This window comes from Lepisma saccharinum, chromosome 6, assembly GCF_977018435.1.
Source record: "Lepisma saccharinum chromosome 6, izLepSacc3.1, whole genome shotgun sequence".
Lineage (NCBI taxonomy): Eukaryota > Metazoa > Arthropoda > Insecta > Zygentoma > Lepismatidae > Lepisma > Lepisma saccharinum.
In genome coordinates this window covers 7,516,130-7,588,218 of record NC_139234.1, presented here as the reverse complement: position 1 = coordinate 7,588,218, position 72,089 = coordinate 7,516,130, and the positions used below count along the sequence as shown (strand labels likewise).

General features: G+C 38.1%; 1 protein-coding gene and 1 long non-coding RNA gene across 2 annotated transcripts in view; both read left to right on the top strand.

Moving 5' to 3' along the window:
- The first annotated feature begins 12,523 nt into the window (after positions 1-12,523).
- On the top strand, positions 12,524-36,796 carry LOC145989217 (uncharacterized). The gene is made up of 3 exons (XR_014441814.1): positions 12,524-12,716; positions 25,735-25,836; positions 36,565-36,796. It is a non-coding gene; the product is annotated as an uncharacterized LOC145989217 (long non-coding RNA).
- A 24,457-nt stretch (positions 36,797-61,253) lies between these two features.
- The window catches only part of LOC145988535 (phytanoyl-CoA dioxygenase, peroxisomal-like), a 20,370-nt gene continuing 9,534 nt past the window's right edge, over positions 61,254-72,089 (top strand). Inside the window, exons 1-4 of the mRNA XM_083123438.1 lie at positions 61,254-61,272; positions 66,624-66,732; positions 67,974-68,131; positions 69,066-69,231. Coding sequence (XP_082979564.1) covers positions 66,670-66,732; positions 67,974-68,131; positions 69,066-69,231 — 387 coding nt within the window. The 5' untranslated portion in view covers positions 61,254-61,272; positions 66,624-66,669. The remainder of the gene's footprint in view (positions 61,273-66,623; positions 66,733-67,973; positions 68,132-69,065; positions 69,232-72,089) is intronic.

Here is a 72,089-nt window from a genome sequence, read left to right as displayed (position 1 = left end):
GATAGGGTTATTTCTTTGGAGCAAGGCAATGCCATCAGCAACAGTGTTGCTAACGAAACTTTGAATGGAAGACGAGAACTGAGCGAAGAGGATGGAAATAGTAAACAAACTGAGCATGTGGCTTGTCAAACAAATAACGCAAATTCAAATCGAAGATCACGAAATGTTAAATTTCGGGATAGTGCTCGAAGTGACAAACGTGGTGTTGGTTCTTCCGGTTATGATTCATCTGATATTGATGTACCTGTAATTACTAAACGTAAATCAGGTCAGAACGCTACTTCTTTTGGAACTGATTTTACCTATAGGCTTTCCAATACATCTTATTTGTGGGATCCTCCATCGCGTGACGAATCACCTGCTCATTTCACTATACATCCGTTGGCCAATAGGGACTTCGCACTTTCGGAGAATACAAATAGAGTGCATTACAATGAACCTTGTTCTACTAACCATTATGGTTATGGAAGTCCTCTGAATGCCAGTTTTCATAATGAAACTCAGTGTTGTACAACGAAAGCTTATTCAAATAATCCAATTTCACAAATGTGTTTTCAGCATACACCTTCATGTGAGAAGCCATTATATACTGTGGCTGGTAATACAAATGCTACAACTTCAATGAGTCCGATGTTTTGTAATCAAAATTACATTCCCAGAAATGACATTTTGTATGATCCAATTAACATTGCTTCTAAGAATTCTCAGTCTCCAAATTTTGAATCAAACCAGTTTTGTAAACCTGCGCGTGCAGAATGTAATACAAATGTTTCTGCAAGAAACCCATTTGGAGAATGCCCGGGTAAAGTTATTCATGTAAATGAGCTAAGCCAGTTACCACGTTTTGGAGGTGACGTCTCGAAACAATCAGCTAGGGAGTTTATAGACCAGCTGACAACAATGTTAAATTTGATTGGTGTATCTTCTCAATATCGCCTGCAAGTTATTCACAAATGTTTCTACAATACTGCAGCGTATTGGTTCAATAGTGAAAGACGGAATTTCTCATCATATGATGATTTTGTGTGCAAGTTTCTTGAACAATTTGCTTCGAATGATTTGTTAGAAAGCCAACTGACAGTTTTGCGTTCTCGTAAATACAACACATCTTCTGGTTTATCATTAGAAGCGTACGCTTCGAAGGTATATTCATCTTATTGCAACCTTGTAGAAAAGCCTAAACAAGCTGAGATAATAAGAGTAATTCTGAAGCAATTGCCAGAAACAGTTTCTAAGAATGTGGGTTGCCACGAAATTTCCAACCTTAAACAATTAACACAAAAACTCAGGGCAATAGACTTATATTCTAGTGATAAAACCAAATCTTTGTCACTACCTGGTGATTATATAAGCGGGGAGTACAACTCGAATAGGTTCGAAAAATCTAGGCATTTTGTAAGGCAAGTGTCTATGGAAAATAAGTCATGCAGCGATTCATCTACCCAAACAGTAGCTTCAGAGAGACTTATGGGCCAACCAGCTGCTAGGAATCCCAGAAGCAACTATAGGCAATCTGGAGCTAGTCAAGAGAGCTATAGGCGACAAGGTAACGATCGAAGTTTGTACTTTCATAATAATAATCGAAGAACAAACACTCAAAGGAACGCTAGTAATAGCAATAATACAGATGCACCTAGATACAACAGGAATAGAAGATTTCAAAGTCCGACCAATACAGAATTGCGAGGTGACTCCATTAACACTAACTCAGAGATTTCAGCAAGGAACAATGGAAATTTCCGAAATGGAATGAATTTCAATGACATTAGTTTAAATCAAGAATGTTCTTCAGTAAATAATGTTACTAGTGGGAGCCCTGTGAGAACATTAAACAATTACACGCCGATTTGATCTTGGGAGCACCATTTTTATGGAAGTACAAGGCTATAATTAATTATCTTATGTCTACTGTTGAACTAATCCATTTAAGTGGTCGGGAAGTATCCGCTCCTTTTGTTCAGAGTTCCACAAATAATACTTGGTCGTTACATTATGTAGCTGGATCTTATAAAACTTTGACATTTGAATCTTCTCATGTGGATGATTGTGTTTATGTAGCTTCTAAAGAAGATATTCATAAGAAAGTTTATGGCAACGAATATTGTGAAGCTGAAGTTGATGATTTATTTAATTTATTGCTCAAATACCAAATGTATAATTTAATATTTGGGTTACTTACAAATATTGCTTTGCTTAAAGGAAGTTAAGAACAATTTTGTTAACTTGGCGTCTTTAGATGGACCAAAGATAAAATGTAGATCTAATTTGCAAAATATCAAACTGTTACGCAACGCTAATGAAGAATGCGCAAGGGTAACAATGTAGTTTCGAATTGATTGTCATTCTTTGAAAGATTTGTCATAGTATTAAATGTTGTTTTGAATGTTGAATATTTTAAAGTTATGTAACTGTTCGATGTATATATTTAAAATCTTGTATCTTTTTAAGCCATCAAAGTATGATGTCTATATTTTCTTCACCCCAGGAGGGGAGATTATTGTGACTGTCATCTTTTTATAACATTCACAATTAAGTTGCATTAATGATAAAAATCTTTGATAAGAAGAAAGACATTTCATTATCACTGTTACTGTTCTAATTATGTATTATGGGATATAGTGATATATACCAATTCGTAAGTAGATTTCAGTATTTTTCTTTCTTAAAACAAATAATATATTTGTTTTAGTTGCTAATACAAAACTAACAGCAACAACATGAAGGGAAATGTGCAAAAACAAAATGGAAATTTCAAATCATGAGAATCAATTAGTTATAACAGGTTATATTGGTTAGGCTTGCCACACGCCAGAATTGTTTGCAGAATTTGAGTCACATAAAAATCTCTATAAATGAAATAAACATAAACTCACTACATGTTGATAATCGAACAATTTTACCAATTCACACAGATATTCGAATTTTAACTACATCTGCATGGGCCATACCATCAATAGGAATTAAGGTAGATGCCACCCCAGGAGTAAGCATTAGTCGAACTGGACTCTTCTTTGGATAATGTTCAGAGATGTGTGGTTATTGAAATTTTAACTTTGTTCTCAGGTGGCCTCGGGACTGGACATAAGGGTTTAAAATATAAAATAGGATTCGATCAGACACGTATCTAGAAATATATTTGGAGGACGAACCAAGTGTCCCAGAAATAATAATATATTGAAATTAAAACAATTAAATTAATTATTGATTAAAGTATGTAAATTTATTAATATTGCATTTTTATTATTACATGAATTCTTAAAAAGATGGTAGAGTATCAATGCAACAGCATATATTTATTATCTAGTTTGCGTGTGCAAGATCGCCAATTTGTATAAAAACAAGAAAATTAATGTCAAATTGATAAAGAGTTGACTATTTATTTAATAAGAAAAAATATGTTGATGATTAACATTTTATGCATATTTTCATAAGTAGTGTTCATAAATCTACTTTGGTACTTCCTTCAAAGAAGTGTGATCATCACAAAATAATAATCCTTGCCTTCCAAGTTCATAGTAATTAAATAACCATCGATTATAGTGCAACAAATGCTGAAAAGTACATTTTCATTATTTTATTTTAGTACTTGGTAAGTTTTTCTGCGGGGTGTCCGGACCCCTCCCGCTTTAAATACGTCCTTGGATTCGATCAAAACACTATGCGCAGTTTGCCAATTATAATAGAATCCACAGGTAGGCCATGGCTCGCTGTATTGTTAGCCCAAGGCATCCAAACAGATAAGTCCTGGCTGGCTGACCATTGACATGCATTGTTTTTGCGCAACAGCTGCAACTTTACAAACACGTTGGGACCGACGTCTCGTTGTGTGCACCTGCCTCCAGACAGGGCTCGGGTTCGGGTGGAAGGGGAAGCTAGACAATACGTTTTTCTCCCCCCCTCCCCCAACTCTTCGGGACATGCTTTCACCCCCGATGATTTCCTGGAATGTTCGTCTTTCCCACCGGCTGACCTACAATCCTTGGTTGTGGAAGCCAGTGTTGCCACATAACAAACACACGGACGCTATCAAAGAGGGTTTCGAGTCTTGCGCCCCTTTGCTTCTGAAATCCAGAAGGTTTATTGTCAGATGCTAACAATGCTGTGGTCGTATGCAAGCAGCGTTCTAAAGGAAATTTTGATTGATGTCTCGCTGTGTCGAAATTACAATTCCTGTCCAAATTCCCCTTAATAAAATGCCTGATCTTAAGAATTTGAAAGGTTTCTTTTCTCCAGAAAATTGAATTGAATTGGTTATTTAAGTCCACTTTATGCACAGTAAGGCTAATGGGGACTGGACCTACAGTTTAAAGTGGGATCCGAACCACTATGTGCCTCCACCGGGTATCGAACCCGAATTTTCTCCAGAAAAAATTAACAAAATTTAAACATTAGGGAAAAGAGTAAACTAAACTCCGTGACAACCGTCTGAAGCGACTTTTCATTGGGTGACGCGTGAGTCCCCTCGCCACTATTTTCCGTATTCAGGACACTTCGTTTTCACGTAGCTCCCCAATTGTCCTCCAGACGCTGGGTGCACCAAAAAGTTTTGAGCTCCTACTGGGAAACGAACCCGGACCGCTCGCACCAAAGGCGAGAGACTAACCCAATATTTATATTCAAAAGAATTTCCCCATAGAAATTCAACGACAGTATGTGCGGAACATCTCAGACTGAACAAAACTATATTATTATTATAAGAGTACTGTCCAGCATTGATGCTTGAAACATACAACTAACTAACTAACTCTCTAGCCTTCTTAAACCCGAAGGTTCATGGCTGCAGCAACACAGGCCTTCCATCTGTCCCTATCTTGAGCAAGATCTATATACTCTTTTCCATCCCTACCGATTTCCTTTAGGTCCATCTCAACGTTGTCCCTCCATCTTCGTCTTGGCCTTCCTATAGGTCTCTTACCATCAGGTTTCCCAGCAAGAATCCTGTGAACTCCTCTTTCCTCTCCCATTCATGCCACATGGCCTGCCCACCTAAGTCTTCTTGATTTAATTATTCTAATAATATCTGGACATGAATACAAATTATGTACTTCTAAATTATGTAACCTTCTCCACTCACCTGTCTCCTCATCCCTTTTAGGTCCAAATATTTTCCTAAGGATCTTATTTTCAAATACTCTCAATTTATGTTCCTCTTTCAATGTAAGGGACCAAGTTTCACACCCATATAATACTACAGGCAAAATTACTGTTTTGTATATTTTAACTTTTAGTTTCTTAGATATTAAACGAGAAGACAAAAGTTTATGAAGAGAGAAGTAACATGCATTTCCTGAATTGAGCCTACTTTTTATTTCCTCTTTAATATAATTTTCATTTGTTAATATTACTCCTAAGTATTTGAATTTGGAAACTGGTTCAAACGAGTTGTTATCAATAATTAGATTTTGATTATTACCTAACACTTGGTTTCGGCCTGTAAGCATATATTTAGTTTTCTCTTTGTTAACTTCCAAACCTATCTCTTTAGCAGTTTTGAAAAATATTTTAGCATTATTCTTAATCGTATTTATATCATCCCCCAGTAAGTCTACATCATCTGCATATGCTAACAACTGAGTCACACCATTTAATTTTAGTCCTTCTTTAGTTTCTTTTACCTTCCTTACAGCATATTCTAAGGCAAAATTAAAGAGCAATGGAGATAATGCATCTCCTTGTTTTAACCCATCATGAATTATAAATTTGTCAGACATATTATTACCCACACGAATTTTACTTTCTGTTTCACTGGTGCATATTTTTATCATACTAACAAGCTTCTTAGGTATTCCAAACTCTACTAATATATTATATAATTTATCTCTTTTGACCGAATCATATGCTTTTTTGAAATCAATGAATAGCTTGAAACATACATCCTTTAAAAAAATAAAATTTCTTGTTGAATAAATATTAAAATAAATTTCGACATTTTATTTATTAAATTTGGTTTCTCCACCGTCTTTTAGAAGCAGGGGCATTTTTTTTAAAAAAAAATACAATACTGTGTAACGTGTGAACTGCACATTGCAAATTAGTTTGTCAATTCGTCTCAGCAGGGATGCCCACAGGGGGATTCATGACGCGCTTGCATCATGGGATTTTTTTTAGGGGGGGGACAAAATTTTATTGTTTAGCTACCATATCTTTACACAAAAATTGGGGGATCGTTTCGTTTGATTGACTTATTTTTTTTTAGTTATGGTTATTAGATGTTCAGCATCTACTTCATGATTTAACAACTTCCACAAGAATACTATTTCCTGTAGCAAACATGAAAGTGAGCCTTGTCCTTTTTTTTTATTTTTTATAGTCGTCCCTTAATTTCAACTTTACTGAAAGGTTTCGAATGTCATGCGCCTTTCGATTGTTGGCATCTTGGCCAGTGGTAAACAATGTCTGGTGTTTTCTTTGTGGCAGGGGTGTCCATCCCCCAAGGCCAATGGCGCTTCCCCCCAAAATCATGTCATGCGTCCGCCGCAAATCATATCATTCGGGACCTCAAACCATATCGTAATCCCCACAAAGTATTTAATTACGACAGCGTGTCTACCGAAAGTAACTTTTTTTCTTAGCTTTACAGAACAGTATACTTGATCTGCCCTTCCTCCTTAAACAGGGGTGCTCATCACTCATGACCACCCCTAAAATCGTTCATCATAATCGAAAATATCGTTTGTCTTGTAATGCAGCTATAGTATAAAAAAATCACATTCACCTCATTAAAGAGCCAAACATGCATCCTAGCAACAGAGAATTGCGAGTGAAGCGAGCAAGAAAATTTTTTGCATCCATTTCTTTGTAGGCTTTCAAGAATATTAATTTTTCCAGCTTCTCCTTTGGCACGTTCGGGGTCGAAAACGTGTGTATACCATATCGCTAAATACAGCCTTCAAAATTTAATGTTCGAACCCTCTCTTTACTACAGAAATCCTTTGGCAATCTAGGATTTAACGCTTATCCAAAGCTTCCTATCTCCCCCCTTAAATTTAATACTCAATCCTACCACCAAGATTTCCATGCAATTTTAGAATTACTGTTGATATTGAAGAGTGAATATTGCCTTCTCCAAAAAAATAATTCTCAGTCTCCACACCAAAATTTCTCAAAAGTCTAAGACAATAATAATACATAAGGATTGGATATCCCCCTCAATTTAATGCTCAATCTCCCTCTAACTACAATACTCGCCATAATCTAAGACCTAGAGTTGGATACTGTCCCCCCAAAGTTTAATTCAGAATGCCCCCCAGAACCCAAGTGTCAATTAAGGCCTAATATGCAAGAGGTGGATATTTCTCCACCCTTCGATAATACCCTTAAACACTTTCTTTTCTTCGTCTAATGGATTAAATATGGTGCATTTAAGGTGTGAAATTTTTACATATATTTTGGAAAAATATATAAATGTTAAATTTTATATTATTTTAAGGAAAAAATCCCCCCAAAAAATCTCGATGGCGCACCCCTGCTTTGTGGTAGTTTCCAGTCGGCTCGGAACTTCCGACATGCGGACTTCAGTTTACTGTCAGTTTTCGTTGTGTAAAGCATAGGCGCCAACTTCGAGAGGTAAGGCACTTTCTGCCCCCCCCCCCAATTCACCGAGAGGGACAGATATTTTGTATATTTACATACATAAAATATTGTTCATGCCAACCTTAGCCCCCAAATTTATTTCAAGTTGCCGCCTCTGCACAGTAAGGCTAATCGGGACTGGACCTACAGTTTAAAGTGGGATCCGAAACACTTGAGCCTCCACCGGGTATCGAACCGGGGACCCCTTGATTACAAGGCGACGACGCTACCACTGCGCCATCGGGGAGGCCTCTTGGTCGAGGAGGGTCTTTGTGTAGATCAGCATGGAGAAATGAAGAAGTGGGGATGCTTATGCAAATTATCCTAGCAGGAGGGGATGGTTAATGGAAATGTACATAACTGGGGGAAAAGCACCCCTCTGCACTCCTTCTCCACACCCACAACTCCAGCACTGAGGATCTATTATTAATATAAAAAGGTCTTGTTTCATGAAATATATCGAAAATAAATGCTATTGTTGAAATTATTATTAATAATGTCCACTATTATTAAAATTGAAATCCTTTTCGGAATTCAGTCTTTCCGATCGACTTTCATTGAGTGACGAATTTTCAGTGAATGAATTCCCATCACCGCCCTATTACCCGTCTTTCAAGGCTGGAGTCCGCCATATTTCGTTCTACTAGATTTCAATTGAACTTGTGATGCTGGGTTAACACTGGAAATCTAGAGGTCCAGTTCAACCCCCAAAACAGAAATGAGCACTTTGTTGAATACATTAGTTACTATTAGTATTAGAAGGCTAATGTGAGGGGATTACTTTATATCATACATTTTAGACCGATGAGAAGGTCCGGAAAAATGCAGATAGATACATCAAAAATTTTTAGATCCAATTTGTGCAATTGGAAACAATATTGATTTATTAGTGCGCAATTAATTTCCCTGGACGCCATGGCATTCTCTCTTTTACAACTTTTTTTTAGATCATTCGTGCCCAATGGCTGGCCCCGCCGCCCCTCTGAACTTGATGAAAACAAGAATAGCAGATAATGCGAGCGAAACAAGCAAGAAAATTTTACAAAATGAATTTTTATTTGCATAAAATTTGAAATCGAAGGGGTAATTGCTCGCATTAGCCCCTGTCCCCCCTGTAGTTGAGTCACTGTATAATGCAGACATATGTAAGCAATATATGTTTACTTTGGATACTTTAGGCTCACTGCCATTGTTAGTCAACCTTATTCTGCACAGTTGCTCGACTAACCTTGTCTTAATGCGTATACCACGCACCCTTCCCAATTCCATCCAAACCGATTCTAAAGGCATAAGAGATAATGTTTTATTTCAACCCAATCGCCGCGATCACCCACAGGTAGGTAGAAAATCTATACATAATAACCAAAACTAAAAATCAATAACAAGTCAATCAAACGATAGTTTAAAGTGGGATCCGAACCACTATGTGCCTCCACCAGGTATCGAACCCGGGACTCCTTGATTGCAAGGCGAAAACGTATTCACGGCGCAATCGAGAAGGCAGTTATAAATATCTGATACATAAAAAATATCAAATAAATTCCCTTATATGTATTAAATACTAATGTATTTTTACATGTTTAGTAATTTACTTTTATATTTAATAACATTATAAATATTAATCATATAGGCTCTTTCTTCTCAGTTGCTTGGTAGAAAATTTGAAAAAAGTTTCATGCACATACATAATATATATGTATAGTTTGTGTATGTCTGTGTAGACCACAATCTTTTTGCCCCCCCCACCCAAAAAAAAAATCAATCTTCAATGATTTCGCGCCCTGGTAGGGTATGTAGCTGCCTGGCAAAGTCCTCATTCCGTAAATTCACGAACTGCATGAAATCAGAAAAAGACATATATTCCCCCCTCGTTTTCAGAAAACCTGTTTCACAACCCACCCCTGTCCTTTCTGTGGTGAAGGACACTCCAGTGGGACAATGAATCTCCCCCCCCCCTATTTACTGCGAGCAGCAAAATAAGACGGCCTCGCCATCTACTGGCCACCAATGGAAATGCAATTTCAAAGCGCAGCGAGGTTTAAATGTAGCTTCCACTTCTATTACCTAACTATTCTATGGTAAAACTTAGGAATTTCGAAAATTTAATTTAAAAAAATCAAATTATCGACATTCAAACAAAAATCAATTACTGTGTTTTTATCCAAACTATACTTGTGTGTGTGTGTGAGAGAGAGAGAGAGAGAGAGAGAGAGAGAGAAGGGGGGTTGTAATGAACAATTCTTTTCGGGGGGGATTTTGATGAACAACTTTGGGAGGGGGATGCGTCCACGGTCTTGGGCTTGGGGGTGATGGACACCCCTGCGTCTCAGGAAGTATGCAAAGTAGCTAAGGAATGCATCACATTAAGAAGTCCACGTGTAATCTGTGGTCCACGTCTACGTGTGCTCTGCATCCTTAAGGCCACGCAACGAGAGGAAGCTGGGTTATTCCGCCCCAAATCACCTGGAGTCTGATCCTTGACATCTCAGAAATTGTTAACTTTTGGTGCAGTGGTAGTACCAGTAAGAATGACAAAAACTGCCGAATTTAGCTAATTTTGCACACATTACAATATAAAAATGTAATTTCCATAGGAACCCATTGCCATCCCATTATGAAATTTTCCACACAAATAGTCAATTGATGTCTTCAAATCATATATTTTTTTCAAAAAAATAAAAAATGGTGTTTTTGAGATTTCCAAAAAAAAACATTTTTTCAAGTTTCTTAAACATTACAAAATTCAAATAACACAGTCATGTTGCATTTCAGATTAAAGCTCATTGAAAGCAGAAGAGAATGACACCAATTTGAGCTCTCTAGGTCAAATAGTTCTTGATCTACAGCTGTTTAAAAATTTCAAAATGTCGACAAAATTTTGGGATTTTTGCTTTTTTGAAAGTCAATAACTTAAAAACTAAGAGCCGAAAAAATCTGAAATTTGGCAGTTTTTGTCCTCTTGATAGGTGCAATGTATAAACAAGAATTCTAAAAAATCTGAACCCTAAAGGTTCAAAAATATTTTTTTTATCGGTTGATGAATGAATGAGCTGCTCGTGGAATGAGCCAGCTATCAGTTTTTATTTTCACTTCCTGTTCCTGCTATTCTGGGGTCCAAAATTCCTCGTTCCTGAGAAAATTTCTTGCTAATTTTGTTTTGCATCGCAGTCGTGGAGTGAAGCAGACAGGACCCCTTGGTTATTTGTCTATGGGAAGTACATTTAATTTAGCGACTTTCTAGCGGATTTTCTAAGGACTTTTACGTTCAAGTTGTTGGCAACACTGGTTCGCCTTGTCTATGGTGTGAGGCGGACGTTTGTGTTGTGTTCGTTCCATTCATACCGCGAAGGACCTATTTACTTATTAAGTGAATAGGAAGAAGAGTTTTGTGTTGTCTTTTGTGTTACTATTTGCGAAGGACCTATTTATATTCATAATTAGGAGGAAGAGTTTATTTTCACGCGGGATGTTATACGCCTAGGTAAAAGACCGAACATGGGACTATGATGTACTCAAGAGTGCATCAACGTCTCACGTGAGGTCTGCGCAGTGTTGCCACAATCTGTAAGCACAATTTCCCTTTCCAAGGGGTAAAATTTCCCCTTTTCGCCCATTTTTTCCCTTCATCTAAAGAATCATCATTATTATTATTATTAATAATAATAATATATTATCGTTGACCCATGTTCGTATGTATGTATAAAATGTTAATCAATTTAACTTTTAAATGCTACGACGCCAGGGGTAACGGGTTCGAATCCCGGCCTGGGCATGGCTGTTTGTTAGTGTCCATTCATAAATTTCATCATATCATTACTCATCCCCATCTTTGCAATTAGCCAAAAGTGGCAGAAAAGCGAAGTAAAATAAACTAAATCAATAAACAATAAAATCAATAACTTTTAAATGTTTTTTTGGAAGATTTAGATTTTATTTCTAAACCAAGCTAATTTTTTTGTTTTTGAGATGAAAGCTAAAACTATGTTATAGTTGGCAAATGAAGATTTTCATCAGTAAAAAGGAAAACACACAAACAGAGATTGGATTTAGGGAGGCCAATGCCCCTTGTCTTCATCACACCATCAGAAGAAAATTAAAAATATTCTACACAAAATGCTGTTCTAGTAAGGCGCACTTATGAAGAGTTTGAGTGGAAAATCACATTTTTGCCTCCCCATAAAAATGTTAAGTTCGGCGCATGGATATACGCGTTTTATTAAAAAAGATATATAGTACATACCTGAGCAAATGTTCTATTCTCGTAAATTTCACATATTAGGTGGAAACTTCTAAAACACAGCAAGTCTTTTTATTAAAATTTAATCCATTGTTGATCACTTCTTGCCACTCTGCACGGAATTTTTTAACTTGTTTCCGCGGTGTTTTTTCATCTTCCGATAATTCTCCACGGCGTTTTCTAATATATTCTGGAGTTGCAGATAGTTTCCTTTCCTTCCCTCGTTCTCCCGTCGTCCAAGACGGGCATAGCCTTCCACCAAACACTCGCACACGACGAATAACCCACCCAGTGTCCAATGAAGACTGAAGTAAAGATAGGTTTGCGACAAAGATAACTTTATGGTTTGCACGTGTAGTGTTTGAGGCAAAGAGAACCGGGGAAAGCTTAAATAAACAATACCCTTGGACTCCCACTCCCATAAGGGTGAATGACCAAAGACCTCCGACCCCAAATGGTAGGCAGATGTGGGTCAACCCAGATTCCACCCTTCCTCTCAGAACAAGGTATACGACAAAATAAAAAAATAATAAGTTCTCATTTTCAAAACTGGAATCTGTTATAATGTTTAGTCTCTCTTAAAATTTCCCTGAAAATTCGCTATTTTTCATCGAATTTCCCTTTTCACTTAAAAGTAGCTCCAAATTTCCCTTCAAAATGGGAAATTTCCCTTCATGTGGCAACACTGGGTCTGTGCCTTTTGGTGCAGTCGCCAGTTGACTAAGGTCGGGCGCCACTCACCCCCGCGTCCCCTTTGGGGGCGGGGATTTTTCCATCTTTCTTTTTTTTTCCTTCGGATTTTGTCTGATGCATTCCTTCAGTACCATTGTGGAAGAAGAAGAACAAGAACAAACTGAAACGTTAACGCGTTAGTTGTTGTTGCTTGCTGTTTTGTTTCACCATGGCGGTAAGTAATAATGGAAATCAGTAGCTGTGTAGAAATAGTTACATGTATTGGTTACATATATTGAGGAAGTTAATGAAATGTAACAAACTCTTAGCGATTTGATCAAGACATGCTGTCAGAATTTTTACCGCGTAGAACAAGTCTTCGTATTTCCTGAATGAAAGTACTTTTTTATAGGGGCGGGTGAAACTTGTATTTAATGAACAGATTTCAATGTTTAACAAAACAAAAAGTTATTTCAAGGTGTGGAAATCGCAAACAACCAAGAAGTGTGACAGCGTTTATCCAATTCCTCGAATACCGGATCATTTTTACTGTTTTTTTCTTTTGCAAAAAATAAGGGTGTTACCAATACCCATACGATAATGTTACCATCTTCGAAGGAATCCGTTTTACCCATACGATAATGTTACCAAAATAAGTATGCAAACACACGCGGAAATTGTGACAGTATTAAACCTAACACTCGTAATAAAAATGTAAATTGCTATTAACATCAAACCCAACACCCCTAACCTAATAACGTAAAATTACTATAACATCATTAAATCTAACACTTCTGACCAATCAAATCCAATTGCATCTAAAATAAAACTATCGTCATAAAATATACGTACACACAGGCCCGTGGCCATGATTTTTTGAGGGGTGGAACGAAGAGAAGAACCGAAATTCTGTTGGATTGATTAAGTTGATGTTATTTTACGTTGTGTTTCTTCCACTTTTGGCTAATAGCGAGGATGAGTGATGATATGAAGGAACGCTCACAAGGAACACCAGTGGCGCAGGAACGTTTTTCATTTGGGGGGGTACAAAATTCAGCCTCCCATATATATATGTCCAATCAAGTGTCGCAATAATAATAATTAGGATAATTATATTTAATTAAATTAATATATCAATTAATTAAATATGTACATTAATTAATATTGTATTATTATTACATTCATAGGTAAAAGAATATAAATATAACAGCAAGTATTCATTATCTAGCTTGCGTGTAGTTAAGATCGCCAAGATTTGCACAAAAACAACTGCCCTGGGAAGGAATTTAATGTCAGATAGAAAAAGAATTGAATATTTATTGAATAACAAAAAAGGAGTTAGATCCAATTAACGAAAAATAAAGTTCCTGATTAACAGTGGCGTGCGGTGCTAAATCAGGCAGGGGAACAGGTGACCTGCACTTGCCCCCCCCAAACCTTCCATGCCTGTCGTAATATAATGCAGTAGACAAAGTAAAATTCAACCCTTACTGAAATGAACTAAATAAATATACGATACATTTGTTACAAATTGTCAGAAGTGACATATATGAAGCACGTTAAAATTATGACAATAACGTTGTTAAAGCAAATATGATATAATGTAAAGAAAACATTAAAAACAAAATTGTTGATGCACAACAAAGAAAAAAATAATGAAAGCAATTTATGACTGATCAGAGGAAATAAATGTTTGGTCGAATCCTGTTTCATCTCTCTATTTGTATATTACGTTGACATTTTTTTGTATAGTTGAGTATTCTTGTAATTCAAACGTCCTCAATGAAATGATTACATTCAGATGGCCGAGTTTTTTCATGACGTCCGCTAGATTTGTAGAAATTGTGACAAACTCGAACTGTTCCAAACTCTCTTCTCAGGAACAAACAAGGACAATAATAATTTGCCGCTGGAAGAGTATCCAGTTAATCATTTCACAAAGTTGTAGTAACTTGAGGCACCTATCCGGGGGGGGCTCAGGGGGCTCGAGCCCCCCGAATGTTTTCGGTTTACACTAGATAAAATGAGATTTTTTGTTTCTTGTGGTGTGAAATAAAATAATGTGACGTTAATTTAAGGAGAAATAATTATCGAGGCAAGATGGAGAATGTTCTACGTATAACCCTATTATTGTAAATAGCAGGTACTCAAGGTGGGCATCAGGGGCTCGAGCCCCCCCCTCCTTTCAGGATATTTTTCTGTTTACACTAGATAAAATTACGTAGGTTTTTGGCTTCTTGAATAATGTGATGATAATTCGAGATAAATAATTATCGAGACAAGACGGAGAATGTTCTATAATCCTGTTATTGTTAATAGCGCGTATCCAAGGTGGGGATCAGGCGGCTCGAGGGGACTCCCCCACCAGGATTTTTTTTCCAGTTTACACTACATAAAATTAGGTTTTTGTCTTTTTGAATGATATGACGATAATTTAAGGAGAGAAATACTTATCAAGGCAAGACGGAGAATGTTCTATAATCCTGTTTTTGATAATATTGCACGTAAACTTTTCTTGCTCTTTCGGTGTTGTCGCAGCGAACTTAACACTATGTAGAGACTTGTCAGCATTTGGAAGCTGCACAACAAAGGTAGCGCCACACATAGGGCGATTCGTTGTAATTTTCAATCTGTGGAAGGCGCGAGAGGGAACGTTATTGAATAAGAGAAGGAGTCGAACTACTGGCAACATTAACGAATAGTTTTTATATACCCTCATTATATAGAATATAATGAAGGAATAAATACGCGGCTTCAATTTCCCGGTTGATCTGTACAACAGAATCTGTTAATAAGACTTCAGAGGTAAGTGTGGCAATTCATGCAGTCGATGAGTGATCAGTCAGTGTCCATTGGTTGCTTTATAAGATCTAGTGATTCGAAAATGAAAAGGACTAAATACCATAAAGTAACAAAGTCTACTACTAGTTCTAGTTCGGGTCCAAAGCTGAAGACATTGGCGACAACGGAACTTCAACATGGGAGGACAAGACACATTATACGACGCACACTTTTAGAAGCGATATCGGGTGGGGCCACGCAGTGGGTGTGCGTGGCGATCAGCCAATGACAGGAGTGCAACGTTGTACGGTTAGGAGACTGCGGCGCGGAAGTTAAAAAGCCGTGTTCTGTATTTTTCTTGCGCGCAAGAAGTTTTCATAAAACTCGCCACTTTAAGGTTCATCATAAGATGGGGAAATACATTTTGAACCTGACTGTCCAAGTCCCATGAATTTCCGTCGCCTACAGCCGGAGTTATCGTTCCTTGAAGAAACAAGGGAAACACCTTTCATTTCCTTCAGCCTGTTTTTTTTCGTTGCCACCGTGTTGACGCAGCTGAGTTGTGTCTAGGGAAAACTGTGGGTGTTAAATTCGCCTCGATATAAACAATGACCCTTCATTGTTCTTGGCGTTCTCGAACATTGAAAGCAGTGACGTGCACTGAGGAGTAGCTAGTCTAGCAGAGATAGATCAATCAATCTCACATCTCGAATTATATTCAAATCACAATATTTATTGTCTTGTTAAAGCCACCACAGCTCATACGCAACACTTTCTTTTCCACGCGCTTCTCGTCCATCGGTGTTCTCCGCGGGCAAAGCTGGCTGGATACCCTAGCTCGCTCTTCTTCCGCCAGACCAGTTTTCAGGTAGAAACGGCCAGCCCAAGGAAAAGGAAGATTTCTACCTCTCTTGTCCCCTCGCCCCCGCTGCAATGGTTGAAAGCCCAGGCTTTCAGGTCCCCCAGTCTATCTCCTATAGGACAGATAGGGGATTGGTTTCTCATAGATTTTTTGTAAATCCTGTAAAGAACTCAGGGTAAAATTTTCTGCAGTACTTATGTTCTCTGTATTTACACAACCTTTTACACGTTGTACAATATGTGCGTATGGGATGTAGTTTTATTATTTATGAAATGGGAACGTGTTATGTGCAGACAATGATGTTATGCTTTCTTTCTTTTTTTCTTTTACAAATATGGAATATATAATGATTAAATTACAAATATATGCTCAGGCTCTATCTGACTCTCGTTTTAGTAGTGTTTTATTTAAATATACTACTCTTGGTCTCTAACAGTCATAAATACGGATGTATTTATTTGGGCAAGAGAACGCGTGTTCATATTGTTGTTGGTTTGGTTTATTTTACTTCGCGTTTCTGCCACATTTGGTTATCGCGAAAATGAGGATTGAGTGATAATATGAAATTGGTTAAGGGACCTCATATGAACACTCCTGGCCAGGATTCGAACCCGTGATGAGTGCGCAATCTTGTCCTATGTGATGCAGTGAATAATGAAATAATTTGGAATAAAAAATGTATCTCAGAACTCAAAGTCAAATGAATATCATTGAAGAAACTACAAAAAAGTGTGTTGTGTTTTGTTACCTGTCACCAAATCAACCAAGCGTTGGGGAGTTGTTATCACAGCGCTCTACGACACCAGGATTTCTGGGTTCGAACCCCGACCCATGCATTGCGTTCCCTGTGCTCGTCCCTTCATCAATTTCATGGTATCTTCGCAATTAACCAAATGTGACAAAAAAGCGACGCTAAGTAACAAAAATGAAATCAAATCATTGATTGATTGCTCAATTAGGTGTATTTTACTTCGCTTTTCCGCCACCTTTGGTACGACAAAATTGATGAAGGGACACACACAAAGAACACAAATGGCCAATCCGAGATTCGAACCCAGGATCTCTGGCTTAGAGTCAAATCAAATAGTTTTTTACTTTCGAATGTGGGTGGGGGTTACGTGTACTTTTTTCTGGTACTCATTCATAATTTTGCAATCTTTTCCTGTTATTGACATTCTTCTTTTTTGTAGAAATACTGGCCCTAAAGGGAGGAGGGGTGTGACCCACACCAACCCCCCCCTTGAGCACGCCACTGACTGCTACCCCAAGTGTCGACGTCACCGCACGTCACTGATTGAAAGTCTGTGTCACTTTGAGTTCAGCGTTTTCGTAGAAAGGCCGGTTTAAAATTATTCGCTTATCGTTCACTCGAGCGCCACAAAGAACAGTTTGTGAAAAGATTGAATACAACCCTTTCGTGCAATAGTGTGTGTTCCGTGTGCTCTTTTTATTTTAAATAATGTCACCCTCGAAACCTGGCACCAGTAGTACAGGTACCAAGGGTACAATAATACATTCACAAGGGAGAAATATTATTTTTAGAGTGTATTCGTACTTCAAGGACTTGGCGTCGGAAGATGTGCGTGCTGAAACAGTGTTTTCACATAGTAGAGAACTTACGGCTAAAGCGTGTGGTGTAAGTGTTCATACTGTGTCGCGTATTGTAAAACAGGGTAAAACATCTATCACAGAAATCGGTGAACTCCTATTTAAATCTCCTGAGAAGCATGCCAGAAAACAGAAAAGTGTTACTATAGCTCTTTTCAGTTCTTACGTCGTGCGCTCTAGAAGCTGGCAGGGGACGTGGGGAGCGGGGAACATGCCGCTGACCAACCAGAGAACAGATCACCTAGCGGTGGAGCCTAGAGTTACGCAGTTGCGGGAGGAAGCTGCAGCGCTAACTTCGTTCTGCACGTTGCTGTGTTGCCAATTCACCGCGTTGCCGATGGTGTTTTGCCCCAGTGTTGATTCCTGTTTGTTATGAGCGGAATGTAGGAATAACATACGTGGGAGTAATTGTTGTCGCGTCGTGTATTACCTAACTGCATTGTTTCTTCGATAAACGTGTATGTGGCATGTGATGTGACGTTTATTTGTACTCTCGTTGTTTCATAGGGAGCTTTGTGCTTATTAACGCAGCAAGTATCTTACGATGGCGAACAGGAAAGAGGTAGTTTGTAGCCAATGCAGGAAAATAATCAATAGGCTTCATGGATATTTTCAAAAGGAAGCAGAAAACAGTGGTCCCTTGGTAAGTGTGCACAAAGTGCAACAGAGAGTGTTGGAAGCTTGTGGAGTAACTACGCGAACTGTGAGCGTATTGTTAGGGAAGGAAAAGACAGTCTTGAGGCGTCGGGTTCCATGTCATTTGAATCACCGCGCAAACGAATCAAAAGGAACAATGTCACAAAGGCAATCGACGGTTGCGATAAAGATATAATAAGAAGAATTATCCTCGGGTATTATGTAAAGGGAGAATATCCAACACTTAACAAGTTACGGGTTGATTTGCAAACACAAAAAAGCTTTCAGTGGGGAGTTTCGTCGTTGTGGAGGATACTGAAGTATATGGGGTTCAAGTACAAAAATAGCAATGACGGTAGACGATTTCTGATGGAGAGAGCCGATATAGTTACAGCGAGAATAACGTTTTTGCAAAAAAAAATGCATCTTCTAAAAAATAAGGAACCTTTGCCCTATATGCCCGACCCTGTGGCCGAGTGGTTAGCACATCGCGCTGCTACGCCAAGGGTCCCGGGTTCGAATCCCGGTCGGGCTTGTTTGTTTGTGAATGTCCATTCATCAATTTCATCATTTCATCACTCATCCCCATCTTCGCAAATTAGCCAAGAGGCACAAAACGCGAAGTAAAATAAACTAAATCAATCAATCAACCTTTGCCCTATATAGGTATTTCATTTAGATGAAACGCACATACATCAGAATTACGCTCCAACGAAAATCTGGCAAAATAAAGAGGGTACAGGGGATTTAAAAGGTGGGCGCATTATTGTTTGTCACGTAGGTTCCAGTCACACTGGTTTTCTACAGGAATGTAAATTAGTTTTCAGTGGTTTTCGCAGTTTTTAGATACGCTTGACAAAAGGAACATCAAAGACGCAGTAATTGTAATGGACAATGCTAGCTAACATTCGGTTCAGTTGGAAAGAATTCCTACAACGTATACACTTGATATCATACACTTATCGGCATTCTACTGACCACAAGATGGGGATAATACGCATTCTCAGGCCATACGCGAACAATGGGACGTCTGTATTTCATAGTTCTTTCGATTTCAACTCCTCTTTCCCGCTACTCTGGCAACGCTGCAGTCTCTCTCTCTAACCGGCCTGTCTCGTTGCGCTGGATAGGTCGTTTCCCCGCTCTCCACTTCCCCTGCCAGCTTCTAGAGCGCACGCCGTAGAGTGCCACACACGTAAATTTGCCGTTGCGTAGAAACGAATTTTCGTTTCGTCTCCCTCTCTCTTAGCATCACGTGTTCTACCCTGCTCGAAAACCTTCGCTATTGTTGCCATATTGTCACTCCATTCCTGGACACACTCGCGCAAACATCATTGAAAACAATTGAATAGCGCTCCAGCTCGCGGTTCATACCGTTCGGCAGGGACGGTAATGTGGCAATATAGCACGGCGTAGTCGTTGCTTCTTTTATGCAGTGCATGTTCATTGGCTAGCTAGTACTTAGTGTTGCCAACTGTAATAATGAAGCACTATTTCTGTCACGGAAGGGAAAGGCAGGTAACGTGGCGGTGAGTTTTGTTGGATTGGAAGCACCATATTTTTATTTTATACTAAGTATTTGACCGGTTTGACGTTGTGTGCGTGTATTGCGTGTGTGTATGTAAAAGTGTGTGTTTGCTAATGAACGTTAAATTCCATAATGCCTCCAGTTCTGTCGAAGTTGAAATCAAAAACCTTGCATAGCCAAGCTCGGGAAATTCTAAGCAATTCAACTCTGGCTCCGGCAGGTGTTCTTGTAGAAATTGCATAGAGGAGACTGTCATTTTTGCTGCTTAATGCGATACATATTGTTTTCTGTGTTAAAATTGCCATGCTTTGATGGGTGACCAAGTTCATAGCAGGGCCGGCGGAAGGGGAGGGCGAACCGAGCGGCAAAATTTGAAGAGAAGAAAAAAATAAGCCTATTGAAAACTGTGATCGAGCGAGATATTCTTTTGCGCTGAATAGTATTGAAATAGCATAAGAAGTCTAATTATTTATTTTATATTTTGATGTTTTAGTTAGGAATATATTGATTTTCAATTTTCCGTTGCTGCGTAATGACCGGGGGGGGGGGGGGCGAAATAGAGCGGCATCTGCCGCCACCTCCCAGGGAGGCAAAATGACTAGCGCCGGCCCTGGTTCATAACAAAAGAAAAAGCCGCGCAGCTTATCGTCTAGTGGCAGTATATGTACTTGTTATTGTTGTCGAAGCCGGCATCCTTTGTAAATGTACAACAAAGGCAACCGACTGTCGCAGATCTCAGAGAGGAAATAATAATACTGTTTGAGGAGGAGTGTTATGGTGCAATTGTAGCGGTTTAACACGTTGGCATGTTATTATCTGCCGTTGCAGTTCCATACCAGTGTATACGGGTTTTGGGAGTGAAAAGTTAGAACGCCACCAGTGCATTAATGCAATGAAAAATAATATATACGTATATATTTTTTTTATTTTGTTTGAAATCACTCAAATAAGGAATCGTATGAAGAAGTCTTCTTTGCAGCATTTTTGGTAATTTTACTTATGTGTTAGTTCATATTTTGCGAATTTTTAGTCCATATGTATGTAGCTACATACAAAGCCACTTGTTAGTACATATTAATCCTAGTCCTGGTATAATGCATGACGTTTAAAACTCAACGTTAGATAGACCTGAATTCTCTAATTTTATTGTTGTACGTAACAGCTGTGCATCGGAGCACTGCAGCGATTTTTCTATCTGCTCCATTAGCAACACTGCTTCTTTAGTTGTTTCGCGCATCGCACGGCAGAATTAACTGTGCTGGACTCTAACAACTGAAAAGAGCTATAGCTTAGATCATTGTGCGTCATGACATGAGGGAAAGAATTAATTACACTGGTTCCTCTACTTCTATGGGGTTAATACTAAAACGGTTGGGCTTCAAATATAAAAAAAACCAACGATGGGCGTAAATTTCTGTTCGAAAATGGTGATATTGTTGCGCGAGAATGAATTTTTTTGAAAACAATGCACAACCTGAGAGCGACTGGTGATAATCTTCGCACGTCGAAAAGCTTCAGGAAGAGGATTTTCACAAGGAAGTGGCCCGAGACAGCATAGTGCAAAATCTAATCATTAACCTCCAGGAGAGTGACTCGGAAATGAGTGAAATCAGTGACACGGAGACCGAGGAAGACGACGAGAGCGGTGATAAATAAATACCTTCAAGCTTCTTTCAGGTATGGGTTTCTCGTATATGCTACAGTGATATGATATTTTAATCCTGTGTAGAAATATTCACTCTATTATTTCACTGTACTCATATATACTGTGCATGCATTATCAAAATAATGGACACATCGCGAATTTTCTGTCCTACCCTTGCGCTAGCAGTTAGTTTGGCAACAGCGCAGTAGCACTGGCTGGGTATTGGCCGAACTCATGTTCCTTCTAAAAGCGTACGCCGTATAGTGGTGTTCAGGCTCAAATCAGAGTGAAATATTCGAGAACTGTCAGCGTCCAGTTTGCAGCCCATAGTTTGAATTTCGTGTTGTCGAGTGGATTGTGCATCCCGTGCATGTGTAACAGCTTCGTAAAAACACTTCTGATACATCGATGTTTTGATGCCTGGAAATGGACAAACACACATACTGAGATGGTTCCGTTACAGCATGGAAACAGAGGAGTTGATAGGTAGAAAGTGTTCCGATTTCACGTTCTGATGAAAATGACAGCCTTAAACAGTGGCAACGATTTAGGGGATAGTTTCTCCCCATTTTTTGCCTGCACTATCACACTATGGCCTCTTAATGCTAAGCCTTGTCTACCCCCGTTTTGGCACCCAATTGTCACCACTGGCCTTAAACATACAATTGTGAGGTTTTATCTATAGCCCTTTAAAAAATGGTGTTCAGCCCCCCCCCCCCCCCCCACCTTCCGAAAGGAATTCCTGGATACGTGCCTGAGTAAGTTGTTTGAAAATGCCTTGTGGTATGATTTCGTTTTAGTCTTTAATCCAGTTAGGATATTATTGGTTTGCTGTCTTTTCTGTAGAAAAAGCTTTCGTCTTCGTCTTCAGGCGGTCGATCATACAACATTCGCAACCCTACGCTCGCAACATTCGCTTTCTTGTCCTGCCGCTGCGTGCGTCTTGGGCCTTGGCTTGGGGCTGGTGGAACAGATGGATGCGAGCTGTTCCCTCGGAAGCTATTTTGCAGCATTTAGCAGACGCTTAGACTATAGAACATTTTTCCAGTTCGTTATGAATGACAGACGAAATTTTGCAATGAAATAAGGAAAATATGGACTTACTACACTCAAAACTATCACTACGACGCAATTAAACTTTAGCACATAGCAAGAATTCGAAGGAAAAGAAATTCGCTATGTCTCTCGCAGGGAACAGCTAGAGTGTTCAGCTTCCGTGGTGAGGATCGTTAACCTTCGCGCGTGGTCGGAAATACTCGGCATCAGGCCGCAGAGGGATGAACGACGAGGGTAGGTGAAGTAAACAAACGCCCGGTCACGTGAATGTTTTTCTTCGGCGTTACTTTTGGAAATGTTGATTTCGGGAGAAAGAAGTGTTCTTATTATGTTAATATAGATAATTTAAATAGCTTCAATGATGGAAATTGAGTATAACAAATGCTCAACATTTATATTTTGATAAATTACTTTTACTACTTGGTAAGTCTTTCGGGGGGAAGGGGTCCGGACCCCCTGGACCCCCACAAATACGTCCTTGATACCTAGGTATAATGTGAAGCCATGAGAAATATTCTCTTTTAGAACAGCACACACGAATGTCATGTTATTTAATGCAAAATATGCATAAATATTTTTCATTGTTTTTGTTAGAATTTAAGTTTTCAACAAAAAAAAAAAACAGATTTTAAAATCAGATAACAAAAGGCTAAGCTCTCGACCTCATTCTGGGCTTACTTGGATTTCACGGAACAGAAAATCAGGAGTGAGGGGGATCTTGAGCCACCCCAACCAGGAATAATCATCTCCCACCCACTGGATATAGAAATACCTTATATAGAGTTCCACTTCAGTTCCGTTCTTTCTAATTTTAAAAGTCCCATAGCTACGCATAAAAAAATATCTTTAAACAATTTATGGCAGGTGTGTACCATATCCAATGCCTCATCCTCATCTTCGCGATTAGCCAAGAGTGGCAGAAATGCGAAGTAAAATAAACCAAATCAATCAATCAAATATTCCCATCTTACTCCCAGAGACCTTGTAAATCCAATCCAAAATCTACCAATAGAACCTGCAGTGAGTCTCATTTATCTCGTGCATTCATCTGACTAATGTCATTTTCTTACAATTTGACTTTAGAGTTTAACATAAAATGGCGTTGTGTTTGTGTTGCATTCGATATCACAATTAGATTTTAAGCAATTTATGTCCAATTATAAGTATACCTATACCTGATAAAATCGCAAATTGCACCCTGTTTAAATGTCTAGGAAAGATTTCATTTCACCTAGGAATGGTATCGCGATGCGATGAGTCGAGAATTGTCACAGCCTCATCTTGTATCCTGTGTGGTGAGGTCCTTCTCGTTCTTGTTTGTGCTTATTTTTCTTTCGGTTCCCACTCTGAAGTTATGAAAACTTATTCCAAATTTACCTCATTCTCAGATAGGCTAATCGGCACTCTATTTTTTTTAAAAAAAAATATATCTTAATATATAGGTTTAAGTATAGTTTTCCCAACAGCATCTTACAAATTTATGAAAAATATGGGTGAGGTACAGGAGTGCATTGCCCCCCCCCCCCCGAGTTGGTCTGTCGTGTCTCGTCTCGTTCATGTAAGTGTTCCGTTTCGGAAAATTCCATTATAAATATTCAAAAGAAAATGGAGTCAGTCATATACTCTTCTGATGAAGATTTGTATCTTCGAATCGACGCGACCACTACTTTAGAAATGTGTACCCCCCCCCCCCTTACGCAAAGCAGCAATCTTCTGCAGTGTAATTGTCTGAGAGTCAATCTGATTCCATCGTTCCACACACATTTTAAACAATTTTCATCTCCTTAAAGAGGTTTCCAAGAACTTAGGTCAATGAACTAACTAGTAGCAAGCACAATGTAGTAGAATAAGTTTACAATTAAATGTTTGGAATTTCTGTGGTAAGGACTATAATGCTTAAAATTTATAAACAATAATACATTTTTCATTGGGCGAATTGATAATAGGTAGTCTAATTACCAAAGGGGGGTACAACTCGATTTACGGATTTAGGGGGTACAGTACCCCCTTCAAAAATTTGCGGGGGTACAATGTACCCCTGTACCCCCCCCCGTTCCTGCGCCACTGAAGAACACCCATGTCAAGGCTAGGATTCGAACGTGGAATCAGTGGCATCGTACCATGCTGTGTTAACCACTCTGCGATGGTGGTCGGTGAAATGCTGTATTAAATGTGAGTGGTAACAGTTTGGATTGTTTCATTATATTTTCAAATTATCCTAGAATGACTAATTATCATAGAGTTTTGGCAATCATTGTCACACGAAATTTGAACGTTCGTTAAAGTGATGAGCACTGTTTGGATTTTGAAAAAGTTATAAATCTTGGGAAACTATAAATTACTTTACATAAGCATGCATGCTCCCCATGGACAAGCCATTCTCCGTTGATAGAAGCAACAGTAAGTATCGTAGACTAGTGGGAATGAATGTGGAAGTAATTCCAGATTTTTTCTTAAGGAAGAATTTAGGGATATTATTTTTAATGCTAAGGGAAATAAACCTGATCTGTCTAACCTAACCACGAAAGCATTCATTCGTAGCGTAGACGATAGTAAACAAATGGCTCTTGGCAAGTACAAAGATGTGAAAAACCAGGGTCAAGGAAACACACAGTAAGTTATGGTATAAACTGGTGATAGGTCTGGTGGTCGTTGGTGAATTCTAGAAAACATGTATTGTTTTTCATGTTCATGCCCAAACTCACACTGACAGTGGTTTAATTTTATGGAGCGATTTTACAATACCGGGAATTTCTCCATTTTGTTTGAAATTCGGCATACTCACTAATTTTGGCCCCCTAATCACGAATCTGCAGTCAAAATTTAGCGCTCACACGTGGAAATAGCAAAATAATCTAAATTAAGTTCTTATTTCTACACCCTCGATTTCCAAATTTCCCACCGATTCCGGGCTCCACCCCTGGGGTAATTGACCTACCGCCCCCAACCGCTAGCGTGGCCCCGCCTCCACGCCGCTCCGGCTCCCAGACTTTCTCTTAGAAATTGGCCGGATTCACCTGCCTCCAAATAAACGCCAAATTTTAAGTGCAGATTCGTGATTACGAGGCCCAAATTAGTAAATATCCCAAATTGGATAAATTCCCTGTATTGTTAAATTATACCAATTTTATTTCCAGAAAGATCCTCCAGTTCAGGCGAAGTGCAAGCTGTGTAATAAACCAGCTGAGTTGATTTGTGCTTCATGTCTGCGTGTTTGCTACTGTTCCAAGGCCTGTCAGGTTAGTTGCCCAATGTTTTAGTACTGGCCATATTCAATAAGAAAAAAAGGGATATTTGGATGTCTGAAATATAGTGAAATTTAGGACACATCTCTACGGTTAACATAGGTACAGTTACAGATGAGAGTCTCTCCTGCCTGTTAGCCTCTTCCAGACAAGCAAACTGCAGGCGGGTGCTTTTCAAACTTGCCACAAGTACTAAAGACATCACAGCTCGAAAACTATAGACATTAAATATTTTATTTTTTCTATTTTCCAGAATGACATTTTACTGAAGGTAAAATTTATACATTGGGCCTCCTAGTAATTAAAGTCAAATGTAATATAAGGGGGGAAGGGGGATGGAAATTTTACAAAAAAGAAAAATGATATTCAGCATAAGTGAATGGAAAAATGTAGCAGTGGTCAGAGGTGTAAAGTACAGGGCCCTTGGCAGAGGCGGCGCGTGCCTTTCTAGGCAGGCAGGGCACAATTTTCTTTTGGGTGGGGAGGGGACAGTTAACCTCTATATTCCTCTTTAAGGTATTTGAGAAGAGTTCCTTGACATAGAGTAAGTAAATTGTTCGAACAATGGGTCACTATTTGGAATGAAATGTAACAAATTCGGATCAAGATATCTCTTAGTCGCTTTATCTGCAGTTTCTCTTCCATTGTCAATGAATTGAAAGGTGTAGATATTAAAGTTTCTACATGATTGAATACCATTTTAACATGGACTAGCGTTTCAAAATGTCTTCCAAAATGATGAAAATAAATATTCTATATTCACCAAGTATCCACTAATATCAATAACTAACTAGGAAGATGATGCAGCGTTAAGTTCAGTTACAACACTTTACATTGGCCATGTACCCCCCCAAAAAATTTGTTTATACTTACGAAGATAATCTGCATGTCAAGTTGTCTGGAACACAGACACAAATACATACGTACAGTAACTATAAACTCTTTCACTCGCGAAAAACTAATTATTTCATAAGCAATTAACACAACGCAAACTCACACACTAACTCAAATCCGTATACAATGGAAAGGAAGGAGAATCTTTTTGAAAATACCGATTGACTAGTTTGTGCAATAGAAAATGTTGTCAACTTTTCAGGCCGCTGGAACAAGCGCGAAGAATAGCTTCGAGGGATATTTTCCCTAGCTTATTGTTGCATCGTACTAAGGAAGGTGAAAGTACGAAGGCTGGAAGAACGAATGAACTGCCTGCCAAGAATTGGAAACACTGAATGGTGAACGAGGCAAACATGAATGAGCAGGGTACCTCGTTCACTGCCCAAAGACTGCTACGAATTTTGCACTTTTCCATTGTGAGGGGATACCTACCGTCCCTTGCCTATGTTGTAAATCTTTGGATCAGTAAGTAACATCACGTCTCAGGGCAGAGCTAAGATCGGACTCTCTCCAACAGAACGGAGAAATATATTAACCTCGCACAGGGTGCACACCCTGTAAGTCTGGTTGCAGCAATGTAGGAGTTGAGGGAAATAACAAAAATTTTTAGTTATGTACCGATCGTCTCTTCAGATGAACTTTTTATGTTAAAATTGTTGGGCAGTGCCCTAGTTGCCCTTTATCTAGCATCGCCACTGGCCCTTGGTTGCCATGGTGCCTGAAAATTTTTGCCTCGCACCTGAATTTTCAAATCCAGTTCAAAAATGTTTTTTTTTTAAATAATTCATGTTCACTTATGGAAATTTCCATTACTTTTTTTAAAAAAAATATTGAGTATAGTATATGTATAAGAATAACAAGCATTCCATTATAAATTGTTGCACTGTTCGTGTTCGAATTATAATATCTGCAGTAATATGCTAGAGTCGACAAATATATTAGAATGTATTTCATAGTTATTTATGCTGTTATATTCCACGCGTTTACTTCGTCAACGTTCAAGAATTGAAGAAAGCCGCCGCCACGAACATGGGTGAGGTTAAACAGCAGGCGAGTTGTTTTCGTCCAATCACACTCAACCTTCAGCCAATGGGCGCAGCTGTCATTCTGCTATAGTGGAACCACAAGGAAAGAAACCTGCGCAGAACCTCATCGCGCTGACGGGTGGGGAAAAACACAGCGGGAAGAAGCCTTCGGCGCGGCCAATGTCAGTGTTGCCAGACCTATTGATTTCTCGGGAGAATTCCTTAATAAACTATTGCTATGGCACCTCCAACGGCCTGCTCAAAAACACGTTTCCTGCTCATCTTACTTCAACATGTAGGGGAGAGATAGAGTGGAACTCCATTCAGCCATGAAAAGTGCTGTTTGAACTGTGAAATTATGCCAAACGATACTCAATTGTGCTAGGACATTATTACTATTTTATTACTATTACTACATTACTATTTTTAGATGGTTGTATTTTATCCCACCCGAAAATCTATTTCTATTTTAGTAATTTTACGTCACTTTTGTGCCTCTACGGGTAAGTATGACAATATGGATGAATGAAAAACTGATGAAATGGATGAAGTGACACAAACACAGTGAAACGTCCTTGCCTTACTAGGTAGAAACACTGACTTCGTAGCAACATAGAGGCAGCATAACTGACGAATAAAGCATGTGAGTGTTAATAACAAGAAATTTGCTACAGAACGAAGTGGCATAGTTCAATTACAAAGGAAATAATGCACCCCCTTCCCCGTAGTTGCTTCCAACTTTCATCGGTTTTAAAAATACTTAATTTTCTATCCTTAATATACTATTCTATACTTAAATACTTAATTTTCTACAAAATTATATAGCGGCATAGACGTCCAGAAGGAAGTGCAAGGATGGTGGCCACCCCCTCCCCTTCTGGAAAATGAATGTTGACATAAAAAAAAATATTATTTCAGATGTATGAGTTGATTTCAGTCACAGTAATTTACATTCATTATTATAATAGGGATGTAGGAACGTGATAATTTCAAACTCAAGTGGCGTTTTCAGAGAGGGCAACATTATTACGGGGTAATGCCTTGTTTACCCGCCTGATAAAAATACATTGTTTCCCATTCGCTGGAAAAAATCTGCGGACGTCCCCTTTCCCCCAGTGCGCATGCCTATGCCTCACCGAGAACGTCGTTCATCCGCTACTATTAGATCATCTGATTTTGTAACAGATCTTCTGGTTTCCCAAGGAACAATCTCCCGATTTTTCAAGTCTGGCCTGGCAACACTGCCCCGAGCACCGACAACGGCAGGGAAGATGCGCGAACGCATTTGACGGAAGGTTTTTTTTCCTTGTGGTCGAGCTATAGTCTACTCCATGTGGAGTCTCAGTCATATGACTGTGGATACGTACTTTGCAACTTCAATGTGGAGACCGTGGGAAGGTGCTAGTGTGGGGGAGGGACAAGGTGGCAGAGAGTAGATTTGTGGCAACACTGTGCGTTGAATGTGATTGTTGTAGCTGGTGAGCGTGCTCCGTGGACTCCAAAGCCAGCCGGTCTTTAACGAAGCTAGCACGTCGACTATACTGGTAGAGCAGTCCTTGAAAAAATTTCTTCAAAGCTAGGTGCCCAGGTCTGAAAATCAGGCACCAGGAAAAGATATATTTACACCAGGTTTTCTGCACTAAACTAATTAAACTAATTCTGTATGCTATCACTGGGTTCATAAATTTATGTTAGCATTTATCTAAATAAATGCAATTACAATTTTTAAAAAAACATTGTCAATTTGCTGACAGCATCTGAGAACTGATTTTCAACAATAAATACCAACTCTTAAACAATTTTTGGGATCATTTGTTAATGTTTGACTAGTTGTAAAACAGTTGCTATATGAGGTACAGCAAAAGCAGGGCATTTTTGTTGGAAAACCTCTTGCACATGACTGTAAGAATGAGTAGTAAAATAGTCTTCAGCAATGCACACGCACTGCTCCAATGGATACGCCATGTTGAATCAATTAAAAAAACAGGCACAGTAGTGGCGAAAGTGAGTGAAGGGAATTCAATGTAATATAATATAATAATAATATAATAAATTCTTTATTTCCGTAGACCCATATCCATGGGTGTGGAAAACGTCATACAATACTAAATATTACAAGTGGAGTAAGATTACAATAAAAAGAACAAAATGCAAACACAAAAATACAAATAAATCATATGGGTTAAACATAAACAGTTATAAGTGTTACATACTAAACTTGTAAAACAGATAATCCAAATATAGGATACAATATCAAAAGGATTTAAATGCTTCAATTTACTAATCCAGTTTAACTATTGAAATTCATTGAGATTATATAGAGGTATATCTGTTAAATACTGTTTAATTGATTTCAGTTTCTTGTGAGTTTCTGTAATTTCTTTGATGTGTGTGGGAAGTTTGTTATGGTATTTTATTCCTGCAACATGAGGTGATTTGTCTGAGAGAACAAGTCTGTGTGCTTGCATGTGGAAGTTCTCTTTTTGACGTGTGTTGTGCTGATGGACGGTCGAATTCTTATCTAATTTACGGTGTTTTAGTACATATTCAATTACTTTGTAAATATATAAGGAATATATGGTCATAATTTTATTTTCTCTAAATAATTCTCTACATGAGTTTCTAATTGGTATTTTGAACATATACCTTATTGCTCTTTTCTGTAGAGTAAGCAATCTTTGAGTGTATTCCTGCGCAGCTCCTCCCCATGCTATTATGCAATATTCTAGGTATGGATATACAAGTCCATAGTATGGATTTGTGTTTATTTCAGACACATTATATTGTGTTAGGAGTTTTAGGAGATATAAGTTTTTCCCTACTTTTTTGCATACATGGTCAATAGGATATGTCCATCTTAATTTGTCATCAATAACTAAACCTAAAAATGTAACTGGATTTTCATAATTGATTTGATTACCACCTATTTGTAAGTTTATATTATCAAAATGGGGTTTATTTCCAGGATTGAAAGCCATATACATTGTTTTTTTGATAGTTTACATTCAAGTTATATGAATTTAAGTGCTGAGTTATTATATTTACTGATATGTAGGTTTGTATTTCTAATTGTTCTTGTGTATTTGCACTGCATGTTATGGTTGTGTCATCTGCGTAAGTTTAATATATTTGTATTGTCTGGAGTGGGTAAGTCGTTGGTATATAGTATGAACAGTAGCGGGCCTAGTATAGAGCCTTGAGGGACTCCTGTTTTTGCATATTCAGTGTCAGATATAATTTTGTGAACCAGGGAGTTTTCAGTGTGTAGTATCTGGGTGTACTGTGGTCTATCCGTGAGAAAAGATTTTATCAGTTTGTATGTATTTCCTCTAATGCCAAGATTGTATATTTTTTGCATGAGCATAGAGTGGTCTAAGCAGTCAAAGGCTTTGGACAGATCCAGGAAAATAGCACAGGGTATCTCATTATCTTCTAATGCATCTATAATTATCTCAATAAATTGAGAAGTAGCTGTACTTGTCGATTTACCCTTTTGGAAACCATGTTGTAGTGGACTAATTATGTTATATTTGGCACAGAATTTGTATATTTTGTTACAAATGATTTTCTCTAACAGTTTTGAGAAAGATGATGTGATCGTTATTGGTCTATAGTTTTTTATTTCTGTCTCCATTCCTTTTTTTTGAGTATTGGTTTAATTATACTTTTCTTCAGTACTTTTGGGAAAATTCCACTATTGATAGAGGCATTTATAGCATACTGTAGTGGTAATGTTATGTATTGAGAACATTTTTTAATTAGATGATTTGACCAACCATCTGGACCTGCTGATTTCTTATTATTTAAATTTTTTATCGTAGTTTCTAGTTCATTTAAGGTTATTTCATCTAAATAAATGGAGTTGTACAGTATTTGATTCAATTTTAGTTGTTTGGGCACTTGTGGGGTCAATGGGACAGTTTACATAGGAGTTTGAGAAATACTTATTGAATGTATCCGCAATGTGTTTAGGGTTAGTTATTTCTACTTCATTTTCAAATAATGTGGTATTTTCATTACGCTTATTGGGTTTTTTGCCTCGTTGCTCATTTATGATATTCCAAATTACCTTTGATGTATTACTATTATTTCTGATATTATCTTTGAGGTGTTTGGATTTTTCATATCTTATTAGTTTTTTATATTCATTTTTCTTTATTCTATATGACTCACAAAGTTTGTTTTCCTTAGTTATGCACATTTTGTCATAAATATCTTTGAGATCATTCTTTTTGTGTATTATTTCATTTGTGACCCAGGTTTTTGTTTTTTTGTTTGGTTGAACATGCTTTATTTTTAAGGGGCATACAAGATTTATGAAGTAAGTTAGTATGGTCCTGAACTTCTCCCATATGTTTTCGGTTTCACTTTCTTCAAATACTAGAGCCCAATTTTCTTTACCTAACAGGTGTAACAAATAGTTGACGTTGTCTTCCCCCATGTTTCGGCTTTCTATTCGTATAGGTTTTTTTGCATTGTAATGTGGTTTGATTATACTAACTTCAACAAATTGTGCTGTGTGATCAGATATTAAGTTGTGTATCACTTCTGCTTGTATTGTGTCAGAGGGGAGATTGGTGATAACATGATCTATTAGACTTTCGGAGTTACATGTTATTCTAGTTGGATCTGTGATTATCTGTGAGAGTCCATAGGACCTAAGGAGATCAATGTATTCTGTGTTTTTATTATTGCTCTTGAGGAGGTCAATGTTAATATCTCCCAGGATAATGATTTTGCAATTTGATCTTGTTATTTTTGTTAACATGATTTCTAGCTTTTGATAAAAGAGTCTTAAGTCACTATTTGGCAGCCTAGGATTCTCTCAAAAGAGTCCAATTTCGGCACAAAATGTTGATTTACGATTTTTCACGTAAATGTATAGCCAATACGTAGACACATGTTGCATGCGACTGTTGGCAATATTTCGACCTGCTAGTGTTGCCATATACGGAGATATGTCCCAAAAATGGAACTTTTCACTCAATCCATAAAATTGCCAGTCAAAAATTCATCAAATGTTGCACATGACCAATATTTGTCGCAAATGAGAGACTGACATGGCATCAGTCATCAAATGTCTAATTATGACCCTTCGATCATTTCTTACATATTTTTCTTACTCAGAAGTTCATTTCTGGAAAAATTTGAATGCTGCTTTCCGTCAGTTATTAATTTATATAATTTTTTGTACAGAGTGAACTGAATTTTAAGCATTGAGAAATATCTCAATGGATGAGGCTTTATAATGCAGAAAACCTGGTGTAAATATCTCTTACGGTTTTCATGATATAAATTTCCAAAATTTGTGTTGTGCAACTTTTGAAACACTCTGTATAAGATGCTGAGCATCACGGTATTCAAAACATCGCTAAATTATTTGAGAAAGCAGGAAATGGGGGTGTTGGTGGACAAAGGGTAAGAAATTGTTACTGACACTATGGAATGTTCACAACGTTGATAAAAGGAAAATAATCATTTGCTAACTTACGCTCTATTGCAATTTGAACTTAGAATCATCAAAATTTCGTACATATTATAGCAAAAGATCAGTCGCCAGGCTGAAATTTTTAGTCGCCCTGGCGACCGGGATTTTTCGAGCCCTGCTGGTAGAGCCTTCTTAGGAAGGCCACTCCGTTACAATAATTAATTACTTTTACTTTAATTTTGGATTAATTACTAAATTATATGTTTTAAGGTCACATTTGAAAATTTGTAGTTTTACCTTAGTTGGATTCATGACCTCTATTTGCAAGAGAAGATGCTGCTTCTTGTGAAATAAGACGAAATATTTTTAGTTTTGTCTACCCCTGGCAGCAGCACATTCCTACAACCATGCAAAGTTGCATTGAAAGTAGGCCAATACTTCTTTTGGAGCAGGAGTGTTTGCCAACTTACGTCAAAAATATCCAGATAATCACTTCTAGAGTCAGCCCTATAGATGCTGGGTGGATCAAATCTGGAGGGAAGCATGACAAAACATCCTGCAATTATAGAAAAAACAAAAAGAAACTGAAAATATGCAAAATTTTAGAAAACCCTAATTTTCGGGAAATTTTGAAAAATTGGCATTTCATCTTCTATCTCTAATTGTTGCATGTGGTGAACAAATTCTTTTGTTTTCATTATTACATATAGAAGTAATTTATATCAGAAAGGAGTGGTGGTTGTAGAATAATAGCCCTATAAATTCTATCCCATACTGTTGGGAGAATCCACATTTTCAAACTGCATTTACATAGTACAATAAATGTATTGTTTTGGGATTCGAGCATTTCATACGTATACAATTGAACAAGAAAGACAGAACTGAAATATCATCTGTAGTTTTGAAGAAATGGCATATTAATTACTGCTACATGGAGGGGTTATACATAGCTACCATTCGTCCTGAGAAGGTTAAAGTAGTAATGGTAAATGGTGTAACTAACTGACTGCCTGACATTCATAAGTCTTGCTTTAGACAGAAACATTTCCTTTTAATATTTTTGTTAGCATAAATGCTGTGTAAATTCTTCCAGAAATCTTATAGCACATAATACTTTACACAAGCATTTCATGTAACATTTTGGTTAGCTTTTGCGATTACAATGTATAATATGTTCAGCACGAAAGGCACGTCAAGTTACACCATGGTGTTCACAATTGAAACTACTAAAGTATTCTTCCATACGTGTACTGTATACATTTTAAAGTATTTATTTAAGCAGTACCATTTTTTTGTACCTAGTACCATTTTATACGAAACTGTTAAATAGTTATGAGCTTTTAAAAGTGTGAAGTGATACATTTTTTTTCATCTCATATGGCATCCATTACATCTGCACATAAGCCCTAGAGGTCACTTTTGATTGGTTATGTTATGAAATGTCGTAAAATTTTTCTTTCACTTTACATGGTCTCATTTTGGTCATGGCATAAATGTTAAGAAAGATGCCAAGTAAAATGCTTTCGTCTAAAGGGGGCCTCAATCTGATGGCTCACTGTTGAAGCTACATAAGTCTTTCTTCAATCTGTCCCTGTCCGGTGCAAGAACAATCCACTTTTGACAACCCTTTCCAATTTCTTAATGTTGTATTTTATTCAACCTTCCACTGGTCCTTCCTACAAGTCTTACCATCACATGTGGATCCACGGAAAGGGTGGTGATAGGGAGTGTGACAGCCCTTGAGGGTCAAGGCCTACCTACCGACTGCCAGCCTCACTCCTACATGCCTCAGCAGATGTGGGCAATCATCTATCCAGTTACGGGATGATGTGTGGTCAGCACAATGGACCCCCAGTCTTTGTAGGTTTTCCATGACCAAGTTACTCTACTCAGTTTAGAGCTTCCTCACGACGATGGGTGGCTACCGGTCAGTCCCAAACACTGGCCAGCCGAATTGTAGGAGACTCGAACAAGCATGCATCTTGTAGCCCGAGCCCAAGGCATCCGGTCTTCGGGAGATGCAGCGATGACGAGGCAAGATAATAAAAATATTGCTTTTTAAATATTTTAGAGAAGAAGTAAAAAGTAAATCAGAATATTCACATATTTGAGTGAAATTAGTCAAGTGACACCACGAAACAGCTAGAAATATGCAAGAGATTCACTAAGTTTAGCGCATCGAAAGGAGAGCCCAGTCCTACCTCTAGTGCCCAACCGTCCTGCTAAGTTTCCTGTTGAGTACAATGGTGTCAGGTGGGCCAGCTCATCACAGCAGGTTTGCAAGTGCAAGGTCATTTTGACTGCTTTTCCCCCGCTCTTGAAGGTCTGGTCATAGGAGATCCTTTTTTTTCAGCCCCCTTGTTTACAAATATGGCAGGGTTTCTTGTGAGGTCATCAAGATGAAACTTCTCAGAATGTTCAGCACTGTAAAGCATCCAACGCTCTTGTTTTTAAGAGAAAAATACATATTGAAGAGCATCGCAAGGCAACTTACACAGATCACATGAAAGTAATGGTGCATAGGAAAAAAAATATAAGTAAGCAAAAGCATAAGTTTCCCCATGGTAAGTTCTAGAAAGAACTGAAAACAAAAAGCAGTTCTGGATCCATTGTATTTCCTTCATAGTATTTCTCCTTTTAATTTTTTTGTATCCTTCTGTTCAAATATCGATTTCGGATAAAAATGTTCTTGCTTTATAAAACATGAAGTACTTCTTGTTGTTTTGTGTTTACTATGCTTAAAAATGACAAGACTGGTCTCGAGTTGACACACACTTACTCAGCCAGAACCTTTTTTCCTAACATATCTTACTCTCACACCAGGGATGATCAAAAATATCAGGATTCCTGAAAATTTTAAATCTCGATTCGGAAATTTTACTACCCGGAGTTTGGAAGCAATCCGAATTTCGGAGAGAGAGGTTTAACAATTTTTCCATTTTTTCAGGTAGAATTTATTAAGAAAGTTTTGTCTTCCTTATTTTACGATCATATACCCCATGGGAAAAAAATGGATTTAGTCATCTCTACTTCACACGTCATGTACGAACACTGTTATCATAATTATCAACGTAGGAATCCCCCCGCCCCAGTTGAAAGATTGATCCTGACGTTTCGCAAGTCTTGCGATAACTATGTAAAAATGTCACACTTCACCACTGGCCCCAAAGCCTGATGCCTTAGACTGCACAGCCACAGTGATGGACTCAGAAGTAAAGTCATACAAATTCTAGCTATGGTAATTAGATTAGTCTCATTCATTTATTATTTGATTTATTGCTAATGATTATGGAAAGGTGCATATGTTTAGTTCTGTCAATGAAAAAGGGTTTATTTTGAAACTCCCTATTGATCACATTCTCTTCTGTATTGCAGTATCACCATTGGGAATATTCTCACCACAAGAATTGTGATCCGAATTGGGAAGAAGAATGTGACTGTTTTTTTTTCCACCATGAATAATGAAATTCATATTTACCTCATTTCATTGCTTATATGACATGAAAAATGTTCGTACAGCTTTATATTGAAGGAATTGGTGAGAGAAAGTTGATTTTTTACCTTTGGATTTTATTACATCTTACATTAAAAATCTGATTTAAAAATCTCTAAACTTGTGTGAATTAATGTTATGTAACTGTAGTTCTAATCCTACCTTAACCTGACCAAATTACAGATTCTTGTTAAACAACACATGATAGGAGACATTTTAAAAGTTTGTCTTTTAATGATGACTTTGAGATGGAGCCGAAAGTTCAGGCAAATTTTTAAAGTGTTTCGTATCATGCTGTTCATGTCTTTTATGTGTTGTTTAACAATAATGTTGCTGGCACATGACATAAGTTTTTTAACATCAAATTCCAGATGTAATGAAGGAAACTAGTGTTTTCAAGACATCCTTAATTATGTTTTTAAAACAATCCATAAAAAGAAAATGCAAAGCTGTTGCCTGTACCTTGAACTGGTGTAATTTCATTTGAGTCCCAGTATTTTTTGTTTTCGTGACTGGTGCTGTAATCTGGATCACAATTGTAGTAGTGCAATGCAATGATAGATGGTAGTACTACAGTGTGTCCCAGTTAAAAGTAGCTAGGCTTCGATCAACAGTTACATGAAATGAAATGAAATGAAGTGTGTTTACTGATAATCTTGAGTACCTACTATGGTTCACTGTACAATGGACTATTCCATTTTACTGGTGCAATTTAGCAGTCATTTGCCTCATAGACAAATCTCTTTTAGCCAGGCTACTTTTAACTGGGACGTCCAGTAGCATAAGTTAGGAGTCAGTGTAAAAAAAAAAAATCACACATACTGACCATTCACATCCTTTTATCTGGAATTATGCATGTGGTGTATGGCAATTTGGCAGTGAATCTGAGAAAGGCACTGCAAGTACGCATCAGATGCAGGGAAAAGTGCAATGAAGGCCCTGGTAATGACTACTAGAGACCAGATTTTAAAGGGAAAAATTTTCCTCTAAAATAACAAAAAAAGGGAAATTATTGGCCAAAAAAGGGGAAAAAAAAGAACTATAGTTTTTTTTTACACTCCACTAAAAATACTATTTTAAATGAAAGTGCAATATATACCATTCATATATAAAGAGGGATACATTGGATTTCGTATTAATGTATCCATTTTATATTTGAATAGTATATATTGTGCTTTCATTTAAAATAATATTTTTAGTGGAGTGCAAAAATAAACTATAGTCCTTTTTAATTTCATTTTTTTTAAAGGTAAAGTACAGCTAATAATCTTACCATCCATTTCGATGAAATCTTCCTTGAAAAGCTTACTGCACTCCATAGGTTGCTGCCACGTGTACCTGGCTTTGCCATTTCATTGACACTCAATACTGTCGTCACTGTCACACAGTTAAATTAAAACTTTTCCAAAAAGCTTCACAATAAATAAAAGTCTAAATCTAGAAGATAAGTACACTATCAACTGAACAGGCGTGCCGCTAACAGTGCGTTTGTTGCTGGGTAAGCCCAGATCTCATTGTTTCAACAATCGCTGCAACCTACTATCAACACTCATGGAGGGAAGGTAAGGCAGAAGGCACTTGTTCTTTTTTCCCCTAAACTGCACCAAATAGACAACTGTTGAATGTTTTTTTCAGATAAAAACAATTGTACAAAATATTTGATATGTTGTCAATAAAGGGACCAAAGAAGACGTTTTTTAAAAAGGGGGAGAAAGGAATGTAGGCTGAAAAACTGGTCAATAAAGGGAAAATGTTTTAAAAAAGGAAATGTGGCCTGAAAGAGGGAAGTCACAACCATGTAATCTTGGTGGAAGATAATTATCAACACTGTTGTTATTTATTCCATAATCTGTGTTGAAAAATATAAATGATTTCCCTTTAAAATCCGGTCTCTAGTGATTACACAAGTGTTTGGAGGGAAGAAAGCATGAGTCGTACACAGGTGTTTGAATGATATGCTCTTTTCATTTGTGAGGATTGATATGAACCATTCATTACCCTGCTGATGAGGTGGAGGTTGGTAATGGGACATGCCAACTCATTCTGACTGCTAAATTGGGCATGCATTGTGTCTGTGGCAAATGTGTGAAAAGAATCCTGGCCGCTAATCAGAAGCAGCAGCTTGTGACGTCTACAAGTATCTTCTTCAGGTTGGTTCCAATGATTCACCCAGTGATCAGAACGCTACATTTTAAAAGTAGCTTCGCTACAGCTTCAGCTACTCTTCCAAAATGTAGCTTCGTTACAGCTACAGCTACATTTACCAAAAAGTAGCTCGCTACGCTCCTCCTGTTCGCTACTCGCTACTTCGCTACTTTTTGCGCTACTTCTGCATAAAAAAATGAAAACAACCATATGGGTATTAAAAAATCTCCTACTACTGGTAAATAGATTCTGATATTTATTATCATGATTCCAGTCATTCAATAATTTTGATAGCAGTGTTACTTCAGTTACTTATTTTTACTATAATTTTTGAGAATACCATATCTATGCAAGTGGCATATCAATTCAAATTTGATATATGAATATTGCAACTAAAGTGTTACCCAAATTAATGATTACAACTATACACAAATCAAATTTGGTAGGATTATGTATTTATGTTCACATCTACATATTTTTCTTCAGAATAAATATTTCATTTTTTATAGACTGATATGAAGATAGCATTTTGAATGAAAAATACCTGAAGCCCTTTGACTACAAAAGGGCCCAAGGTTCGATTCCCAGCGGAGGCACATAGTGGTTCGGATCCAGTCTCGATCAGCTTATCTATGCATAAAATGGACTCAAAACAAAAAGTAGGAAAGATGCCAAGTTGGGAGGATGGGATCCTCCTGCTCCTCCATTCCCCGCACTGCTCATCATTCATCATTCTTCCTCGTTCTCACAATTAGCCGAAAGTGGCAGAAAGCAACTATAGATAAGAGAATATTTAAATAAACCATTCATACACATTGTCATGATTGAGAGAAGTGGAAGAATAGATGAGGAGGTAAACAGAAGAGAACAAATAGGTAGTGGACTATATCAAAGCGTTCTAAGATTAATATGGAACAGGGATGTACTTATGAAATGCAAGAAGGTAATATATAGCACATACTATGTGCAAATAATTACATAAGGAGCAGAGACTTGGACAATGACAGAGAGAGACAAAAGAAAAATGCAGGCAGTGGAGATATAAATTTTAAGGAGTATATTGGGGAAGACTAGAAGGGATAGAATAAGGAATGAGGAGATCCGACAGACAGTGGGTGTAGTGAAGCTTCAGGACAGAATAGATAAGGCACAGATGAGATGGTTCGGACACATGAAGAGGATGGATGCAGAAAGACTATCAGTAAGAGCTTAGAATGCACAAAGAGTGGGAATAAGGTCAAGGGGGAGACCAAGATGTTGGTGGAAAGAGCAGATAGTGGAGAGTGTTAGGAGAAGAGAACAAGATTGGAACACTGTGGAAAGAGAGGAGTGGTGGAAGACTAGGAAAAAATGGAGAGGCTTGACTTGTATGCTGACCCAGCCAGAGGCAGGAAACGGCAAGGGATGATGATGTCATGATTAGCAAAAGTTACAGAAAAGTGACGCAAAAGTAGGAGAAATACATAAATTTGAAAACCATGTATACGTATTAACTAAAGAAAATTGTCGTTTCTGTAGGAAAGTCAATAACTCGTACATATTTTTTGCAATATGATAAAATTATTGAGGAAACTCGTGTAAACCTGACTGTTCTAAACGTATTGTAATTTCAAAATTTGTGAACAAATACTATCGCGAAAATGATTGTAATTCCAGAAACTCTATCATTCTTGTAACAAATAATTTCCTGCTGGTGAGATCCTATATACTGACGATGATCAATGCTGTTACCGTACTGAGCCATTTATTGCTGGCACTATTCCCTTGTCAGTGCAGTGGAAAATCCATCACTCGTTTTTGTACTGCAAGTTGTGTCTTACACAGCAATTAATGACATTTTGGTGTCTCTTACACCATGAATATCCACAGGATTTGTTCCGGGGGTGACACAAACGAGGCACTTTTTATCCAGTGGTGCAGCAAAAGAATTTGAATTTGATTTTAAAATTGTGGGAGCGTCAGCACTTAGGCTATTTTGCTCCCTTCACATTATACGGGGGCCAGCCCCTTATCATTACATAGAACAACTCTAACGTTGCATAATTAAAAATCTTAAAATGTTCTGACTTCTGTTAAAAGCTGAGGCTGCAAACGGGCACTCAGCACACATAAGGACAAAAAAACAGGACAATATAAACAAAATTATACTGGCCATGGGGCCAGTCGCCAGAGCCTCGTTAGTCTTCAGTTCAGGGTGTACTAACGTGGAACAGATGGTTGACATTTGGGTGTACTATGTGGAAGGTCACCCTTTACACCCCCTTCAGTTTATCCCCAAAATGGCGATGCAGCTAAAAAAACGTAGCTGTTAGCAGGAATATATTCATATATGTCAGTTAGTTATCTGGATATCTGAATTATTTAGCTACTAATTAAATAAATTACGCAGATATCTATAATCTACAATCTAGATAAGCTGTACCTCCATGTAATAGTCTGTCTTTATGAACCTCCTGCAAAATTAAGGGTTATTGTCGATTTTTTCTGACGTTGTTGCCACATTCAAAATTCACTTCAAAATGCTGAGAAAAAATGTAGCTGTAGCGAAATTTTCGCTGCAACTACAGGAATTTTGTAGCTTCGCTACCGCTACAACTACAATTTTCAAAATGTAGCATCGCTACAGCTACAAATTTTGTAGCTAGCTACAGTAGCGACGCTACAAGTAGCTCGCTACTTCTGACCACTGGATTCACCCTTCTTGGTTATGAGAGCTGAGTTTACAGGTATGGTCCCGAGACAAAGCAACAATCCTCCCAATGGGGAAGATAAAGTAAGACAGTTGAAATGCAAAGTCAAGAGCATGCTCATCATTTTCTGCACATCAAGAGGATTGTGCACAAAGAATTCAGCCCAGCGGGTCATGCAGTCAATACCAGCTACTAGTGAGACACTTTGTGATGATTTGAAAAACTCAATATGCTGACCAAGGCAGTAATTTATTTTATCATAAAACATAAAGTAAACATAACGTTTCAACCTTCTAGCAAGGTCTTCTTCAGACTCTGCACCAAGTACAAATGTATCAAGGTACAAAAACAGGACGATATATATATACTGCTAGAATGTACCAGAACAACTTTCTAATAGTGTGGAGGGGAGCAATGTTATTGTGTATATATCATCCTGTTTTTGTACCTTGATACATTTGTACTTGGTGCAGAGTCTGAAGAAGACCTTGCTAGAAGGTTGAAACATTATGTTTAGTTTATGTTTTATAATAAAATAAATTACTGCCTTGGTCAGCATATTGAGTTTTTTATATCATGGAAACAAGGCTTACTGGTGTTATAATTTGTGTTGATTGTGTAAAATTTGCATAAGATGTTGCCCTAAACTTTTGTTACACAAGAATTGGCTTTTGCATCATGACCATGCACAGTCTCACACTTCCATGTTCACCAGGGTGGTTTTGACCAAAAATAACATGACTGTCATCTCCTGCCTGCCCTACTTGCTTAATTTTTCCCATGTGACTTTTTTCTGTTCCCTCAACTAATGATAAGTTTGAAAGTCTACCAGATTGACATGACTGAGATGATTCAAGCGGAAAGACAGGTGGTGCTGGACACAACAGATCCAAGATCCATTTATAGAGAGACCACAAGGAAAAAAAACCTTGGACGAAAAGTCCCAATGCAGCTTTCCCTTCTTCCGTTCAGCTAGGGCCATAAGGAAACATGGTCCACTCTTCCCCTCCCCTCGTCGTGAGAGTTCGGTGCACAGGAGTCGCTGGTCTGCGCAGGTTGTTTTGCTTGTGGTTCCACTATAGAAAATGGCAGAATGTCTGGGACCGACGTGCATGTGTGGAAGACGACTACTACTATGGTGGAAACACAAACAAAAGAACCTGCGAGAACCGCATGATCGTACTAACATGTGGAAGGGAGGCGTAGAGTGGAGCAGGCTTCCCTGTGATCCAAGCTGAATGGATGGAGAGGGAGGTGCATGAAGGTTTCTGGCTTCTGGCTATTTTGTTTGTGGTCATGCTATAGGTTGATGACAGCCAATAGGCCCAAGCAGGCCCATAGCCAGAATTGATCTCCAAGGGGGGGCTTTGTAAATCAAGTCCGTTTTTCAAAAGTTTAACAGTGTTAAATGAAGATAAATTATGTGGGGGTCATTAAGTTACATAAAATTTAGAAATATCACACAAATAGTACATTTTTCTATATCTTAAAATATCACTTCAAGTGTTAATTGGCTGCTACTAAAATCATCCCTTAGTATGTTTGATGATACAGATATTTATATCACCAAAGAAAAGATGGACAGTATTCAATCATAGTGCCTATAGCGTACATTCCACTCTCTGGCCGAAACAATAAAACTCCCCTTCGTTCCCAAAACTTGGAAGCTATTCACCTTTGACGCAGATGCGGTCATAGGATGGCATCGTGTATTCATACCAACCCTCCTGCCCCTTCTTAACATATCAGGAAAGCCTTCATATGCATTGAGTGGTTAAGTGGAGGCCACAGCCACGCCAGGGGTACCGGCTTCGAATTCTGACCTAGGCATGTGTGTACTTTGCGAGTTTCTCTTCATCAATTTCATCACTCATTCTCATTTTCGTGATTAGCCAAAAGTAACCAGAAATGCGAAGTAAAATAAACCAAATCATTAAATGGATCAGGGGAAACAGGAAGTATTTGATCCAAATAAGCTCACTGCACTAAAGGTCAAATTACATAAATAAATATACGAGTGATGATACGTGTATGATACAAAAGTAAAAGTGAAACGCATTGTAGGAGAAGGTATAGCCTAATGAGTAAGGTTACGTAAAGATCATATGGCATATACCGTCGACTACAACTCTGCTAAACATGTTTCCTTCGTAGCCGAAAGTTCCTAGCTCTAATGATGATACTACGCATATGATGTTCTGAGTATATATCGGGCAAGCATAGGAAAACAAGTCTCTACGCAAGTACAGCCGGCAGCCAACGAGAAGATCGCTGAATGAAGGGAGACGGGGCACAGAGGGAAAGGGAGGGTCAGGTTCATTTGCAGAATTTAGGGGTGGTCGGGGAGAAGGAAGTCTTGTTTTCTTCTTGGCGGGTCATTGTCAAGCTGACGAGAAGAGTTCTGGCGGAAGAGCACCTCCCCCACGCGAAAGAGTGGAGTCGCCTGGCAGTACGTCACACCTCTTCTGTCAGCGCTCTTCTCGTCGGCTGCCAGCTGTACTGACGCCAGGCAACTCCACCAATGAACAACTGAGAAGAAACGGGATTGCATGGAGGAGGGAAAGTGAAGGCAAGACTACCAGCTTGTGATATCGAAAGAAAGAAAAGGCAGAAGAGAAAGAGCATGATGGAGAAGAAGAGGGAACAATATTTTCTCCCCAAGTTACCTATCGTCTCTCTCTCTCTCAATTTCTCTTGTATCTTTCTGCCCCTCTATTATTATGTATGATTCTTCCTCTTCTTGTGTGCTGCTTTTTGGGGAAACGATATGGAACTACAGAGTGTATTATTTCTGTTTCTTTTTCTCATTCAGTTATCTCTCTCTCTCTCTCTCTCTATATATATATATATATATATATATATACACACACACACACACACAATCTTGTTATATCTTTCCTATCTCTACATCTTTTATATAATTTATATAAGTTCCTTCACCTCCTCTGTCGTTCATTTCTTCCCTTACAACTGCTGTGTAGAACTTCTTCCATTTTATTTGCTACTTTGATGAGACTGGCTTCATTTTCACTGGATCATCTGCAAATAAGAGAACTAGAAACTGGTACAGGTAGATGTTGGTGGAAAGCCCCACAACGCTGTCAACGTCTCTACCATCTATGAGGCCCTCTTTTGTTTACAGTTGGAGAGGGACGCAAGGCCGCTTGTACCTTACGGCCTTGCGCCGGAGAACCAACTACCTACCCTACGTACAAGCACAACAAGCACATAGAACAACCTTATCTACTCGACTCTAGCGTTTCTTGGGTCGCAAGGCTGGAAGCCACCCTATCTCTGCACACTTTCTGAGGAAGTCTACGACCCAAGAACACCTAAACGTACCTAGCGCATAAGGGCAACACACCCATTCAACAACTTTATCCACTCGACTACAAAAGTGCATTTATTGAGGTCAAGCATATAACTCGAGTGGAATTATCAGTGTGCGAATTAACGGGGAGCATGGGGGTACAGGGGATTTCCTCCTATAAAAGAAAATTATTTTTAACACTGCCTAGGATGCTTTTATGCCTCTCAATGAGTGAGATTGAAACCATATAGTAATATAACATGTCTTAACTATGAAAATCACATTTGAAAAATCATTCGTGTCCATTATCGGTCCAGCCATCAAAGATTTCCCTACCGAAAAGTATGCAGCCTTGTGGATTAAAGAAGGCTGCTATTCTGCAACTGACCTATCAACAGAGACAACATCAGACTGTTTTCCACTTAGGTTTTCATGGCATAGTGCTGATATTTTACATGTATTAAAGTCCTCACAAGAAACACGTAGGTAAGTTAGATGGACGTTAAATTTGAAGTTGGCAATAGATTTGTCAAGTTTTCAATGTTACTAGTTGATTGGATTGTTGTTTAAAGCCCAGTTTGTGAATAGATAGGTTAATCGGGACTGAACCTACAGTTTAAAGTGGGTACTGTGTCTAAATTACGTGTAAATATTATCATAGGATTTCATGACCTAGGTCAGAACCAATGTCGGAAAGTCCTTTGAACTGCAAGGGAATTGTTTAAGTTACTGACTGGTAATATATTATGCAAATTTACGTAACCAAAAAATGGAGGTACATTGCACATAAAGTGGACTTGAAACATAAATTCAAATTCAAGTACCCCAAAAAGAAACAGTTTCCAAAATGAAAATACAAATATGCCAAAGAGTGGGCATTCCCCCTCCCCACCCGAAAAAAACAGAATGCTTAATTCGCACAGTGAGAATTTAATTTTACCAAGTTCTAAGGTCTTACAGGTACTCACGCAATCAGTAATTGATAAGTATGTGAACACAGTTACTAAGATACTGCTTTATTTGTCAACAATGCCCAATTATTACTTCCGAATTGTTGTGCCCCGAAGATGTACAGTCATACAAAATAAAAAATGAGACATCCAGATCTTGAAATAATCACTCCACTTCACAGGTGTCAGGAACATCGTAACCCGAGAGGTGCCCCCCACTCATCATCAAGGGGGGATATGGTCATTTTGTCCCCCAAGTAGCTGCCTAAAATAATGAGACTATCTTTTTTCAAACTTGCAAACATGGATCAGAGGTACCATGAAGGACAGTAAATTAAGTGGTCTCTGACTCTGATTGATATCTGGGCATTGTAACAAGTACAAAAAGGCAAAAACTGTTCATCAACAAAGCGATTATTGAAAGGAAGAAAAAGGAGTCCACTTTCTATCTAAATAGTAGAATCAAGTCTGCACTTGTATACAACGCCAAAGTATTTTCAATTCAATTTGAATTTTATGATTTGTAAAGTAGTAGTAGTAACATCGACGAAAATAATAGCAATAATAATAATAATAATACATTTCTATGTTTCTGGCCCCCTGAGAAAAATCCTGTGTGTGTCCTTGGTAATATTATTTCATTGGAAAGAATGCAAGTTCACAACAGTGTCAAAATTCAATGAAAAATAAACCAAAATGGAGAATTTTATTGGATATGACTAAAAATTGCCACTTTCAAACTTTTAGAGTTTCGTAAATTAAATATAATGAACGTCGAACCAAGAGATGCCAATTTAGAACCTCGCATAATTCTTTATTTTAACCTTCAACATGTTCTGCTAATTGGTCATAGGTGATAGTGTGATTTTATTTTCATTCGTTTGGTATATTTTACTTCAGTTTTCTTCCACGTTTGGCTAATCGTCATGATGTCATGAAATTGATGAAGGTACACTCACCATGGACAGATTGGGATTCGAACCCGGAGCGGTTTCTTTTTGTGTTTACTTTATAAAATTATTTGCATGAAAACTTCAATTAATGTTACATAATTTTACATATTGCTATTTTATTTACACATGTAATACCATTTTTTTTTGTTTATATGTCTTATTGGTGTTCCTCTTTCTCTTAATTTTCTTTCATCTTGTCTTCCCTACAAGTGCTAGTCATTGTAATCATTGTGTTTGTATGTATTTAACTCTATTCTGTCTCTAATGATTTCCTCCAATTCCATATTTCATCTTATATGACTGCTGAGAACAACTTATTAAAATAGTACAAATAACACACACAGATCAATTGCGTCAATTGTTTAAGGACAGATGTGAGATTAAAAATGATATGTATTCAAAATAAGGATCATTCTTTAAGAGTAATGTATACCGCGTTTGTTACAACCTGTCCCGGTTCCCGCGCTAGCTGATCGCTGGCTTTTCTCGGTGCTGGGGAAAGTCGAAGCCAGGCAGCCAATTAAAATACGCAACGTCGCAACAGCGTCTACGTAAGCGCCTCTCTTCTGGCTTCCATTCGCTCCTCGCTGCCCAGCAGACGATTTTTTCCTCGTTTCTCATTGGCACTGAAACTGTCGAGCGATCGCTAGCGTGAGAAACGGGACAGGTTCTAACAAACGCGGTATAGATATCACCTTAGGCTTTTTACTGTGCTTAATACGTATAATTACCCAACAATACAGTGTCCCAAAATAGTGTCTACACTCTTTGAACGTTAATCACAGGAACACTAATAACAGCAAGTATGATTTTTTTATATATATATATTGCAAATTTGTTCGTTTACTCACTAAATATATTTGCAGTATAAAAAGTATATAAAACTTACGCAAGTGAGTATAATAGTAAATACTGAGAGGAACACATTCTGAAAGAGAATAGCTACAAATCTGTAATCACTTTCTGACAATTGATAGTTAAAAAGGTGAGAAATAGAAGTTACATGCCCTGAATCAGTATCAATAGAAATTTCCAAAAGAAGCTCCTTACTATGCCAGATGAAATGAAGAATTTAGTGTCTTAACTTTGACCCTTGAAGCGCCAAAGTTGTCGGTAACTACAAACAGTCCCCATTACAACCGAGTGCAATGCCAGTTATAATACATTTGTTTATTGATTGATTAATTGAATTGTTTTATTTTACTTCGCTTTTTGTGCCACTTTTGGCTATTTTGCGAATATGGGGATGAGTGATGAAATTGATGAATGAACATTCTCAAACATCCATGCCCGGGATTCGAACCCAGGACCAATGGCGTCGTAGTGCCATGTGCTAACCACTCTGCCACGGGTGCCGGCGTACATTTGTTTAATATGACAAATAAGCTCTGCATTTGACATGTTGTATCTGTGAGAAACATGCGACTAAAATTGTTTATTTTCTTGGAAACAATTAACCATAGTGTTTACGATATGTGACCTTTCACATAAAACTCTTGATTTTTTAAATTTTGAAATGATTTATTCTTTGGTTTAAATTGGTACGGTATGTATTTCACACTCCATTTTTCAATATAATATATTTTCCTTTGTTACTCTGTTCAATTAATAACTAAATGAACTTTATTTTTGTTATTGACAATAAAAAGAATCACTCTGATGTTTGGTAACTTGAGATGAACGATTTCCAGGGGAATGGAGTGGACAGAGATCAAGCCCCTCCCCTTTCCCGATGCATATACTAAGCTTTCTAAAGGTTTTGTTTGGGTATATATCTCTGTATTTTTATTTACTTGGCTAATAGTCTGTTAAGCATTATTCCTTTTCATTAGTAATGCGAGCGTTACAATTGTTAATTCACAAGATATAAAATTATTTTCCCATAGCAATGAAGAGAAGGATGGGGGGGGGGGGCGAGTACGTGATAGGGGGAGCTGTTGGATGGTACAGCCACCATACCAAAGGACAGGAACACCTGGAAATTCACGGACCTTTGGCTGAAGACATTGTTTTATATGTTAGTAGCACACAAATTATAATGGATAGAGATTGGCCATACTTAAGTTTACTTTACAAACAGCATTTGTTTCATGCATCATGCACTGTAGCTGTTACGAGACCGGTGGACACCCACCATCATAGGCGAAGCTAGAACTTTATATTTGGGTGTGCACAAAGAAAAAAAAATGAGGTCTTGTACCTTTTTAATAGCATATTTTGCAACACAATCACTTGGCTCTTTAACAGCACTGATGTTTGTAAAGGAATATAAATTCACTAAATGACAGTGTTGAAAATTTCTGAATATATGTAGTAGAAAAAAATCAAATTGCATAGAAATTACCCACACACAAAATGTTCATAAATGTTACAAATAATATACATCAAAATACACGTCATCTATAACAAGAGACGTCTTGTCAAAAGGTACAATCTTCTTAAACCCATCAATAACTTCATTTACATCAATAGACTAAGCTTTTTCCTGTTCGACAAATAGCAAGAGCAGGGCTTCCAATCTATCCTGCTTCTGAGTTGCTTTAATTTAGTTTTAACTTGGGTAAGCTTGGAGAAAGCTCTCTCACACGTGCAGCTTGTGACAGGTATAGAAGACAGGCGCTGCAGTACAGAGTAGAATGCAGTAAATATCTTCTTTCTCCAATGACATAAAAAAATCGAAAAACTAGACACCCGTTTCATCAGCGATAATGCACACGTTTGTACCAAGTAATGACATTTTCAACTTCTTACAAACTGCTGCTTATTTTCTCTCTTATTGAAATATCTGTCTTTAATTATCTTTGATAAAGCAGCCCATTAGGGTGTGCCTAGGCACACCCGGCACACCCCGTGGCTACGCCTACGCCCACCATAATGAGGAAATTGGAGAGCTTTGAATGAGTGGCGTAACCTGGACATGGAAACCCCTACAATAATGACTCAGGGCAGGGCCGGCGCTATAGTGCGCGTCAAATCTCCTGCATATGGCGATAGCCAATAGCAGCGCACTGCAGCGGTGCCATGTCGAAATCTCACACGGAAAAGAGACAGCGTGGTTGAGCGAAACGCCTTGTCACGGAGAGCACGGAACATTAGATAATATAACATATAATAAACTTAATGGAAGAATAGAACATACCTGATTGTGCCAGAGGGACTGCATAATTGTTTCAATATTCTCAAAGTGGAAGTTGTACAGCCTTTGTAAGATATTTTGCCCAGTAAAGAGTACGTTATCCTTTTGGCAGTAGAAAATTCGCCACAATCGTAAATTTCAAAGACGGTGCTACGAACTACGTCTTTTTCAAAGTTATCTAAGTTTGTCGTTCTTTTTTGGTACGTTAATGTGCTTTCTAGGTGATTGAAACATTGGAGCAGGCCCCGATCCACATTGTTTTGCCCCCGAACATATCCGAGAAACGGTTGCTTGATTCACACCACACGCTTGAGCTGTTAGAGCCTGGCACTTCTTAAAGTCAATTTTACTGCTCTCTTCTTCACTCGAACATTTTTTTTTAAAAAAAATTGTACACCTGAAAAATCACCCGTCGTGCCTGGCTTCGTACAACACTGTATTGTTCTCTCTTCTCTCGCTATCACTACCACTTGGTTTACTCAACGACATGCTGCACACACACACACACACACACACTAAAAACGTGGGAAAAACGAACAGTGACGGTATCCTCTTCGTCAATTTCTCCTTCTACCATCACTGGGAACGAACCTGCCCTGTTCCCTTCGCTAATCGGAAAGTTTCGGAATGCAACAGGAACGAAGGGAGAACAAAAACGATACAATGCAAATACGTTTATAATGACATTGCTTCTACAGAGGGAACGGTATAAGCTACAATCACGCTTGTTTTTCGTACATACTCGCAAATTCATTATCTTTCCATCTGTTGAACTACTGACACTTGAAATAATATATTTATATCCGAGCGCCAGGTACACGATTTAGTAGCGAGGTGAAACAGGTTCTGAACTAGGCAACGCCGCACGTCTGCGATTCGCTGGTGCTGTTCAGCAGTTCAAGGCCATATGCAGGAGATTTGACGCGCACTTTAGTCATTTTGCCGCCCTGGGCTGTGGCGACAGATGCCGCTCTCTTTCGACCCCCCCCCCCCGTCATTACGTAGCAACGTGAAATTGAAAATCAATATATTCGCAAGTAAAACATCAAACTATAAAATAAATAATGAGACTTGTTATGCCATTTCAATACTATTAAGCACCAAAGGATATCTCGCTCGACCACAGTCAAACTTTAAAAAATGCGACACTAATTTTTTATTATTATTTTATTTTATGAAAACTCTCTAGCTCTCTCTTAAACGTATCTTAAATGTAACAAGTATTAGGAAAGAAATGAAGGCCAGACTTCATATGTTTACCGTTGTAGGTCTGTATGTGACATATGATTGTATTTTTAAAATAATTACATGTAATATTCCCGGATCTCCGCGTGGGTAATCTGAGGTCTGAATTCTTTCCTGCGTTGTGCCTGCATAAAGGGGCTCTGGGGTTCACCTAGCCTCAAATTAATGTGTACCTGGGGCCAACCCTGGGAGGTAAAGGCGGCCGGAGACTGGTGCTGATCACATCACCTCCAAAATGGCCGAGATCGAGAATGTGTGTGACCCTTCCCCCACATCCTATAAATGTGCCTTGATGACATGGTGCTATATACACAGGGAACTTTAACTTTGCATGTAATATTATTTTTCGTATAATGCTTCCTTGCATAAAATGGAAACAAGCGTGTTTCAGACATGATTGACCGAAGCAAGTATTTGCATTAGCCTTAATTTCCAAAGAAAAACTTTGTTCGTCACTTGCCACGGTTACCGACAAAGTTAATAAAATTCGAAGTGCGACATTCACATTAGGTGAAAAATCATGACCAGGCCCGGATTAAGGTGGGTGCTATTGATGCTGCAGCATTAGGCCCATTCCTGAAATAGGTCCAGATGAAAACAGGAGAGAATTTTCCGAAAGCCCAATTTCGTCTTAATCCGGCCCTGATCATGACCCTTTATCAGTTTAAGGTCTCCTTTGGTGTAATTGTTTTATTATAGCCAAAAACACTTTTAGTTCATCTTTTAATTCAGTAGCCTTCATGTGTTAACATTCCGGGAGTTTTCTACACTTTTAAAATAAAAGATCAGATGGCATGTCTTTATCCTTACTAACACAAAATAAATTGAAAATTCACTATAATGTTTAAGCTGCTCAAATCTTTCTCTTAGAGCTAAAATAATCGTCTAAGACCTGGTAATAAAAATTAACTTCGTACCATTTTTGTGGATTTTCAACAGATTCATCATACTGAAACTGCTTCTGTTTTCTATTTCGGCCTTGTACAGGGTTGCCTATCTTTGGAACATCTATATCTAAATTCGATGCCAATTCTTTCTCATAAACCGGGACTCACCTGTCGCCCCCCCCCCCTACGCCTCCACGGGTGGAAGTTGGGAGGCCCTGCCAGAGGCGCAACTACGAATTTTTGTCTGGAGGGGGGGCAAGTACCAGGATATTTTAAATAATAATGCTAATAATAATAATATTATTATATAATTATTAGAGTAGAGGCGGCGAATGTGGAATGGTCGGCAAAAGTGGAATACCATGATATTTACAACTACATACGTCTACCATCTATCGGGGTAGTTTAGAACCATCAGACGATATGTACAGATGGCAGCACTGAAGCAACCCCCGCCATCCACTGTGAATGTTTGCTGACGGAGCACATAAAGCTGTTTTGGAGGGAGCGGACTTTTTTTCGTTACCGTCGTTTTGTACACACAAAGCAAACGCAAGGTAAGATTTCTGCAAGTGTTCTATGTGACATTGTTCACCAATGTCGTAGCTAAATAAGCATTGTCAATTAGGTGTCCTGGAAGTTTCCGTTATTATCTAATTTAAGATTAAAAAAGAAAAGTAGTTAGCGGGTAATGTGGAATAGGTGAGGGTGGTTAATGTGGAATATTATTCCACATTACCCTCTCTTTTTCAGGCCTTGATACAATTTGTTAAAATCACATTTTTATAGTTTTATGACTTCCTACATGCAGTTATAAGGTACAGCCAAATGGCAGATAATGTTTATCATGTTGGGGGGGGGGGTACAAGACACCCTCGAAATTTCTGCAACTTGTTAATGAGAACATTTTTGGCAAATATTCCATCGACATTGATCTTATTATGCGGCAGCCATTCCTTCTTCAGCCCTTATTACTGTTCTTATTACGAAATTAGATTTTCCTAAACCCTTGCAAAAAAAAAAAATAAAAATGAAATTGTGCCCATGTTAAGATAGAATAATTACTGTAAATGTATTATGACAAAAAATCCTATATTTAATCTGCATATTTAATGTTCAAAATGGTCTCTTTATATTTTGCAGATTCACAGACCCTCCCAGAATGCCTAAAGGAGGAGTACAGCAGAAGAAGTGGGACCCAGAGAAAATGACGGGGGCATTGACAGCAGTCAGGGAAAAAGAAATGGGATTTCTGCGTGCCAGCAAAACATATGATGTTCCACGGACCACATTATTTCGATTAGTTAGAGAACATTCTGACAAATCTGCAGATGACGCTGCAAGAATACGTGTAGGTCGAAAGCCAATCTTCTCTCCAGCCATGGAAAATGATCTTGTCAGTTATGTCTTAGAAATAGAATCTCGTTACTATGGACTCACAAAACGTGACATTTGTTCAGTTGCTTATCAATTAGCTGTTCGAAATAATGTGAAGCACCCGTTCTCTGTGGTGAGAGAATGTGCTGCTAAAGACTGGTTCAGATTGTTTATGCCAAGACATAAAGATGTAGTGACTCTTCGAAATCCCACTGGAACCTCATTTGCGAGAGTAAATGGCTTCAGTCGCAAAAACGTGGCTAAATTTTTCAACAACTTGGAAGATGCCTACAAGAAGTTCAATTTCCCCCCTGACCGTGTGTATAACGTAGATGAGAGTGGACTTACTGTGGTGCAAACCAAACAGGACAAAATCATTGCATTAAAGGGGAAAAGACAGGTGGGTACTCTGACATCCGCTGAGCGAGGATCACTAATAACTGTAGTAACATGTATGAGTGCGGGTGGTTCATTTGTCCCTCCCATGTTAATTTTTCCAAGGAAAAATGAAAATGTTCAACTGATGAAATATGTACCTCCAGGTTCCATCGCAGCGTGCCATCCCTCAGGCTAGATTCAACTCTCAATATTCACTAACTGGTTTTGTCACTTCATCAGTAAAGTGAAGCCAAGCAAAGATGACCCAGTACTCCTCATACTTGATGGCCACTGCAGCCACACCAGGAATATTGGTGTTATTGACCTAGCTCGGGAAGAATCTGTTGTTATAATTTCTTTGCCACCACACTCGACACACAAGCTACAACCTCTTGATAGAACATTCTTGGGCCCTCTGAAGAGATATTACAACGAGGAGTTGAGATTGTTTCTCCGTAACCATGGGAGAAGAGCAACTCATTTTGACGTAGGAGAACTCTTTTCCAGAGCTTACCTACGTGCTCAGTCGGGCAAGATTGCTGTTAATGGATTCAAATGCACAGGGATTCATCCCCTGAATCCAAACGTTTTTAGGGATAGTGATTTCATTGGAGCTACCAACACAGCCAGTAATGACGTCTGTCTACCTCCTGATAGTGTTAATCCATAACCATCCACATCTTCGCCAACTGAAAATCCCACACCGCCTGTACAGGAAACAACTTCACCAAGTGAAAAGTCTACAAATGCTGTCTACACTCGCCGATCAACTCAACCCAACCATGCAGTAACACCATGGGATATATCTCAGTTCCAACTACAAGTAATGCACAATCGAAGAGGGGAAGCAGAACCACTTCGTCAACTGTACTCACAGGAACACCTTATAAACATTCTCTACAACACTCTCTTCATGAATCAGAAAAGAAGAAGTCAAAGAAAAGCAACTCGTGCAAGAGATGTATCTTCAAAGAATCAAATCAGTGTGAAGGGAAAGGAAAAGATGAAATGGCAAAATCCAGAACGCAGCGTGGCAAGAAGCGGGAAGAAGCAGCAAGTACAAGTGAATCGACCATTGAAAGTGATGGAATCACCTCTGATCATTGTAGTATGATTGGTGAAAGTGTAGGTCCGAGGAACCCAGACACTGAGTGCTTGTTCTGTGGAGAGATGTTCCAGGCAGTAAGTGGATCCAGTGTTTATTGTGTGAATTGTGGGCCCATGAGCTCTGTAGTGCATCAGAGGGAGATGTGTTTATTTGCGATTTTTGCAAGTAAATTTGTAGTTTTTCATTTAACTGCATAACGAATGTCGAATTAACATAAATGAACAGAACAATAGGGCTAAGTGTCAAAGTTGTGTAATCTCTAATTATGAGGGTAATGTGGAATACTGTATTCCACATTACCCCCCACTTTCATTTTGTTGACATTTCGCACTTTATTCACTAATGTTTTTTTCTTCAAAAGCACATTAATTATTTCAAATATTCTGAGTGTTTTTTTGAAAAAGGAATGTGTATTGTATTTTTTTGTTGAATTTTCATATCAAAATGTGCACAAATAAAGTAATTATAGTTCAAAACAAAAACGGTATTCCACATTTGCCGCCTCTACTCTATTGATTTGCTTTATTTTACTTCGCCTATTGTGCCACTTTTGGCAAATTTGGGAATGAATGATGATATGAAGAAACATCCATGTCCAAGCCAGGATTCGATCCCGGTTCCAACATTATTATTATTATTATTATTAGTAGTAGTAGTATCAAAGACGTTATTACCCTTGTAAATTATGCAGAAAAAGGGTAGAAGTTGATGCTAAAGCATTTTGTGTTCACATTAATAATGGAAAACAAGCACACAAACTATTTTTGAAAGACAGAAAATGCTTGATAGATGCATTCCAAATATAATTATTTTTTACATTAACATGTATAACTTTCATGCACGATATATTTTTCACGCATATGCAACATGGAGCGACGTGGGCACTAAATTGTGTAGGTAATACATATTATATTCAACATATATTATATTATATATATTTACATAACCAATTCATCCATTTCACAATAAACCAACAGCAAAAATTACATAAATTGTCTCTGAAATGTGCACGCTCCCTTTCCTCAAAACAATTTATCATGCATTTAAAACAAATTCAATTAAGACAAGTCTTATTTCTCTGTCTGGTAATTCAATATGCATTAGAGAGAAAAAAAAGCTACAATGCGAGCGAAGCGAGCAAGAAAATTTTTGGATCCAATTGTTTTGCAGGCTGAAATCAATATTGATTTAATAGGGCGCAAATAGTTTCAAGGGGCGCCAATGCATTCTCTATTCTACAGATTTTGTGCCTCCCCGATGGTGTAGTGATAACATCATAGCCTTGTGATCACGGGGTCCCGGGTTCGATACCCAGTGGAGGCACATGACGCAGTCATTCGGATCCCACTTTAAACTGTAGGTCCAGTCCCGATTAACCTTTCTGTTAGACTTAAAACCACAAATCACTCAATCAATTTCACAGCTTATCTTCATTTTGATCGTTCGGCACCCAACAACGGTTGTGAACTTGATAAGACCAGGAAAAGATGGCATTGCGAGCGAAGCAAGCAAGAAAATTTTACGAAAAGTATTTTTATTTGCATAAAATTTGAAGTTGTGGGCGGTGATTGCCCCCTGCAGGTACACTTGGCCGTCAATATTTGCTCTCCATAGAACTCTTTTCCTACTAAGGTTGGGGTGGGGGGGGCAATGCCCCCTGTGGTTCCGCCACTGTTAATAAAACATTCAAGTAGTGATATTCACAAGAAACGTGTATCTCACTTGAGAGGCAGTCATTGTTCAAGTTATGGACGAAGGAACCTTCGAGCAGCACAAGTGCACAACTTCAGAAGGATACAAAAACAGCGGAAATAAGATTAGCCAATGCTTTTGCCGAACATTCGTTTTTTTGTTTTTTTTTGGTAAGAGTCTAGTTTACGTCCTTTTCATAAGGAATACGTGTCATATATCGTTGGAAAGGTTATTGTATAAGGAATACAAGAACTAAATCCCAAGGCGAGGAAAAATTTCCTGGAGGAGAAAATCGAGAAAAACCGATGTTGTCCGGATATGCGTGATTGAACGTACTGAGGACATTTTTCGATGATGAAGCACATATTTAGGGGTGAAATGAGTGCTAATGGAACCTAACCTAACAGGCCTAACCTAACCTCGTAGGCATACCTCGTTCCCGTGAATGGTTAATGACAGAAAGTGTAAAAAGAAAAACTTACTTACCCTACGGATGCCGGAGCGCCGGCTGTCTGCTAGCACGGTTTTGGAAAGGGGCAAGAAGGAGTGCGCAAGAAGAACGTAAACGGGCAAGAAGGACGTAAACTAGACTCTAGCTTTTTTTTTTTTTTTTTTTTACAAGCAATAGATTACTTTAGAGAACTTATGAAAACTATATTTCCAGATTCCAAAGTAGCGCAAAATATGTCGGTGCACAGAACGAAATGCACAAACATAATTAAAAATGTTGCAAAGCAATTTAAGTGCCGTACTCTATTTGTTGATGAAGGTACGGACAATGCAAACCAAGAATTGCTTTGTGTTGTAGTAAGATATTTGGTAAGTAAATGTCATTGGCGATGCTAGATAAAGGGCAACTAGGGCACTGCCCCACAACAATTTTAACATAAAATGTTCATCTGAAGAGACGATCGGTATATAACTATTTTTTTCCCTCCACTCCTATGTTGCTGCAACCAGACGTACATCCTGTGCGAGGCTAATATACAGGGAGGTTATTGCAGCATGCCACCGCAAGAGCTTCGGCCGCTTGCCGGCCCAGTCATGCAACAGGTGCCGGCATTTGCGTAACAGATAGCCCGTTACACAAACCGCTTGTTTTGTAATGTTTCCACTTTTCACAATTATAGTTACAATTACAACTTAAATAAGCACGTACCTTGTCGTAAGGATGCTGGAAAAGGTGTCCTCTAAAATACAAATATTTCTGGCACTTTATTTTTGACATGTAATCTTTCTTAGACACCGCGAGAGCGTCGGTCGCTTACCGGCCTTGTCATGCATCAGGTGCCGCCAAATTGCGTAACAGATAGTCCGTAACAGAAACCGCTTGTTTTGTAATGTTTCCACTTTTCACAATTACAGTTACAATTACAACCTTATTTCAGACATCTAATCTTTCTTAGACATCTCTACTTTATCCTCGGTTGACAGAAAGGGAAGACAGCATCGCGGCGCATAAAGCAAACCGAAAGTGTAAAATTATATTTAAAACTAATAATAATGATGATCACTAACCTTCTGTGTTATAAATGATGTTGAAAATTACCTCCTTCAACACCAATACATTTCCGGCATCTGCGTATGAAATTCCTCTGAACATCCATAAGCTCCTCAGGTGTGATTCTGGCAATTTCTCTTCTTATATTTTCTTTTAAATCCTCTATTGTACGCGGGTTATTCTGATACACTTTGTTTTTTAATGTTCCCCATAAATAATAATCACAAGGAGTAAGATCGGGGCTACGAGAGGGCCACAACTCAGTACTGATAATTCTGTCCTCAAAAATCTCGGCAATAAAATTAAGTGATTCATAAGCAGTGTGAGCAGTAGCAGAGTCCTGCTGAAAAAATGACTGCTGGCATTCAATGTCCGTTAATTGTTCAAAAAAAGGTTGTAGTATGTCTCTTCGATACCTTTCACCATTGATAGTACCTTCATAAAAAATAGGCCCTATTATTCTGTGCGCATTCAAACCACACCACACACCAATTTTTGCAGGATGGAGCGGAACTTCATGCACAAGGTCAGGTTTTTCTGCGCTCCAATAGCGATTGTTTTGTGAAATAACTCGGCCATTCAATTCGAACCAAGCTTCGTCTGAAAATATGATTAATTCTGGATTTACTCTGCCAGCAACAATATTATCCAGCATCCAGTTACAGAATCGAACTCTAGTCGCGTGATCGCGCGGTTGCAATTCATGAACCACTGTAATTTTGTAGGGTTTTAATCTAAGTAATTTAGTGGCATTTCGTGCTGAGGATTTTGAAATGCCTGTTTCCTGAGCAAGCCGACGGAGGGATTTTTTTGGAGTATGTTCAAGTCGTTCACCAATTTCGTCTAGCTTTTCTTCCGTAAGAACACGTCGTCTGGAAACACGTTTCTTAGGTTCAAGAGATCCTGTCTCTCGTAATCTTTTAACGAGGTTGTAAACAGTATGTCTGTCCGGAACAGGATTGCCAGGAAATTTTCTTGCGAATCGCCTGACTACTTTTCTGCAAGAGTTCGTTTTCACGTAAGTATCGTACATAAAAACTCTTTGTTCAAGGCTATATTTGTTTGGCGGCATAACTAATGAATGAATAACAATTAACACACGATAAAGCACTAGCACTGAATAGCACACCAATAACACAGTATAAACAACACGAGTACTGATAAACGCAAACCGAAGTGAACACGTCTAAACAACTGGTAGCCGACAGCTGTCGCATTCGCGTAGTATCGAGAGGCTTCTCGCGGCTTACCACTACTCCGATAAGCCGCTGACGCTCTTGCGACATCTGAGGAATTTCGCTTCTAGCGTCGGCTCTATAGACACTGGATGGACCAAATTTTGAGGGAAGCACAACAAAAGACTACTCTATGAGGATATGTAATGCTCCTGCCGCAACTTTGAAAAAAAAAATATGGAAATTACGACGTTCAGAAATTTTGCGTAATTACGGGGAAAATAGAACTTTGGGATTTGGCCCCCTTTCCCCCTGGACTCACAATTGTCGGAATTTACATAAAATGTTGCTTTTTGTTCATTCTTACATTTAGAATTTAAATTTCTTAAAAAGATGCAGTTGTTGAGCAGTTATAGCCTTTTATATTCAGTTTATCCCATAGTAGCAAAAGGGGAAAAGTGCTTATTTCAAATGGCGCTCTCAGAAAGAAAAACGCACACAGTGTATGATCGCTACTTTACTTCAAAAATATTCACACGTTAAAATTAAGTGACACTGTTAAATAATTCGTTTATCTGCGCTTTCGTTTTGCATAATAATGTATACGTAACCTCCCCCCTCGAAAATCTTGGGCACGCCACTGACTCTAGTGTTCAAAAGGATTAATCTTGTGTTATCTGCAAAATAAGAGTCACGGTTTTGTTTATTCGAAGGCAAGACAAGAATGAAAAATTGAATCCTTTATGTTGGATGAGTCATTGCTGTCAGAAGCGATATGGGCAGAAATAAAGTGCCAGAAATATTTGTATTTTAGAGGACACCTTTTCCAGCATCCTTACGACAAGGTACGTGCTTATTTAAGTTGTAATTGTAACTATAATTGTGAAAAGTGGAAACATTACAAAACAAGCGGTTTGTGTAACGGGCTATCTGTTACGCAATTTGCCGGCACCTGTTGCATGACTGGGCCGGCAAGCGGCCGAAGCTCTTGCGGTGTCATGCTGCAATAACCTCCCTGTATTTCTGCGTCCTGTTGGAGAGAGTCAGATCTCAGCTCTGCCCTGAGACGTGACGTCACTGACTGATCCAAAGCTTTACAGCATAGGCAAGGGACGGTACCCCCTCACAATGGAAAAGCTCAAAATTCGTAGCCGTCTTTGGGCAGTGGATGAGGTGCCCTGCCCAGTCATGTTTGCCTCGTTCACCGTTCAGTGTTTCCAACTCTTGGCAGGCACTTCATTCGTTCTTCCAGCCTTCGTACTTTCACCTTCCTCAGTAAGATGCAGCAATAAGCTAGAAAAAAATCCCTCGAATGCTTTTCTTCGCGCTTGTTCAGGCGACCTGAAAAGTTGACAACACTTTTTATTGACAAACTTGTCTCTCGGTGTTTTCAAAAAGATCCTCCTTCCTTTCCATTGTATACGGATTTGGATTTGAGTTAGTGTGCGAGTTTGCGTTGCGTTCCATCTGTGTGCGTATTGATCGCTTATGAAATAATTAGTTGTTTTTTTTTCGCGAGTGAAAGAGTTTATAGTTACTGTACGTGTTTATTTATTTGTGTAGTTGTGTCTGTTTTCCAGACAACTTGACATGCAGATTATCTTCGTAAGTATAAACGAACTTTTTTGGGGGTGCATGGCCAATGAAAAGTGTTCTAACTGAACTTGACGGTGCATCATCTTCCTAGTTAGTTATTGCCGAATTTGTTACATTTCATTCCAAATAGTGACCCATTGTTCGAACAATTTACTTACTCTATGTCAAGGAACTCTTCTCAAAAACCTTAAAGAGAAATTTAGAGGCTATCTGCCCCCCACTTCCCGCTCCCCACCCAAAAGAAAAATGTGCCCTGCCTGCCTGGAAAGGCACGCGCCGCCCCTGGTAAATGTGTATATTTTATCTTCCGTTTTGCATGCTCATGAAGTGTTTTTTTTAGTCGCTTTATTTGCCGTAGGGGCAGTTTGACTACGTCTGTAGGGACATTGCCGAAAATTGATTGGCAACATTGCTTGCTACTGTGCTCGGTGTGTAAGGGATAAACAGGTGTTTAGTAAAGTTTCCAATTTTCTCTCTTTCTAGTATATAACAAGATGACAACAGGAACATATGGTCTATGCTATATTATTGTAGAATAAGACGCGTTTTAAGCATTAGTGTAGATACATTTTCACTTGGAAGCAGTAGATATTAGAACTTCGTATATCACGGCTGTTTTGCCTTCTTACGTAATTGTATAGTGAATCGGTAAATTAGAAGAATGACTTGAATATTCAAAGAAAGAAACCGAATTAATATGATATGTGGGAGAGTACTTAAGGTTGTATGTGTATGTACAACATGCAAACCATTGATTTTGGTGTAACGAATGATTTGCGTTGATGCCTAACGCATTTCCCTTCTTATCACATCATTCCAACATAAATATTTTCATCTGAATGACCTGACACATTTCTCATGCCAAGATATTCGTACTTGATCTTTCACCACCAAACTTTCCTTTCCTAACACCATTTTTTATTTTGTACAAAGAAATTACTGATAGAGTGTGATTAACATAATCCAGCCACCCTTGATTTTTTTTCTTCGCATTATCATATTTTGGACGAATGAGTAATCTGTATTGAGAAATTTTCTAGTGGGTGTGCCAAATTTAAAAATTAAAATTCTGAGGGATTTTTTTACAGCCTCCAAACCATTTTGATTAAAATCTTTTGGAAAACTTTGGTAACGGTTCCGATTGTTTTATGATGTCACGTAGCACAAAGGCTAATTATCGTAGAATTTTGGAAATCATTCCTTAAGGTAATGATCACTGTTTGGACTCGAATAAAAGTTATTTATGTTGAAAAAACAACTTAAAAATTACCTTACGCACTTCTCATGGACAAGATATTCTCCGTCGACAAGCGACAGTAAATATCGTAGAAGCATGGGAATTAATGTAGAAGTAAATGGGGACCTTAGTAGAATGCATTTAGGGACTTTATTTTAATGCTAAGGAAACCAAACCTAAGCTGCCTAACCTAACCACAAAAGCATATATTGAACAAAACCTTAAGTAATCGCTAAAACTCCGCAGTATGTGTTAACAAACGTACATCGAATTGAGCCATGTAAAAATTGTATTCGTAGCATGATGAAATCGCAATAAAACAAATTGAACTTGGGCCAAAACATTATTTCCTGAATATCAGCTGTTGCCTGTTTGTGGTCTGTTACTATGTATTCAAAATTAAAACAACCCAACACAAAAACAAAATTCTTCAAAATGAAACTCTATACATTTATTTGTCCCAAATGCACATAATTCCACTGTAACATTCTGTGAACTAAATCTATATAATGAAGAAAAATTGGGTGGAGGGAAATAAAGAAGTCTAACGACTTTGATGCAACTAGTGCATTTGTTTTTGTTTTCTGCACATCTTGTGTAGAAGCTCTGGCACAGCAGTGTTTGAACTTCTTTTTTCTCCCCCTCCTATTTACTTACATATTGACTCATTTTTTTACAATTTTCATAATAATATTGTGAAATTGAATTGTTTGGTTTGCAATAACAAATTTCGGTAACACTTTACTATACCAGAGACGGATTTCTTCAAATTTACAGGAGAAAGTACTTACGCAAATCATTTTCTGTAGCGTTGTTAATGTTCGGGAATGTAGTTTTGATCCATTTTAATGCGAATGCATGTGGTTTTCTATGAAAATCTATTTCCGATGCGCTATTGCTGCTGCCGCCATTTGCTTTCTGCACGAGAGCACAATACGCTCTCGTATTGTCCGTATGTGCTAAATTGAACGAAATGAGTGCTAATGGAACCTAACCTAACCTAGTAGGCATAGCTTGTCCCCGTGATGGTTCGTGCGGCTATCGTGAATTTTTGAGCTAACGTCAATGGTTTTTGGGACTACCCGTGGATGGTTTGTGGGAAATAAGGAACAACAGTAAGTACTCGTTAATGTAAGAAATATACATTATTTTCGTTAGAAATTCATTCACCTAAAGAAATGTTCCGCAATGCAGAATAGTACATTAGCAATGTAAAAAATTGCGAAATAAATCATTGATAGGTGTCTCTGGTATAGTAAAGTAGTACCAATACCCAAATTTCTTCGCTAGGCAAATGCATACCAAAAGATATTAATATCAAATCTCATTACTCCAGGAAACTGGGAGAGAGTTCGATTCCAGGAGCCTAGCTTGGCAAGCCTAGTTTCTAGGCAGCTATAGAACTGGTGTCTAGGGCGATTCAAATATTTTCTACAGTATGTGTTTATTTTAAAAATAAAATAACTAACATTAAAAAGCATGCACCAAAATATCACACAAGCATATCAAGTTATGGAATGAACTTTCACCACTTGAAGATAATTTTCCTTGCACTAATTTGTATATTTCAGTAAGCAGTAAAATTGTATATTGATTCTTGAATATGTGTGTATATCACCAATGGAAGGAAAAAATATAATGATATTTTTACATGCGCAATGAAAGTACAGTTTTTGTGTTAATGAAATTACTTTTTAAATCTTCACCTTAATAAGATAGTGTTACAAAATAAATTTACCACTATTATAACTGGCCCCCCTCAAAAATTATGTTGAAAATTATTAAAATTTCAATCTCCGTGAAACATCTCAAATTTGTTTATTTTTATTTTTCACATTCGTACTTATGTATCCTGCATTGCTAAGGATTCTTGAAGGTGGAATTTCGCTTTTTTCACGAAAACAATTTCAATTTTCCACATATCGAGTAATTATTGTTCATTCGTTTTTCGCTTGCAACCTTGACTAGCGTTGTCTATCATCAGTGGGTATGCAGTGTTTTCAACCTTCTTCACCGAAAAATACCTACTTTCCCCCACACACCATTTACGGATAGCCTCACAAACCATTCATAAATAGCTCCACGAACCATGCACGACAAGGTTAGGTTATGTTAGGTTAGGCAAACATAGTTAAAATTGTCATCTTCATTGTCTTGTTCTTGCAAAAGAACAGCGTGGTTGGAAACACTGACCAGGGGTTACATCATCAAAGGCACACAATATTTGGTTCACGTAGTGGAAGGACATAGAAGCAACAGCTTTTGTGCATCGGAGAGACATTAATCTTGAAAAATACATGATTTACTGGCCAAACAAATTAAACGATGGGGAAAAACACTTCAATTACCTTTCAAAAGTCTACAGAAACTCAGTTCGATAAGTACTTTCTCCAGTAAAATTGAAGAAATATGTTTCCTGGAGACCAAAATTTTACCAAAAAGCATCAATCTGCAACAAGAACTGCAAGTTGCGAGCATGAGCATAGTCTATTGTTACTTTCTCCCAACTCTAACTGTAAGTTCATTTTTCCAGTTAATTTTTTCTGTATTATTGTAAAACATGATTACTGTATTAGGTTTGTAATGTGTGAAATTATAACATTAGTTTGACGTTTAATATGCTTTTTCTTAACACCTCTCTATTATCCGACGTTATTGCTTATCCGACGTTCTGCCAGCCCGTTTATGTCAGATAAGCGAGACTCTACTGTAGTTGCTATAACGTATGGCCTATAAGTCACAGAAAACAACTTTTTTTTTAGTAATAAATATCTACAATTTTACCATTCGAATTACATAAACTCTTTCTAGAAATCTCAGGGGGGCACCCCCTACCCCCGGCCTCTCCCTGCGGGCACCCTTGGTACAAAGTAAATAATACAAACATGAATAAGTGACAGCTGTGGAGTCTCTTGCAATAGTTTTCAATGGTATCTGCGAGTATTTATTGAACTGATAAAAGAATGAAAATTTTTACGCATTTTATGTGTTACAGATGATTTATGGGATTAATTATGACATTTTCATAAAAATGGTATGTTATTTTTTTGTAAAGATTACAAAGCAACATTTGTCATGTCAGAGTGCAGTACTAGGTGTGGCTATGTTATTTTATCAATACTCAGTTCAAATAAAAGAGCTGACTTTTATCATACAAAAAGATAGGTAGTTAGTTTTTGTTAACTTTTTCCACATAATGAACGTTCACGTAGAATATGATTTCCTTGTTTAATGTTTCAATAATATCCACCTAGACAAAGTTAATACCCACTGTAAATTACATCGAAAAACTCAATATGCTGACCAAGGCAGAAAAAATTGTTTTATTTTAAAACATAAACTAAATGTAATGTTTCAGACTCTGTACCCAGTACAAATGAAACAAGGTACAAAACAGGAAGATATATACTCAGAAATCACTCCCCTCCAGACAAGATTATTAGAAAGTTGAGAGAAACAGGACATGACATAAAGTGGGATGAGGCTAAGCAGGTAGGAAGGCAGAAGAGAGTACTAGTAAGAAAATGGAAGGAGGCCAAGGAAATAGAGAAGAAAGGAGAAGAAGACACAATGAACTGGAATTGGGGACTGAAGATAAAAATAGAATGGAAGAAGATGTTGGAAAGAGTGGAAAGGACAAGAGCGAAAGAACAATGAAGTGAGATAAAGAGTCCAACCACTTTCCAGAGGAAATGTTTATCCAAATCGCCTGTCAGGTGAAAGTACAGTTGACAAGGAAAGGCCACCTGCTGGAATGTTCTAGAGAGAAAACAACTTTCTAATAATCTTGTGTCTGGAGTGGAGTGATTTCTGTGTATATATATATCTTACTGTTTTGTACCTTGTTTCATTTGTACTGGGTACAGAGTCTGATGAAGACCTTGCTAGAAGGTTGAAACGTTACGTTTATTGTATGTTTTAAAATAATTTTTTCTGCCTTGGTCAGCATATTGAGTTTTTCATATCATGGAAACAAGGCTTAATGGTGTTATAAAATGTCTTATCGCTTTTTCTATAAGAGTTTCGTATGTTCAGTCTTGGTTGTGTGACTTTTTAGACACCCTGTGTTTGTAACTTTTGATAAGTGAACCATCCCACTATTTACTTTAAGTAGGTGTGTAAAAACTTTATCTGTTGTGAATAATGTAGGGTCTTGGTTGTATTACAGGGGCAGATATCCTTTATGCTGGCACACTTGCAGCTGAATTGAGATAGTAATACTTAATTATCAAGTGAAAAACTACTATGAACCTTATGCCTTCAAATATAATATCACTTTCAGCCTTACAAAAGAGAGACAGGGTCACATTTTATCTGCATATTATAATAATAAAGACACCATAGTGCATACGTGCCAGTATTTTAGTCACGAGAGGAGATATTGATAGTGTATGAGCTGTTTTTCACTTCGAGGATGACGTTATTTATTAAAATTATTATTATTAATGCTATGGACTTCCCCTGTCATATGATGTAAGGTGACGTTGATGCAGTCATGGGTTTGCACTTTGCTCACTGATAATTTTTATCACAGTTGTTGACCTTGTTTTCTGTTCCATAGTCAAGTGAGCGCTTTCGCTTCAGTCTGTTGAGAGTTGTTCAAAGAAATGGCAGCGGAGAGAGTGCAAGCGATACATCGACATCTACAGGGGCGGCGTGATCCCGCTATTGTATCCTTTATTGTTCTAATTGTTGTTGTTTGGTGTCATAGCACTTTTTATTTTATGTAGCTATTTGTTGCTTTGTGTTGTGTTTCTGAATGTTCAAGCTAGTGACCGTGATTGCAATTGATTTAATGGAAGATTCCAAATACAGCGTCAGCCATTTTACATTGGAACGATTTTATAGAACATGAGGACAAAAATAATAACATAATACAACAAAAATAATAACATACAAAAATGACATGTGGTTAAGAGACTTACATACTTTTAGTTACCTTTCTTCTAAAGCAGTCCAGATTTTCAAAAATGTCTATTTGGCTTCCTAGATTATTATATTCACTGGGCAGTCTATGTAACAGAGAGCGCTGGATGAGGCACAACCTCGGCTTCTGAGAAGCAAAAAGTTGAGTGCTTCTTGTTGAGCGGGCAGGCACACGAAAGTGAATTTCCTGAAGAAGGCGGTCACTTCTGATGTTGCCATTCACTATTTTATGTAGGAATAGCCTATATGGTCAGCCAGTCTATGTCTCTCTTGAGGAGTTTGGATATTTAACATTTGCAGGAGGATGTACTTTTGCAAGTGTTTTGTGGACGGAATTCGGTGTCGAACAATGGCCAGGAAAAAATTTAGGATGAAATTTAGTCTATTTGAATTTGAGGGGCATGCTATAGACCTGATCGGAGAACAGTATTCAATTTTAGGTGACATAAAAGATTTGTAAAAGGTGCTGAGGGCAGTCAAGTTGTTTATTTCCGTGAAACGATAGAGAAGACCCAGCATACGCATACATAAATGCATCCATACATAGGCTGGGATTCGAAACTTGATCTATTGCTACCAAGGTCACTAGTCAACTACTGAGGTATTTGTTGTATTAGGATAGTTTATTTTGTGTGTTTTCTTATATTTTTGGAGTAAAAGTTTTATTGTGTATTAATATCTAGGAGAAGTTTGTGCACAGATAGGCTAGTTGGGACTGGACCTACAGTTTGAAGTGCAATCTGATCGACCGAGATGCTTTTTTCTCAGAATTGAATTCGATGAGATTTAAAAATACATGCAATATGCCTTCAATGTAATAATAAATTAAGTTTAATGAAATGAATTTACCGTAAAATTAATGCAAAATTTACACTAAACTATTGAGAGCGATTTGGATCTCATAACCCCTCTTGAATTATGAATATATGGATAACATGTTGAATTATATACTGAAATAATTGTTGTTTACCTTAACTTATCTAAGAGTTTACATGAGACGTCTGTGTCTCCTGCATCGTACAGCGGCTTCCAGTATACGTTGGACAATGCCCGGCTGTCCTGGACCCAGAGGCAGTTCTATGAGGAAAATGGCTTTCTTGTGATCCCGAACTTGGTCGACTTTGATTTATTGGATGAATGCACGTGAGTTTTTGCTACAGCTTCATGCTTGGATTTTTGCATATTTGTCTAGAATTGATATGAGGTTCCTACTGGCTTAAAGAAGTCAGAGAAATGAACTTAGAGGTGAGGAATTTTCGTAGAACTTGAAAAACCTGGATATGATTTTTGTGCCAGTATTGGAAGCTAAAGAAACCAACTTCTTGCTTCAAGCTGATTAATCTTTGGATCTCTACATGTGCACCTTTGGTGGCCTGACAAATATCAAGATGGCACTCTCATCTCCTGCCAAGTGTTTGGCAGCATCTGTGCTGTAATGGATTAACAAGTTCCTTATTCTCTGCCGAGAGTCACATAAATCTTGTTTTTTGTGTGTTCCAGATTTGTTTTTTTTGTTTGTTTGGGTTGCATGCCCTACACACACTAATTGGAGATTGAAATTTCAGCAAACAAGAAACAGCATCACACTAAATGATGCCATTTTAGTCCATATGTTCAGTCACATGCTCCATGCTTCCATACCTATCAGTTATTTTCTTTTATGAGTAGTGGTAAAACTTGGAGAGTACTGTCACGAAAAACAAGAATCATTATTCCAGCATTATTGGTTTAGGAGATATTTTAATTTGTTATTAGTAATAATTCTATTGGACACACTGTATTAATATATTACACAGAGAGGCACTAGGGAGGCAGATAAGCATTCTGCTATGAGATTGGAGAATGTGCCATCACCACACCGAACGGAAAGTACTTAGAGGTGAGGACCAAACTCTGTCTGCTACTTGTGACCACATCATAATGGTATTAGAGTAGGTGGTATCATTTTTACCCAATTAAAAATTTATATATTTTATTTTCACATAAACACAAAATTGTTTCAAAATGTTAAGTTACCCTAGTTTTTTTTGTCTGAATTCTGTAATGTACAAATATGCTTAATATATTTTTCATGCAGCCAAAGGTTTATCGACCTTTGTGATGGAGTTGTTCCAAAAGGCAACATCACGATGATGAAAGATGTCTCGCTGATGAAGAAGGGAGCCCGGGGCCAGTACCTCTTCAACAAAATACAGGACATCGTCTGGGATGAAGTGTGCTCGAAGTACATCCTTCATGAGAAGGTGCCTACTCTTTTTTATTTTGCTTTCTAGTATATGTGTAAACCTAACACATGCACATTCAGACTGTGTGTATATTCTGACACCAGAGGATCTGACGTGACATTTTGATGCATATGTGAGGTGTACTAGTCTTCACCATGACACGAACCTGTGTATGTGGCATACTATGCACCTGCTTTACGACAGTAAACAAGAAAAATCCTGAACTGGCATGATAGGCCAATGCTAGAGTAGTTCAAGTAATTTTACAGTTCATAAGTACATTTTACCATAGGTTTGTTACAGTGTAACAACATTATTTTATGCCAATGGGGAGGAACTGATGAAATGGATGATGTGACAAACATAGGGTGACCATAATATTTTGACCAAGAACGAGACCTTCCAAGGAGATCCCTACCCTTTCCTGAAAAATCGGTTAGGCCTAATCGTAAAATTAGTGTTATTATTTCTTAAAGGATGGATCACATAAATGATACATGATCTCCCCTTGTCAAAAGGTATTAATTATTATAATCTCGGTATCACTTACATAGTCTGATCAACCTTTATGCTAGAGTTGAGTAACGCCAGAAGTATTTAGCAGAAGAACCAATCTTCTTGAGAGCAGCTGTATTCCACATCAGTTATTTATAAATCTCCCCGTAAACCTTACCCCACATACAGGCGCGGTTGGCCCTATAGCGCACAGAATCAGTGAACCCCCAGTAATATACGATAATCACCTCGAGAATGAACAATGAACAATGTCTTTAAATTTTCACATTATTTCGCTAAAAATTCTACACAATAAGTCATGTATTTGTGCCCGTAACACGGCGAACTCTCTTGCTGAGAAGAAGAAACCGCGAATCGGCCGCCCTGATACAGACCCTCAGTTGAACCCTCACAGGACAGCTCGTGCCATTGTGAAAGCTTCGTGCGGGAGCAGAAGCGCGAGGAGGGTATAGGACAAAATACATGGGAGATGAGATTCCAGAACCTATGTCTCTACCCAACGGTCATGCGCAGTTCGTTCTCTCGCAGAAGCCGCGGGACAAGGCTCCTTTCTCGCTGCTTCCTCCCTTCCAGTGTTGCTGTGTGCGGTTCAAGTTTGAAGCGCACACATTACATATTCAATCTTCTCTTGTATCATTTTTGCACCGAACTTCTTGGAATAAATGCAAGATTGTGTCAGAGATGGATGAGTGGAAACAAATAGAAGCTGGAATTAGATGCGATGAATTAAAATAAAGGAGATACATTACCAAAATACCTTGTGCATGCATTCAGAGGTTTTTCCTTAAAGGTGGAAACACTTCGGGTTCGCGAAAGAGAAAGAATGGCGCGAAGACGTGACTCGCTGTCGCTCGGTGTCAAAGTCTCAAGTTTTTTAGTTTTTGAAGTGCTTGGATACTTGTTGGAAAGTATTAAGTGATGTTGCGAGTGAAACGAGGGATGGACTTTACCTAGGTTATGTCATTTGATGCAGTGTAGGCGTTGCTGTCCGTGCAGGTAAGAAATGACCGATAGAAATGCACATAATTAACGTAAACAAACTTCCTTGTCCACTGAAAAAAAGCGTGTGCTGGTCGACCAGCCCCAAATTTGAACAAACCTGTCGCGTATAAATGAAAGGGTCTCAGGTTCGATTTCTAGTATGCGCATGCCATTAGTTGCCATTTCCCTTTAACAAATGTAGGACCAGTTCTGATTAGTCAGCATGGACGTCCGGAAGGGGAAAAGGGGGCCGCCCCCCCATGGAAATTGAATGTAAACCAAAAATTATATATTACACGCATATAATTTAATTTCAGTCACAGTAATTTTTGGTAATTATTATAAAAGCATTGCAGTAACTTCAGACTGAAGGAGTGTTTTTTGCTCCTCGTGGGGAAAAAATATATTACTTGCCCCTACTTGAGGACGTCCATGATATTCCAACAAAACTCAACTTTTTTCATAAAGGCACAATTTATTGTAGTTTCAGCCCTAAATTTATTCGCACACCCCTACAACAAAACCTTATACTCCCAGATAAAAAGAATTCTTGACAAAGCTTTTAAACCCTCCCCTATCCTTTTGTTGGGCGAAGGAAGTATATTTTGCGGAAAGTGAATATATGTCACATCACTTCAGTGAACCCCCGGGTAAATAATGCACGAGCTGCGCCTGCCCACATATCAAACACATAACTAGCTTTTTCTTTTGAGTTTGTGTCAAGATGCAAGAAATGTATTCTTAATTACTGCTCTTCAAATAAGGGAGCACACACAAAACAATACATCTTTTTTTTTAGCATGAAATGTATCTCAAATTTAGACTTGGCTTTCAGAATAACTCCTAGACTTTTATAAAACGGGACAAATAGTAGCTTTCTAATAATATGCACGACCGGGACATGCCTCTGAAATGGAACGTGTAGTCACCCTAGACAAACACACTGATACATCCTTGCTTTGGTCAGGGTTCAAACTTGGTGATGGATGAGGCACAGTTCCCACCATGAAGCACAAAGAACCAAATAAGAGGGTGTCGTATGGAAGCTAGAACCTTTATATTGAACATTATGTAATCGTTACTTTTGTTAGGTAGCGTAGGAACATGTTACTATGATTCTGCTAAACACTAGAACAGAAAGAAGAAATGTTGTGGAATAAATGCCTTGATTAGGCAAAATTTTACGTTGAGGAGAGAGCGTTTTTCATTCTCCACAAGATATATACACAGTGTGGCAATTTGAAATCGAGACTGGTGCTGTAAAAAATAAACAAATCTTCATAGAAAGTTACTTACCTTGGAACATTCAAAGTAGGACCCTCCTGCATCCACACATCGTAGCGCAATGCCTAGCAGTGCATGGAAGGATTGCTGGAATT